Source organism: Carassius auratus, unplaced genomic scaffold (genome assembly GCF_003368295.1).
Source record: "Carassius auratus strain Wakin unplaced genomic scaffold, ASM336829v1 scaf_tig00018439, whole genome shotgun sequence".
Taxonomy (NCBI): domain Eukaryota; kingdom Metazoa; phylum Chordata; class Actinopteri; order Cypriniformes; family Cyprinidae; genus Carassius; species Carassius auratus.
In genome coordinates this window covers 1-72,089 of record NW_020524889.1, presented here as the reverse complement: position 1 = coordinate 72,089, position 72,089 = coordinate 1, and the positions used below count along the sequence as shown (strand labels likewise).

The 72,089-nt window shown below is 39.5% G+C and overlaps 2 protein-coding genes across 2 annotated transcripts in view; one reads left to right on the top strand and one right to left on the bottom strand.

The window, feature by feature from the left end:
• LOC113076045 (peroxisomal membrane protein PEX14-like) overlaps nucleotides 1–8,321 on the top strand; it is a gene marked incomplete at its 5' end in the record, with an annotated part of 16,965 nt that extends 8,644 nt beyond the window's left edge. Inside the window, 2 exons of the mRNA XM_026248693.1 lie at nucleotides 2,889–2,980; nucleotides 6,712–8,321. Coding sequence (XP_026104478.1) covers nucleotides 2,889–2,980; nucleotides 6,712–7,171 — 552 coding nt within the window. The remainder of the gene's footprint in view (nucleotides 1–2,888; nucleotides 2,981–6,711) is intronic.
• A 15,209-nt stretch (nucleotides 8,322–23,530) lies between these two features.
• Nucleotides 23,531–69,993, bottom strand: LOC113076044 (zinc finger protein castor homolog 1-like). Its single transcript, XM_026248692.1, has 19 exons — nucleotides 69,865–69,993; nucleotides 55,226–55,794; nucleotides 49,303–50,162; nucleotides 48,341–48,406; nucleotides 45,420–45,510; nucleotides 42,231–42,395; nucleotides 40,608–40,780; nucleotides 39,665–40,527; nucleotides 36,470–36,602; nucleotides 35,954–36,017; nucleotides 35,096–35,250; nucleotides 34,009–34,131; nucleotides 33,478–33,795; nucleotides 33,141–33,339; nucleotides 31,709–31,880; nucleotides 29,230–29,378; nucleotides 28,824–29,058; nucleotides 27,520–27,855; nucleotides 23,531–26,913 (listed from the first exon to the last, which is right to left on the bottom strand). The coding sequence occupies exons 1-19, from the start codon at nucleotides 69,941–69,943 to the stop codon at nucleotides 25,658–25,660; spliced, it is 6,006 nt and encodes a 2,001-aa protein (XP_026104477.1). The 5' UTR covers nucleotides 69,944–69,993; the 3' UTR covers nucleotides 23,531–25,657.
• Between the last annotated feature and the right edge of the window lie 2,096 nt (nucleotides 69,994–72,089).

Below are 72,089 nucleotides of genomic sequence, written 5' to 3'. Positions count from 1 at the left end.
ATAAAGCATTATCCTCTTGACTGGATGAGTTTGAATACAATGATAGCTGTTTTTATTAGTGGCTGCTCGTGGAAGATTAGGAGTGCTTCGATTTTTTTTTATTCGCCTTCCACCACAGAATGCCCAGCCACTGGGAAAGTGAATAAACCGGCTCAAATAAATTGTACTAGTGTTTTCACCAGAAAACACTCCCTTGGGATTTATTTTCAAGCTGATTCCACCATAAATATACATTCATTAAGCGGAGGAAAAAACACATCAGAGAGGGTAGCAGTGGATCAATATGCATTCAGACATTTCTTAACTTGCCTTTAGTAATGCTTTTTAACATTATCTGTTGTTAATGTTCTGCAGACATTTGCTTTAATGTATTCCAAGTCAAGTAAGTACATACATATACCTCTCTTGTACGGTACGCTCCACCTCCTTAAATAATTACCCAGACTGAGGCAAAGCTTTGTTCACACTTAAGAGGGTGACAGACCCCGATCACACTGCACTGACCCCTCTGACTGGAAGATTGCTCTGCAGTCACAGACATGCAGAGAAAGGCCTTTAGCAGCAATTAAACGGTCATCACTAAATGTGTGCGTGCGCGTTCGGCTCCTGAAATGAAGAATTGCAACCGTGGAACTTTAAACACCACCGGCTGAGAGATTCTTTGTAGCCTCTGTTAAAATATTATTTAGATTTTATGTCCGCGCAGTGTAAGCTAAGCCTCAGAAGCAATTATTTTTTTTCCCCGTTACAAAGTTAAAATAAGCAAGAGGTACATTCCAGCCTTATTATACTGTGTGCCGTAGGGAGTGTGGGCTTTAGATGGCCATAATGAGGTGAGGCCTGTAATAAGAGTGTCTTCACCAGGCCTAATGCGCTTTGATTGGATCAGATGTGGCCTCTTCCAAAAAGATGCACTTATCTGAGGGCTTTAGTAGCAGAAAGGAGTCAAAACCTCTATCCCTCCCCAGCCCTCGCTGTAAATGAGTCTGATACTTTTTTTTTTTTTTTTTTAGATATGATTCAATTAATTTACTTTAGATTTAATTACACGTTGAAGAGTCCAAGTTATCCCTCTCCTCTCGATAGGGGGTCTCTACTTTCTAACTAGCCATCCCCAGTGACCCTGATATTCTTAATTACACTTTTATTTTCCTTTTCCCCCCAGTCCTTTTTTCACTTCCTCTTCCCGCTCTCATTTTTAGCCCCTCAGCAGGCAGAACAAATGGAATGGGGAAGATGTGGACCGTTTGTTTGTGGAATGTTCATAGAGTCAATGGCTCCATGTAGCCGCTTGAGAGCCGGTTTAATCTGTTAGAACATTTAGAGACCTGAAATAAAAATGTAGAGGTGCTAAAAATCTTTTTCACTGAAGAGGGTTTCTCTTACCAACTGTCTGTCTATTTAAGGAGAAAAATGATGGATGGATTTTTTGGGGCTTTTTTTTTCTTTCTTGAAGTCATTTGCTATTCAAATGTTTGTTGGCCACTTCAATTGGCCATCACTCCCTTCAGCAGTTAGTGATAAGGCTTCTTTTAATAAAAACCTCCCTGACTTAATGAATACTGCCATTGTTGTGCCAGAGACATCTTATCAAACACCTCTGTCCTGCTCAAATCAGCAGTCTGCAATATGGAAAAATATGTAAAAATGACATGATTAATTCTTTTTTTTTTTTTAAGATCCTGACCTTCTAAATAGAGAAGGCACAGTGTAACACTTTAGAATAAGGTTCCATTAGTTAATGTTAGTTAATGTATTAATTAACATGAACAATTAATAATACATTTATTACTGTATTTATTCATCTTCGTTAATGTTAGTTAATGAAAATATAGTTATTCATTGTTAGTTAATGGTAATTCACAGTGCATTAACTAATGTTAACAAGCACAACTTTTGATTTAAATAATGCATTAGTAAATGTTGAAATTAACATGAACTAAGACTTATAAATGCTGTAGAAGGATTGTTCTTGCTTAGTTCATGTTAACGAAAGTAGTTAACTAACATTAACTAATGGAACCTTATTCTAAAGTGTTACCGTAGCTGGGACTCGTCAGTGTAGTTGTAGTTTGATATCAAGACTTTGAAGACTTTCATTGTCTCGTATTGGCAGTTTGAATGCATCAGATTATTGTGTGTTCATTGAGTGACTGACAAATCAAATAAAAAATAAAAAAGTCATGCTTTAACAGATTGCTGATGTTTGTGAAGATTTAGCATATTTTGCATACTAATACAACAGGTTCTGGTAAATTATGGAATTACATTTGCTTCAAGAAGAATGAACGAAACTTTATAAAACTGAACGTAACTTTTTCAGAAACTATCAAAAATATGCCATTACAAAAGAAGAAAAACACAATGCAAATGAAAAAAATGAACTCCGTTGCACAAATGTAACAGGCTCTTCAAATATGCTCCATTCTTTGATCATGATAATGTCAAAGATTCGTTTTCGCTAATCTTGGATTCTGAATGCATTGCAACAGATTTCGCTTATGGGTTCGCAGATTTTCGTTGTGCTTGAGTTTTTTTTTTCATTTTCATTGTTTTTCTTCGTTTGTAATGGCATTTTTTTGATAGTTTCTGAAAAAGTTACGTCCAGTTTTATAAAGTTTGTTCATTTTTATTGAAGCAAATGTAATTCCATAATAATATGGGCAGATATGGTAGATCTTTCACATTCTGGGGCAGATCTTCACCTTTACTGACTTAAGGTCAGTTGAGCAAAAATGTAAAGCATAACGATGATTACGTTTACAGAGGGTTCAGAATGATCAGTGGTTAATGGTTTAAGGTGTAGAAAACCTAGTAAATAAGTGTTTTTAGATTTGTTTTCTAAAGGAAAAAGATAGTGATGATAATTTATAATTTTGTCTCTGCAGACCTCATCTGCCACCAACCGCATGCTGGAGTCTCAGAACATCAGTGAACTCAAGGCTGAGATTGTGTCTCTGAAGGGTCTTCTTCTCAGCAGGTAACTTTTTACTTTTTTAAATAAACCTGTGATGGCATATTTAATTTGACAGGAACAAAATGTGGCAATGACGGGTGTTCATTTAGAATGGGTGTTAATCTGTCCTCTCACTAAACATAAAAAAAGAAAAGAAAAGAAAAGAAACTAATATAATAAATATTACATGTGATCTTGAACCTATTTTCTGATACACAACAGGTGGACATACTGAGCAAACTGTATTTTCCTGTATTTTTTGTTTGTGTAAAATAAATTCGGACATCAAGTTAAGTAATTTTTCTATTCTTTATTTTACAGTGTGTTCAAATTGATGCTCAAAACTAATTAAGATACATGTGCTTAACATTTAACATCCTGAAACAGGCCTTTAGTTGATGTTCCAATCACTGTGGAAATGAGTGGAAAGCATCGTTTCTCACTCAGGGCAGCTGATATTAGTATGCCTTGGGATGATTTTGCAGATAAATGTGTCTGGAATGGTTTGATCTGTATGTCATATCATTCTCTTCATTGGGGCATGTAGCTGGAACCGGCTCATTACTGGTTAATGAGGCCTGAAGCATCCAACAGGTTCCCTCGATGCCCCAAGATGGATCTTCCCTCACTTTCATTAATCAGTACTTGATTATGTATGTATCATGCAAATTAATATCTAAGTAATCTCATAGATCTGAAATTCGCACAGATAAAAGCTTTCGTTTGTCTGCTGTTTCATTCTCATTAAGCATTTTAAGCTGAGATTTCCTTTTTCTTCCAGTTTCTGAATGTTGCATCTGGTTGTCCTTCTCAAGATGTGAGAACTTTGCTGTAAATACGAAGCAAGATCACCATCTGCTCAACTTTTTGCTTTTAAAATTATTTTACCTTTGTTGTGAGGACATGCTTTGTTTTGAATCCGATGGCAGTTGTGAAGCACATATGGACATAATCTCTCTTGTACTTTCAAGCTGACAAATCTGTTCATGTTTCCAAAGCACAATAGCTGGAATCACATATTTTAGGCTTTATCAAGCCTGAGGCACAGGTGTTTCCACTGTTGGGCCAAAAGCCGGTGCTTGATCGTGCCTCGTCGGTGCTCGTCTGAGTTTTATTGGCCTGAAGAAAACCTTAGGCTGAAGCGGGCCAGCTAGGGATAGATGAGTGGTTATGAACAAAGGCGAAGTTTCTCCACGTCTGGAGAGCATCAGCGCTGCGGATCATTTCATAAAGCTAACAGCTATAACACCAGCATTAAAAACTTTTTAAAATAAGTTGAGCTCAAAACTCACTTTGAGTCAGCAGCGAGTGTTTGAAATAACTTGATCCGATGTGGATTATAATCACTGTACAAAAAAATTTATAAGCAATACAAAAGACTGCATGCTAGGCATTAACAATACCATAGTAAACATGATAAATGCGACCAATTGAAGAAACCTGACATCAGCTTTTTATTCTCTATTACAATCGTATATTCATTTAGTCACATTTTATTTTTCATAAGTCTCATCTCGAGAGTTTAGCTCCACGTAGTGTATGTCGTAAAAATATAATAGCCTAATGGTGTTTGTTCGGGACCTTTTGTAAAAATATAGAAATTATCATTCTTTCTAAATGTGATGTATATAGGTGTAATGCATACAAAATTCATATTCAGGGGGAAAGAGGAGGCGGGAACCGGCATTCAAATTAAGCTTTAATAATAAAATAAACACAAAAGAGCGCGACAGCCCTTCGCGGACGACTGTCGTGCACAAACAAAACCAAACACAAAATAGTCCAGGCCTGGTCCTCTCTCGTCGCTCCCCTTTTGTATCCTTCCGATCTCCTCTGTGGGACTCGAGACTGGTGAGTGGAGCAGGTGTCACTCATTTCCCAATCACTCTACCAGCCTCGCTCCATTCCCATGGCTCTCGGCCCCGCCCCACTCATCATAATAGGCTACTGTAACTACAAATAAACAGAAACAGACTCGACTGAATAAGCAGGCTATGTTCATAATGCTTTACTTCTGTGTGACTAATTTTCAATTCATTATGATCAATGTATCACTTATTATAGTAAAACATTGATGCTTTTGGATTTAAATATTTAACAAAGCATGCAAACAAATGTTTGCGTTTATCATGTATGTTTTGTGATTGGGCTAGTTCCAGTGACATACCGAAGGTGCGTAGGCACCTATTGTATCTGTTCCCGTTCTTATTATTATTTTTCCTTCTTCCGACTACGAGTCTATGGCAGCCCATAGAACCGATTGTGGGGAATTTGTAATGGTTTGACATTCTGATAGAGGACTGTGCCAACATTAAGTACACCAATTTTGGTGTGTCTAGTTCATTCCCTCTAGTGCCACCAACTGTCCAAAATTGCACTAATATTTCACTAAGATACCTGAGCTCATGATGATTCGATTGCACCATATTAAGTCATTTTCCGTTATAGAAATATGGCCGCCATTTACATTTTTTTGAAAAAACAGCTTTTTAGAACCTCGTCCTAGACAGTTTGTCCGATTTACACGAAACTTTAACCAGCTCATCTTCAGGCAGTGCTGACCAAAACTTATGGAATTCAAATTGATTCGTCAAACTGTTTTCGATAAACGCTCAAACAAATTTTACGTAGTGCTTGCAAAAACAGCCGTAAGGCTGTATCTCTGCAACAATTTATCGTATTCAGACCAAACTTAGTACATGTCATAAAAAGCATGACCTGAGGCTACATGCTGCGATTCAGTCCAGCGCCACCTACTGGTCCGGAGATATGAAAAATTGCTATTTTTGCTTATAACTTCTGAACAGTTTGTCCAAAAATCATAAAATTGGTCTTGTTAGATTCAAGACTGATATCCAATTTTAACAGGCCACTTTGAATTTTGTGCTAAAATGCTGTATTTTAAGAACAAATCAACAGATTGCTACGAAACATCCATGGTATGGGTCATCAACACAATGTCCTGAAGGAGCATGAGAAGTTTCGAAACAGCGCCACCTAGTGGTGAATTTGTTTTTTCAAATGCTTATAACTTTGGGTGTGGTCAACATATTTTCACGAGACTCATCTATTTGGACTCCAGAAACCTTACTGAGCCCTACAATACCGCCTTACGGTTTGTATAGTGTTGTGATTTAGCATTTTAAAAATATTTGGCGATATCTTCGAAAACGCTTGTCCAATCGAGACGAAACCACCGTCAGAAGTTTGGAAACATAGGTCGATAGTAAAATTTTAATGCCCAAATGCGAAAATATTTATAGTAAGGGGTAGTAAAATTCAATCAAAGTCGTCAGTCATTTTTTACATATTTTTTCATATAAATGTCTATACAGTCCCTCCAGAAAAACGTGGATTATTTTTGTGATTGTTGCAGGCAAAAATCCTTGATTTTGCGGCAGGTTTTCTTAAAAAATGCGATGGAATATGCGGGATATTTTTGAAATCTTATGCAATGAAATTGCGGGAAATTGCAAAAACTGCGGTTTGATGAAAAAGAAAAAAAGGTGACCCCTTTCCCTCATACCCTGTTCTGTGGGTGTTAGTGAAGCGCAGTGGAGCTTCTGGACTGACAGTTGAAGCGCAGTGCAATTTAGGCCTCGGTGCTATTAGCCCCTCCTGGCCAGTTTAAAGAACTGGCTCGCACTGGCCCGACAGTGGAAAAGTGGCTAATGTGTACTCTGTTGTAAGAGATTTCAGCAAGCAAATTGAAGAAAACACTTGTAATTTTATATTCATGTCTTCTTTCTTCTCAGGAGACAGTTCCCCGCTTCACCCTCTGTTCCAAAAATCCCATCCTGGCAAATCCCTCTCAAACCTGGATCACTGTCCAACCCGCCCTCTGTCAGCCACACCAACAGCAGTAGTGACATCTCTCCCGTCAGCAACGAGTCAACCAACTCCTCCCCCGTCAAAGAGGGCAACAGCTCCCAGGCCACCCCATCCAGCCCACACTGCCTGAATGGAGACGTGGGCCTGGGCTCCATTCTTCCTCTGGATCTGAAAGACCAGGTCCGTATGGAAGTCCAGGGGGAGGAGGAGAAGAAAGAGGACGATGAGGATGAAGAAGAGGATGATGACGTCACCCATGCGGATGAGGAAGACCACCTGAGCGTGCAGACGGAGGACAGGAGAGGAGGCGACGGACAGATAAACGAGCAGGTAGAGAAGCTGCGGCGTCCAGAGGGTGCGAGCAACGAGAGTGAAGTCGATTAGAAAGAAACTCCAGACTTCTACTGTCCATTTGCTTCTCTCAGTTTCATAAGAGTTCATTTAAGTTCTGATATCACACCCTCGTTGCAGTAAAACAGCTACTGTGAGCATCAATTAACACCGTACGAAAGCAGCAGGTGAGGTGGATTGTTCCTTTCACTGCAGTTCTTCACCCTTTTGAATTTTAAACGTGCAAACCAGTGGCGGCACTTCTGCAAGCCTGAACAAGCACAGCAACAGAAATTTCTGCAAAGACGACAAGAGAAATGTGACTTTTTTTAATGCAATCCATGCATTTCCCTTAAAATGCTAGCTAGCTGTTTTACTAGTGACTGTAGAACTAAAAAAAAAAAAAATAATAGCCCATTTATGTGTTCCATAGCATTTCAAGTCAATACAAACGTCATAATTTGCAGTATAGGGACTGTAGACACCAATCAAGAGGCACCAAAGAAATCAGAAAGTTATGATCCAAGATTGTTGGACTCGTTTCTATGCCATTTCTTTTGTTTTGCTCAGCAGTTAACTAGTTCAGGCCGAACATAGTTGGATCAGCGTGGTTGTTGTGTTGGTATGAACCAGCGGTGGACCTTGTAATCTGTAATAGTGAAGCATTTCTCCTTCAGACATTTTGAGATTGTGTAGTACACCGGGCTACAGCAGTCTTTGTAATAATGAGGCCTTGTCTTTTGTGATCAGAGTGATGGTGGATTTGAGATTTCAGTGGGAGAAACAAAGAGACGGAGGGAAAACACATGAGAACGCAGACAATGAGGCGAAAGAGAAATGTGTTTGTCTCAGTCGTATCTCTCCCGTCTCCAGCAGGGTAGCTGATTTGGTTTATGAAGTATGTTAATAATCAAATGATCGACAAATAACAGATGTATTAGTTCATGCAGCTTGAAATGTCAAGGAGGCTAAAATCGGAAATCTAATACTGAAAGCCTGTTATATTGTATTATATTACATGACAAACCCTCCAGTCTAAATTATGTAGGCCTCCTGCAGTGAATAATCTTAACATGAAACGGTGCTGGGGTTTTGTAATTAAACTGTGTAAAACAATGAATGCTTCAGCAGAGGTGCTTGACAGTTGTGCTTTTCTCTTTGGGGGCTTTTCTCTCAGAAAGCCCTGAAAGGATTAAAAAAAAAAGCTGAAAAAAAAATTCCCCGTGATGCAAACGGAGAGTAAGGTATGAATATTTAACTAATGAAATTACTCACTCGCCAGCTGATGAGAAACAAAGCCAGAGAGATCCTGGAGTGAAAACTAGAGCGTCAGATCCACTGTGACATTTTCACTTTTAACAAATGACCTTCAGAGTAACCGGATTACAGCGCAGCCAGGTGAACTGTGGGTCTGTGACGGCACAATGAAAGAGCTCAGCTTGTCTGGAAGTGTGTATGTCTTCTTATTTCCTGGACTAAGCTTGGCTTAACACTTACCCACACAAGAATAGCATACATTCATGCGATACAATGTCAAGAGAAACCGCGTGTGCTCATTTGATATGCAGAAACTTTTGAGCATTAGAGAAATAGTTCAGCCTGGAAAAAAAAAAAAATCATGTGATTTACTAATAGCTTTATGCAGCCTTTTTTTTTTTTTTTGTGGAAAACAAAAGTATACATTTTGAGAAGACTTCACACTGCTCCTTACCATACAACCACGTGTTGAACTCCAAAAATGACACCAAAAACACAATGAAAGAACCAGATCAGTCAGATTCATGAATGGTTTTCGATTAACCAGTTGATCTGGTTCACAAGTCACACTACACAGTTCATTCACGAAATCAGACAGATCATGTTCTTTAGTTGAATTCAATATGGCCAGAGTGGTTCTTCAGTTAACAGCTCAAGAACTGTTACAGCCTGTGTTTTTCTTTTTTGGAGCACAACTGATCACTATGACCGATCATTAAATAACTTGCTCAAAAAACTTACACAAAAACCCATAAAAAAGGCTGTTTGGAATTACACAAAATTGAAAATAACTTTTTTTGAAGTGGTTAACCATCCTTCTAAAGGAATCCGTAAAGTCCATTTAATCTTGAAAGTAAATTGCATTTATTGGTGTCAGAAATGTCATTGCAATGTTACCAATAGTAGAAGTGAGAGGAAGGAAGGAAGGAAGACCATCGGCTTCAGAATGAGACGGAGTATGAGTGTGTGTGCATGTATCAGTTTTGCTTAAAACCACATTCAGGAGTTCCTGCAACTAGCAGGTTGTTTCTGGTAGCATGGCGGCAGTGGCCTTTAAACAACAGAGTTTGCTAATTTTAGCTAATCATTGTAAAGCCGCTGTGAGGTCTACTGAATTAAACATGATATAAGCCACACATTCAATGCCTATATCTCTTGTAATATTGCATTCTCATCTCCAACTGTTTTTATGATAGATTTGTTAGGAATCTACATCCTGCTGCTCAGTTTCAGCAACTCAGTTTAGGGATTTAAACATTCAATCTCATTTACATGAGCTGAGTGTGTGTGTGTGTTGGATCTGTTTTATAAGTAAGCTTACAACACAGATCTGTAACAGTTTATATGAAATGCACATTGTTGTTGTATGTGGCTTTGTTGATGTTGTTGACACCCAGTTGGTATTTGTCTCAGATAAATTCTGGTATGAAAAGATGAATGTACATAATTGTAATAAATTTGATTTAACACAAATTTCCTTGTTGTTTTGTTCTTCATTTGATCAGGAATAAATGTAACAATTCAACTTTGGTATGATGGTTTCATTGTGACAAAAAAATATGTTTATATATATATATATATATATAAGAAAGACGGCATAGTATTCATTAATTAATTATTCATTAATGTAAATTATTCATATATAATACATCCAATTATTTAGTATAATGTGCTGTGCTGTTCCAAAATATGCTCAAAGATTATAGAAATAAATTCATGAAATTTAAACGATGTTGTTCAGTTTATATAAGTATAAAATATTTAATGTGAATTATTTGCATATATATATACATATATATATATATATATATATATATATATATATATACACACACATAGACGCACACACACACACACACACACACACACATATATATATATATATATATATATATATATATATATAAAACATTTGGATATTACATTTGATGCCAAAAGAAAATGTTGATAAATTCTGCATGGTATTAAATTAAGATTTCATCTTACTCTAAATTTCACATTAGATCAGCATCCTTGACGTTTAAGTGGACTCTATTAAGTGATTTTAGTCGATAAACCTTGATCCTAAAGCAGCGCTGTTTAAAAAAAACAAATGTAAAAAGGGCCCGTTCCACTGTAGTAAGCAATACAAATATTCCAGTGCATTATCAAGTTTATGAATTTAATTTGTCTGTCAAGGTCTAAATGATCAATAACCTTGCACATATTGATGTGGTATATAAACTTCTCAGAGGTTCAATACCGCATCCCTTTGTAATCCATTAACCTCTCCCCGGAGTTCAGGCCAGGCTCAGATTTATAAGGGCTGCTGTAATAGATGCACTTGTACATCATTTAGTGTCTTATGGGACACGCAGTGCATTCCTGCCCAGAAAGCCTCCTCCATCCCAATCTCCAGTTCTTTGGAGTGGTACTGTAGGTGAGGGTTACCAGTCATTTTGGCACACCTTGACTCCTAGTAACAGGGTATGATGCTCGAAAGCTTGAGCATGGAACACAAGGAGGCCCAAGTCTGTGTATCTTTTCAAAGGGAGGGAGAGAGGTTTTTTTCTATCTCTCTCTCAAGACTGAAGGTGTCTGTCGTGCTTTTGCAGAGACCTGGAACATTCAACTTCATCAGTCTGCTTTACTAAACGGAGTGCCCTCAATAGGCTTCTGCTGTATCGATGTTTGCTTTACTCCATTGTTCTCCTGAACTGAGCACTCAGCAGGTTAGAGGGCTGAGAGTGTCCTTGGATCAATGCAAGGGTTGTTAGCCCTTCCTGCCCCAGAAGGTTCACTGAATACAGCCTGCGCTTGCAGGGTGCTCACAGAGGTATTAAAATAGGGACGTCACATCACCTCGAGTCCCAATCTGGATTGTCTTTTGCCATCTGTAGCTTGGAGAGCCAAAAATAAATAAATAAATAAAAAAACCTGTAAAGACCAACAACTACTTCTGTGACATTTTTTCATTTTAAACTAAATTATGCATTTTCATTTACACAAGTATGAATTATTTTTATATTTACATTACATACAACCCCCTTAGAGGTCCATGATGAAACTATTTATTTAATATTTTTTTATAATTTATTGCAATTTAAATCTCAATTTCTTTGTAATTTCATTTTTTTAAATTTCATCATGGATGTCTAGGGGGTTGTGAGCCCTTGTTGGGTACCGCTGCTTTTGAAAGTACTTTTGTGCTCTTTGTGCTACTAATAAAACTAAAGAAACACACTACACCCCTTAAAACATAACTTTCATCACTACAGTTCGGTCATAAAAAATGGAATTAGAACACATTCCATATTAAAGATATCAGGCAATGCCTGTCATACCTATTTTTATTTTTAACATTAGCACAGCAGGTGCCCCATTAAAGCAGTATCACTGGACTCAATCCCAATCGCAGGGGCAGAGAACCTTTCCAAGTTCTCTTAGCTTTGCATGAGAAAGGTCAAGTCTAATTCTACAAGGATGGACCTGAGGGGTGACTTTCTCCTTTCGTCTCAGATAAGATAAGCAGGAGCGCATGCAGTGCTGCATGTGTAGAAGGGAGCCTGTTTGATGTTGTGCTAATGTGGGTCCAGACCTCTGGAACACCACTGGGTATCCTACACTCCACTGATGGACAGATGGTAACACGCACCACGGGACGCTCACGCTCTATGCTGCTGGAATCAGCTGCGTCTGTGTTTCTGTCATAGTCCTACAAAACATTTGGAAGCCCCCATACTTTAGGCAAAAGGGTAATTTGGCTCAAAAACCAAATTGTCTTATCAAGTGTCAACTAAGGCAAATCACAAAAACTTGAGTCCATGAGCCACAATATTACAAAGGACGAAAGATTGCAAAACAGGCCTGGACAGTATGAAGATGAAAAAAGGTTCCCATGCAACCTGGAAAACTGATAAATAATTTTCAAGAAAATTTGAGAAAATGTCAAATGTCCTGGAAAAGTTATTATAAAAAAAATGTAATTGTGTTTTCCTTTAGCCAAAAACAAAGTTCAGCACTGGCTGAAACAATGTTAGAAAACTTTGGAACTGCCATAAATCGGCACTGGCCTGTTTTTGCTCCAAACGTGGTTGGCCGCTCTTCTGTTTTATTTCTGCCGATCTCTGTTCAGAATCAAGATTGGTGCATCACTTCTAACTTTTGACAGTGTGAACACTGAACATTGATGACATTCTATTGAGTGGTCAAATTTAAGAGAAGTATTCCAGTAACTAATCATTTTGGTTGTCAAAAGTAAGCTATTAAAGGTCCCGTTTTTCGTGCTTTTTTGAAGCTTTGATTGTGTTTACAGTGTGCAATATAACGTGTTCATATTTCGCGTGTAAAAAACACAGTATTTTTTCACACAATTCACCTATCTGTATACCGCTGTTTTCACTGTCATAAAAACGGGCTGATGACTTCCTTGTTCTATAAAGTCCCTCACTCACAAATGTGTGCCAGCGGTTCTTGTGTTGTGATTCGAGTGCATGCTGCCCTCCTGGAAACGCGATTGGACTAGTTTTGAAAAGCAAGTGGGCAGGATTTGTTTTGAAAAACTGGCAACCCTGATCTGAATGCACAGGCTGGAGATGTACTTTTAATCACAGGAGCGTTTTTACTGACGAGATGTGCATGAAAATATATTTTTTGCATAGCCCTAACATCTAGTTAACAATGCTAAACAGTGTTGCCTTTTGTGTAATAAGTTACAGAAACTGTTAAACGCACCAACTTAAATAATAAAATACACTTACTGGTTGTGGTCAATAAACAGCGCCTTCTCCAGACAAAGAGGGAACTGCTCCATCTTTCAAGAATAATCATTGTGCGAATCTGCCTTAAACTAATTGGGATTGCGGAAGCTGTCCTCAGCAAAATGAGCTGCACATAGTTTTACATGTGGATTATAATTTTCGGGAACCGAGTGAAACATAAATTGTAACCATTGATCTCTAAGTACAGCGTCCCTGGGAAGCCCAAACAAAGGTGATTGGACTCAGAGATAAAAAATAACAGCGTTTAGACAACATGGCGACAAACACAGCTCTTCCTTCTTCTCCGTCGGAGCGCAACAAGACCACGCCCTCTTTTTGCGTATTCCTGTGGGCGGAGGTTAGTCAAAAAACTGTTTGAGTGACGTCATTCCTGCAGGAACTAGAGGGATGTAGTCCAAACTGGTTGTTCGTTGTAGGCGAATTCTGTTCAATATAATATCTCACTTGGCATTGAACTTTGAGCTTTAGACGTTTTACAGATATTATTTATACTCTAACAACAACATTATACACTAACTAAAGTTTAAAACATGGCATCATGAAGAACCCCTTAAGAGGGCCTGGCTGCAGACTTGCACTTGCACTCTCAGACTTGCACTCTCAGACACTTGCACTTCCGCTAGTGACATCACTTGCGGTCTTTATTTTTTATTTTGATTAATTTTTTATTACTTCTTGTTTGAATTTCCCAACATTTTACAGTAGCCAGGTGGTGAAGACGAGAACAAAATAAACTAAATTACAATGTTACTTGCAATCGCTACTTGCACTGACTCTCTGCTACCTGCGACACTTGCAATCGACACAAATCATGCGTGTTGCCAATGGAGACAAGACTGTGGTGATTAAACGATGAAACATAATTTAGTACTATAACGTACAGGGTCCTGCAAGAAAAAGACTGGCAAATCCGTGGCCAGAAAACCAGAACATGAACGCTTGTACAAAGTCTCTCGTTAAGCGTTTTCCTCCTGTAGAAAAAAAACAAACACTTAACATGGCTAAATGTATTAAGATGCTATTAAAATATCAAATTAAATACACAGTTCATTATTGTAATCAAAATATATATAGTATTTTCCTCACATTCCGCAAAATGTGGCATAATGGACTAAGATGATAAAGGCCAAACTCAATATGCTTCTCTACTTTATTTTAAATACATAACTAATATGTATGTAGCTACAGGCAAGCAGATGAGCCCAGGATAAACGCAACATGCAAAGTTTCGCATTAAGCATTTTTCCATATAGAATAAACTATCTACAAATCGTTTATATCTCTGTCTTTGTCCATTAAGCTACATTATGTGTTTTATTTATAATGATTTTCTATAAGAGGAAAACGTTTAATGTAAAATTTAAAGCACTGCGTTCTGTACTCGTCTGCTTGCCTGTACGGAGTTGATCCTTTTGAGAGTGCAAGTGGCGATTGCAAGTGACATTGTAATTTAGTTTCTTTTTTCTTGTCTTCACCACCTGGCTACTGTTGTAAAATGTTGAAGTATCTGAGAGTGCAAGTCTGAGAATCCAAGTCTGAGAGTGCAAGTGCAAGTCTGCAGCCAGACCCTTCTCAGAACGGGACCTTAATACTTCTGAACCAAGTCTATTCCTTAAATTAAAAAAAAAACATAAGAGTACCTGCCTTTCTGCAGCACTGGTGGTAGTACAGACTCAGTTCAGTACTCACTGATAGACAGGTGCTTTCATGCTTTTATGCTTTCTGTGAACAGTGATATGCAGTGGCCAAACAGATGTTTTGAAGTTAGTCAGAACCAACTAATTTTTCACGTGACCCTTATAAAGCAATACTTAATTGAAAAATATAATTTTTGTTAATATTATTATTAACATTAATAATTAACTGATTTAATTTTATTTTCAAAGGGTTAAATAAGATAAATACTTTTTTTCGTCTTCATACTGTGCAGCATTTTTTGCAACTTTTATTCAGTTTCTGCGTTTTTGCTTGACTGCACATCTGGAATCTGGGAGTTGAGGTGAAAATGGGCCAAGGTCGCATGAGACTGCCTGCATAAGACCTTATAGGGCTAAACCCAAGTGCAACAAAGTCTGCATAGTCATAAAGCACTTTGTCATCACTTATATGATTGTTCAGTCGAGCAGGATTGCATTTCACCTTGCTGTGTGTCTGCTGTCACTTGATGTTCCTCTGGCCCTGTTTCAACTCTAAATGGAACAAATACCGACCACCATCGTCATTATGCGGCAAGCATTGTGGCTTTGGTGGTGAAACCAATGTCACGTCTTGCACAGGAGGTATGTATGGAAGAATGGAGGGGTGGGGTGTAAAACCAGAAAGAGGGAAGAAAACAATAGCATGCTGTAAAAGAGAAGAATAAATCTCTGGGGAGCGGAGAGCCCCTGGAAGTGATAATACTGGAGACAATATTTATGAATTGGCCTGTAATGAGCCATCAGCAGCATGGCGGATATGAGCGCACCACCGGAGAAAAATGCCCTGTCCTACACGGACCAGAGAGTGCATCCATGTTTTAGAAGGTAGAATGGATTATCTAGAGGTGCTTGTCGCTTGTTGAGGATTTGGGAATGCAGGCGGTGACAGGGAAACAGGTGTGGCCCTTGCCAAGACTTGCAAATTAGACAAATCGCATGCGCAGTACCTGAAAGAAGCCAGAGGCTCTGAGGAGGAAAGTGAAATCGAAGCTCGACCTGTTACTGACTCTCTGTTCAGTTCAGATAGGACTCACTTGTCCTTTCTTATCGCAGTCCTTCTCAGTGGTTTACTTTCCACATGCAAATGCAGACTACAACCCTGGGTGGATGTGTTGGATGACCCTGGCGTGCTCCTGTGTGCTTCTATAACTCGACACCTAAACCAACAGAGCTGCTTTTAGCTTAGAGCAGAGTTTATGCCTTAATTAAGACGATGAATACCACTGCTAACTTCCTCATCACGGTACCTGTGTAATTACACCAGCTCTGCTATATCCTGGAGCACAGCTCTTAATGACTGTGGAATAAGTAAGATGTCTGATGCCTGGAGAAATAACTAAGACTCTTGTACAGCTGGAGAGTTGCTCTGTCATTAACGTGTTTATTAAAGACTGTTTAGAAATGTGCTGCTTGCATAAAATTCTGTGTGGTTTGAAATATTGTTAGAAACAATAAAGCCATTAAGAGACACAATATGAGGTCAGAAATGCTGTATCGTATAGCATTCATGGCCCTCAAATTAGGATTTTGTTTGGACTTAGATGCATCAAAAGCAATGTGTGATACATATTGTTCTAACCACACACAACGTCATTTGGTTTTATTTCTAATGGGTCATCCTCTGTATCAACGCCCACTACAAAATCTCATAAGTTCAAAAACCTGCAATCACATAACTACATTAAACATCAAATAGTTCTGACTGACTGTGATAGTGTGGCGTAGCTAAGCAGTTTCATGTTTAGTGTGCAAAGACAAATTGCATGTCACTGAAAAAAGACCGTCAAAAACCATTAAGCTCACAAGCCTGTTTTTAGTATCAGAATTCGATTTGGTGCATATTTTAAATTGTCCAAAACCATTCATTCAGATATAAAGGGTGCTTCTGACTGACATGTTTAACCATCACACTTTCTTTGGAGATGGCATTACAAGAGCGTGCATCAAACGTTAATGCAATGATCACTTTACTTTCAACTATCTGCCACAAATTTTTACATTTCTGTAAAAGTTTGTATTAATGGCAAATTAAGTAAATGTGTTTACCTCATTTAATTCTATGTAAATAATATATTTTTAAATAATTATATTATTTATATCATATTGATTTATTATTCACTTTAATGAATAAATGAAATAATGCATTACTATTTAATAAATGATGATATAATTATGAGGGGTCCTGGTCTTTTCAAGGGGGGTCTCATGAAAACCAACAAAAAATACAGTGGACATGGCTAATAACTGCATATTACTGCTACTAAACAACAAAAACACCTTTGCGATGTAAACAAAGGACAGGCTACATTTGTTATTCATATCCTTCACACTTTACTTTCATGTCAGGTATATTATGCATTTTTATTGACATTGATATTTTTACATTTATTTCCAGAGAGATATTATTGAGTTTACAGGCTAAAGTGGTCTTGCTGTTGTAAACACTGTTGCTATTGTAGAAAAAATATTTGCATCACATTTAAAATATAATTATATTTTAATTCATTTCTGAATTGTTTTTATTTTTATAATGATAATTCAGAGAATGAGAAAATCTGAATAAGCCTTACCAGTGTTGTGATAATTACGTGTTAAAAATAAATAAGTACTATAATATAATAAAAGTTTAGTCAAATAACATAAAAAAGACCAGACCCCTCGATACCTGTGAAACTTTTCTCCCTCAAACAGCACGCTAGTGTTACTTCTACACTACAGGCCACACACAGCAATATGAACAACATATCTGCATGTTCTCACATCACATCGTTCTTGTAAAATAATAATAAGTAAATAAACATCAAAATCACTTCGCTGAGAATGAAACACCACTTACCAGCCGCCACGATGTTGAAAATATCCTCTAGCAATTAAAAAAATGCGCGTGCAGCGTGAGGAATCTTCCCGGTTGGATGAGGTCGTTGTCAGGTGAAAGGTCATCATGTTGGTCATTTTATTTACGGCTAAATTATTATTAATAAATTGTACTAATATTGTGCTTGGGCGTGGGCAGGCATTCACAAAAGTTTATGTTATAACAAAAAAAAAATCGAGGAAATTTAGCTTTGACAAAAGGGCACTTAAGGGGCAAAGGAGCAGGTGCTCAAGTGAACCGGTTCTTTCGGACAATTCGATCAAATAAACCAGTTGAAAAAAAAATTGTTCACCGGTTCTTTTGTGCCCGATGTAATGCCGTCATTGGCGATGATTGCCCTTCATTCAAGCCTTTGGTTTACCCGCGCTTATAACATTAGCACAGAATCAGTTCAGAATCAATCACCAAAAGAATCAGTTCGGTTCAGATGCGCTCTGTGTCAGTCTGCTTCACGCTGAATTACACATGTGCAGTATCATCAGCTCATCGGTTCTCGAATTGGACGCGTCCGACAGCAACGGTTCTCGGTTCAGTGTACGAATAAATGTCGAAATAATTATTATTTATTATTGTTCTGCGTAGTTTGAAGATAATTTTTTTTTATCTTTATCCCGAATATAACGTTATATATTTTTTAATCAGGAAGAGGGTGGGGGGTCAAGGCATTTTTTGGCAGGGTCTTGAGACCCCCCAAGACCCCCGCTGGCGCCGCCGGTGGTGAGGAGTCCAATGTGTTCTCAACCATCAGCATAATGTGAAAGATTAGCACACGCCTTGTCCACCTGTTTTCACTTTTCCTTCCATGAAGGCTGCAGCTGCTGCACCAAACAATGCATTTTAAAAGCTCTCATTTACCTTGAGCCGGTTCACAAGGATGCATTGGGAGATTCTGTCATGTCCTTACAGTCATCAAGCAAACACACATAGCCGTTGGCTTTAGTGTCGGCGCAGAAGTGTGGAGAACTGCGGCATGTCGTCATATCCTGTGTGGTTCATCAAAAGAGCCGCTTTTCTAATTCTCTTTGTTCCCCCTCAATCAAGTCTGATTTAAGAGTCAGTTAATTGGACAGAATCGGAAGCCGGCTTTTATTTCTCCCTCCCTCTGTTTTTTTCATTCAATAAGGTTCAATTTGAAAATGGTCTGGTTTGTATCCTTAATATATTAACGTTTCACTGTGTGCAGGTGCATCTAATCACAAAAAGCAGTGCACACACATTTTGACAATGTGAAATATCGCGATTTATTGCGTACATTTGTTTGATGTTTTCCAGCGTTGATTGCCTGGATGTTTGATTTCACAGGGCCACGTCTCCATCTGTATACACCATTTTCTCTAAGTATTGAACATTTTCATCTTTCTTCAATAGAAGCTAATTGGATTAAGTTCGAGCAATATTCATATTGCTGTGCATTGGGCCCCTGCGTTTAAGGCTGCCTGGCAGCTCTGTTTTATAGCTCCGGCGTGCTGTCAGCCCGTGTTCCTGCCGTCATCAAGGCGCTAAGGACCACATTAACCATCTCCACTCATTCTCAGCAAGCCTGCTGGGCTTTCCCCCGCAAGAAAACCCACCAATTCTCTGTGGAATCGTGCTAAATTAACCAAATTTACAGCTTAGCACTTAAGGATCTCCTTAGTTGGTAAGTAAATGGCCCTCGCTGGCGTACGCATGTGCATGTGTGCGAGAGAGTAATGCCTTGTTGCTCCCAATACTCTCTTTCTGGAAGGAGTCATAAAGAGCTGAAACAGAACTGCCCATGCTCTAGAGATGGCTACTCAGCCTTTAAACAAACTGCATGTAATCTAACCGATCCCAGCCAAAGTGTCATTTGCACATATTTTCAATCCTATGGTGATTAATCCTCGTGTTGATTAGAGATCGCACCATAATCAGACCTGCACAGAATCTGTGCGCACGTGAAATGAGAGCGCCCAGCCCAGTGGCGGTGTTTCACAAAACCATAGGGAATGGCAGTGGTATTAATCGGTCTGACGATTGTGTAAGGTATAGCGACAGCCATACGGAAATGCCGCCTTCGAAAAATATTACACATGCCTGCATTGTTAAATTCTTTGTTTAATTTGATAGAGCCTACTTTCAGCCAGGGGCGCCAAGAAAGACTGTGAAGTGCAAAGGCCGGCCAGAGTCTGGCTGGTTGTGATGTCACGGCCTGCCCGCCTCAGCTCAGGAATATTAAGTTGTTTCAACCTGGCATTGTACAGTATATATATCAAATACATATATAAATGTATATATCAAATGACAAACAAACCCCTTTTTTCACCAATGAGAGTGTTGTTTTAGAAACAAAGTCATTTTGGTAACATTTTACAATAAGATTCAATTTCTTTAACAATTACTAAGATTATTTACTTTAGCATTATTAAGATCAAAATTTGTGTCTGTTAAAATTATTTTATTGGACCTGAGCAAACATGAACCAACAATAAACAGTTGTATTTTTAGGTTGTACTTTATTTTACTGTGCCCTTGTTACAATGTAATTATACAAATTAGTACCGAGTAATTTTAAGTACTACATGTACTTACTATGTGGTTTGGATGAGGGTAGGGTTAGTTGCATGTAATTATGCTTAATTTATTGTTATTACTGTAGTAAGTACATGTAATATGTGTAACAAGGACACCGTGAAATAAAGTGTACCCTATTTTTGTTAACTAAAGTTAAAGATTAATAAATACTGTAACAAATGTTTTGCTTATTGTTAATGTTAATTATTAACTATTATTGGCTAATGGAACCTTATTGTCAAATGTTGCTAAAACTTTATATAAATAAGTTTTTACAGATTATTACTGGGTTTTTATATAGTTCGTATTTGTATTTAACTACCTATAACAAGGTTTTTTTTAAATATTAAATTTTTTTGTCTAATAATATTTGGGTTAGAAATTATCTTAAATCACGGTTGGTTACATTTACGTTTATGTTACGTTACATTTACTGACTAACCCACAGAGTAAGAACCTGTTATCACTTGCACAAAATTGTTGAAAAAACTGTAGAAAGATTGACACTTTGGAAATTTGGCCCAGTGAGTTTGTACGTGTGCATCTCTGACTGAAATTCTTCACTTGTTTATGTGCAGCTGTGCAGCTTCAAGTAAAAACTTGTGTGATTTTGACAGGTGCGTCTTTAGTTAATGTTCAGATAAGTGGATATTAAATCATTCATCATGAGTTTTGGATTTGCTCATTTTGCTTTTCAGAAATACTTTCTACTGAATGAGCTGGTTGTGTCTGACTACACTCATTTAGAGTCATATTTATGCTGAAATCTCCCCTGATCCAGAACATAATTGAGCATTTCTCCTCATTTCAGTAGACATGAATACAGAGAACAGCATTTGTACATAGCGGGCCTGTGACATTAAGGCCAATAAGGTCTTGTTAAAGTTAAATTGGCTGAATGTGTGTCTAATTCTCGTTTTCCTTTGGGGTCCCTGAACTTTATTTTTTACACAAGCAGCAGCTGCTACCAGTGGCACAGCAGAGACCTTTTTTTAAACTCTGACCAAAGTCTCTTTAAATAAAGCCATGTATGAGTGGAAATGGCAAAATGAATATGAATGCCAAAGGTTACGAGGAAATGGATGAGACTTACAGGCACCACTAAAAACAGAACAATGCCGCAATTATATGGTCAAATGGAATGATTCTTTCAATGTTTATGACAAGCATATGAAATGTGATTTGTAACTAAACAACTGTACACTTCTGAATTGTCGGAAATACACAGTTGTTGTAATATGTTTGTGGGTGTAATGCAATTGAACAATCCAATAAGAAGCTAAATGTACATGGCTTTCCTGTCAACTCAATTGCTTGAAATATTATGGTTGATTCTTGTGCATCCTAATGGGTTGTGGAGGTGATGTGTGAGCACCGCTGCTGTAACATATGTACAGAACACCTGTCGCATGTTTCGGGGCTCCATTGTTCCTCATATATTGCTGCTGCTGCGGCGTCTCACACAACCTGTTCCTGGAACATCAACCCTCAGTACGAGTCAGATCCGGCCCCACTATGACTGCACACACGGCTCATTATGATGGGAATGAAAAATGAAAAAAATAAAAATAAAAAGTCTATAGAGATGAGACGTTCATGCAGTGGTATGTATCTGTTTCATGTGAAATCTATCAGATAAATAAGCACAATATAAGAAATTCATTATTTTAATCCTGCATATGGTGGCCCACAAAGTTTTTGAATGTGTGTAAAATTAAAAATATATGAAATTCATTGCAAATCAAGTGCACACAAATAATGCTATATTTTTTTTTTCTGAATTAACTTTTTTGCAATGTCGAAACCTATCTACTTAAATTTAATAAATTTATTAATATATTTCATTATATAAAATACATTATTTTTAATACACACCTATACAAAGTATAATTATTTAGCATAAATGCTCTCTCTTTCTATACATACACATTTTTATATAGAATTGCATTATTAATTTAAATGTTTTTGTTTTGCCCTGTTTTGCATTAAAAGCATGCTTGTGCTCACTTTGAAACAGATTTATACTTGATTTGTCATTTGAATATTTGATATATAATGTATAATTTGAATGTAAACAAATTCTCGCATTTTTAACTGTGGTTTAAGTGTTCAAATCTTGTTTGCAACAATTTACATAATCGGATGCAATTTATACAACAAATTCAGGAATTATTCTTTTTTTTCCCCTCCCTTATAATTTAGACAATAAGGTGATCTGTTGTTCCAACAGCAGCCTGCGCTAGTTTAGAGGTCGTTTCCGTCTGGTTTTTGTGTAATATAATTTCCATAGTTGTCTTTTTCAAGATTATATGCAGGATGCCAGCTGGCAGACAGATGGTGGTGGCTTTACACGTTTTTTATTTAAAGACACATCAGAAGGAAGAGGAGGGTGAGGCAAGAGAACAGCTGCAGCGAGTGGGACAGGACGGTATAAGCTGGTCAAAGCGACGAGCTGCCTGCACAATGAGAGAGAAGAATGAAAAACAAACACCATTTGAAAGTGCTAGAAACTTTCCCGAAATGCACCAGAGAGCATTTGTTTCCTAAATATGGCTCCATGACTATGTCAAAGTCAGATTTTTATGAGCTATTGTTTGCACACACGTATTGAATTTATTGTATAAAATTCTTGGTCTGTAGAGAAAAGTAACAAGGATGTTAAAATGTCTTCCTCAGTCAGAGCAGCGTTCCTGGTGTCCTCTGTGTTGTGCCACAGACCGGGGGTCTTGTGCCCTTTAACAGTCTCAATGGGAGGAGGGCTTATTAACCATACTCTCCTTACCTTTCTCTCTACAGCACAGAGAAAATACAGATATAGATGATGTTAAGAAACACTGTGTGGAACCTTTGCATTGTTATAATAATTAGAATTTCTTTATTTTGACTCTTTACAAATCCTGCTATTTTACACGCATAAAATGTAATCAAGTGCACAGTATCTCCCAGGCAAACAGCTGCTTCAGTGTCAGTTTTGCGCTTTTGCACTTGAGACCAGAGAACAAACGGCCTGTGAGAGGGGCATGCCATATGCAAAATACATAAGTTCAATTAAATAAAAAACAAACACCAAAACAATAGCAGACAAAGCGTTGTGGATGGTATTAAATTATGCAGATATTGTTATTGTGATATACAACTTTGAAAATGATGACTTTGTTGCGTAAAAGATATGTGACTCGTATAGATTTAATTCCTCTACCACTATGGGGAAACCATGGTAATAACAATAAAATCTCACACACACACTTACATACAGTCGCACTCACACACATACAAGCAAACTATACTGGTGTTAGTTCCGTTTTTTACTTTTTATTCATTATTTCTTCTTTTTCCATTTTCTTTTTAAAGGAAGCTTTTAATCAAAAAGCATTTTTGTTCATATATAGTTTTTACAGAAGAAAATACTATACAACTTTTTCCCCCCTCCCAAAACAACATTGTCGAAGATAACCATCTACACATTTAGTTAAGTTAAGATAGTTCGTTTAAAGCGGTGTTTAGGAAATCATTCATTTCCTCACCACACGTTTCCTTGTTTATATTCAATGGAGGCCAAGCAAACAAAATCATTCTTTTTTTTTTTTTTTTTTAATTCAGAGCGAAGCACTGCAATATTTTCCTCTGTATAGAATTAATTTAAATTACAGTCATCATTAGTGTTACTCATTAGGCAAGCCAGGTTCTAGCATGCCTGTTTCATATTAAAATCATCCAATCTTGGAAGCAAAGAAAAAAAAACTTTTTTTTTGTTTTTGTTTTTTAAATAAAAGAGAACAACAGTTCTTCACCACACTGAAGACTATTTGTGCATCAAAGCAAAGTGAACTAAACCACATCATAAAGCAAATTCCCTGTTAAAAGATTTATGCCATAATTTCAAAAAGTAAAAATGAACCTAAAAAGTGAAGAAAAAAAAAGAAAAAAAAAAAAACTAGAATTTCCTCATTGCAAGGTCACATAAATATTAAATAACTTATTATTGGAGTGAAACCACAGCTGTTGTAAAGAGAAAACAAAAGCTTGAAACAATGTTTTCTGTCTGTACAATTCATAAAATCACACACTTTCCATCATGTTGCCTTTGTGATATCTGCCCTCATTCAGCCATCGAGAAAAAAAGTCTATCTCCACATTTCCTCTTCTTTTTAGAAACAGATATTTGATGCTTCTGAAAAAGAAGCTTGAAAAAAAAAAACTGAGTCTCCATCTTCAGACTTTGCTGCCACTATTTTTCTTTTCATGCTGCAGAAACTGCGAAGGGAAAAGGAAAGAAGAATAACACCTATACACATCTTTTCCCTACATTCAGAGACACACTTCACTCCTGCACTGTGTTTGCGGGACACTTTAGGACATCTATTTGTGGATCATAGACAAAGACATAAGTGTAATCTCCTCCCATTCACACTGGGCAGTAGCACCATCATCACATTACAAAACTCTCTGAAACAAAGGGGCGCCGACTCTCACCATTGAAATCATCTGGTCATGCCTGTGCAATTAGAGAATAATGCAAAAACAAACAAACAAACACAAAGCCATAGTAATGCAATCTATGTAAATAGAGGCTTGAGGATCTGCTCTCATCTATACAAAAGTGCACTATAAATATGCAATGCCAGATGAGTCCTCATTGAGAATAGGAGAAGGAACAGAAATCGAGTGAGGGCTAGCGTTCACTGAGATCAGTGCTTTATGACCTGAAGCTATGCAGTCACTGGTCACTGTTTGTTTGTCCTGAAGACGGAGGCGAATGTCCACATGGAATGGAGCCTATGACACCACTGACCATGACAGCAGGTTTAAGTGAGAACTGTAATAACTCTAAATAATAATAATAAAAACAAATGATAAACGGAGTCAAAGCACTGACGCAGGCCCCTGCACTTCAATGATATTATCAATAATAAAAATGAAGGTGTTTCTGAATCAATTATCTGAGCAACATTATTTATAAAAGATTTCCTGCAATGTACGCTTTTCGTCGCTTTTGGGTGGGTACGAGGGTCCTGCAATCCAGTGACTGCAATTAAAATGTACATTAGCATCCACACACATCTACTTTATATAGATAGTCATATATTGAGAGATTGTTTTTCCTTTTTTTTTCCACACACAGAAAGTAACGAATGAAATCAAATAAATTAAAGTCAAACATGCACACACAAGAGGTTTACACAGCCACCCATGAGTAAAAGAGGGCCTCGTCTGTCTATTTCTCGGTTCATTTTTTAATGCATAATTAAATTAATAATGTTGGTCATCGTGTAAACATCATAATCAATCATTTTGGGCCTTCACTTTTCTTGTAGTTGGTTGTTTTCTTGTCATCCGCTGCGTCTCTAAGCATGATAAATGAGGCCACTCAAACTTGCGTTTGTTCAGGGAATTCATAGTTCTCCTTCTACAGCATAGATTAGGGCTCAGCCTCCGGCTCCTCTTTATCTAGGCGGGAAGTCTCTGTGTGGTTCATGGAAGCATCAAAACTCTCTCCATTGTCTTTGTCTACTTCTGGCTCTGGCATGGAATCTTCATATGAGTCTGTATTCATGTTCTCCTCTGCTTCTTCCTCTTCATCATCTTCATCATCATCCTCATCATCCTCATCATCATCATCCTCGTCAGCAATCAGCTCTTCCTCAGGTGATAAGTCGTCTTCGAGATCGCCAGATGTGCCGGTATTGTCGTCCTGAGGGTTTCTACCAGAACTAGTGGCCAGGGACTGCTTTTTGCTCAGGTCCATGGAGTCACTGAGGCCCAACCCAGCAGCGTTTTTCAGGAAGAACAAGGAGCTGTTGGTGTCCGTCCCAAGGTTCAGAGAGCTGTCAAGGTTGACTGCTGAGCCCGGATGCTCGTACTCATTGTTGGCCCCTGCTGAAGGGAGGTACATGGCCATATTGTTGTGGTTCAGCCCTGGTGTGCCGGGTGATGTTGGGGGCATATTCATGGGCATTGGGGGTAGGGCTAGGCCTGTATGGTGGTGGTGGGGGTGGTGGTTGCCATCCTGGTTGGAGGAGACTGAAGGCAGCTCTCCCCTCTCCTGCTTCTCATGCTTGCGCTTATGGGAATCCATCTGTGACATGCCCACCACTGTGTGCTTGCACTCTGGGTAAGTGCAGTGGAAATGTGAGCACTTGAGCTTGTACTTGCAGTCTGCCACCTCGCAGTCCACGCTGGAGCTGAACTGACAGAATCCGGCGGCGCTGATCACGTCCTGCTTGCCGTGGTGCTTGCGGTGCGCCGTCACCTTGGTGCTGTCTGTGCAGCGGAAGCCACAGCGTAGACAGTGGAAGTGGGTGCTGTTGCCGGAGAACTGGCAGTCGGGGAAGTTGCAGCACAATGAAGACTTGAAGCGCTTGAAGTCATCCAGGACCAGGTTGTCCACGCGGTCGTGGTGCTGGGCGTGCTTGTACATGTGGGTGCGGCCGCAGAACTTGTAGCCGCAGTTCTCCCGTGTGCAGTGATAGTGGGTTACCTTCAGGGAAAACTGACAGGTCGTATCCTTGCAGTCCTCATAGAGGTCATAGCGGCGGAACCCTTCCAGCATCATGCCTTCATCGAGCATCTTGCGGGATGAAGGAGTCTTGCGGCGCTTGCCGTAGGGTGACATGTCCTCGATGATCCAGAAACGTTTCTTGGCGCCAGCTGCAGTGGGAATAGAGATGGTGTTGCCTGTTTGCAAAAAAAGACATATACGGGTTAGACTTCACTCATTACGATGAGCAGCAAAGCAATTCTGCAAGCAGGAGTAGCCACATGCGCCCTATCAAAGCTACCCACAAATGTTCCTCCTACATCGAAATAATATACAATGTGATTCTATGCCATAATCAAACAGAGACAGTCCCATTTGCGTAATGTACTGGTGACATTTTAACATGATTGTCACGTCTAGGTATTGAGAGAGTTCAAAGGTGCTCCCATACATATGGCTTTATGGGAGAGCAGGATTCCCTTCCATAAGCCTGAGGTCAGTGCTAATGATGTGCACCCTGTCCTGGCCAGCAGGCATCACATGACTCTATTGAAGCCTGGCATGATTAAACAAACCCTTTACAGCAGGCTACTAATGGACAGTATTTTAGAAAGTGGACCTAATGGCATGTGTGCAATGTACTACACAAGAATAAAACCACCACCAGAGTGGTTTGTATGAACTATACTGCATGTGTAAAATACTAAAGAGTTGTAACCAGCTAATGCTTTGTAACTACTAACCCTAGTCCAACTTACTGTTACTCTAGAGCTGCAGTGTTCAGGTGGAGAAAAGATAGGTACCTGCAGCATCCTGCACTATAGGGACGTCATTTTTAACCGAAGACGAAGTAGGAATGATGGGGCTGAAAAGTGGTGTGTTGGTTGGCATGACAACACTCCTAGTGGCTCCGAGAGAGGCGCTGAGCAGAGAGTATGACAGACAGGATGGGGAAAGGAGATATGGGAGCGAGGGGTGTGGCCGCCGGAGAAGAGCCAGAGAGAGAGATGGAGGCTGACTCTGGAGCGCAGGGTGATGAGGAGGTGGAAGTGGAGGTGGTGGTGGAGGAGGAGGTGCAGACTGAGAGGAAAGAGGAGAGTCAGCAGAGGTAGTGATGGCAGGGACCTGACAGCCTGGTCCTACAGAAACACGGCGCCAAGGAAGGATGGTAACAGAGACAGAAAGGTACAAGACACAAGGGTGGGAGGTAAAAAAGGGAAAGAGATCAAGTAATGAAATAATGAAAACCAAATGGTAACAAAAGTCAGACAACTGCCAAAAGCAACAGTGATGAGAATGGAAGATAACATTTGAAATCAAACAGTGAAACTATAAAAATCAATTCAGTGAAGGAAAGCTCAGATTCAAAGAGCAAAGGCCCAGATTTACAGTAAAGGTGCTGTAGCATTGGTAGCCAGTTTCCTAATGTACACCAGTAAATTAGACCCATCGCCCACCCCTTCAATTACACAAGCTCTCTCCAAAACCTCACTCTCCACAGACAAGGACTGACAAGCCGACCAATTATCTGATTGGCTAAAAAAATTGCAGATCATTTTTTGCTGTTTATAGCGACTAGGGTAGTCACAGAGTTCCCAGGACACCCACTATAGTGACATTTGTACATTTTGTGTGTCATATTCCACAACTTGATCACTTCCATCACTTTAGGCAACTTTAAGCCTAAAGGAAAATGGTCAATAACTTCTGCTATCTCAGTGTGTGGCTGATTTAAATGACAGTGGAGATCAGAAAAGTCTGGGATGCCTCGCTTATGTAGTCGACACGGGGATGACATCAATCTGAGCTGTGTATGGAGAACTATATAACAAATTTAGTGCTTTATGGTGGAAAACATTTAGTAGCTTTAAGGGTCTGCTACAAGGAATACAGTGAGAATGGGTGCAAGTTTTTTTTACATTTCTCTTCTTAGGGAGGGACAGAAGGCCAACACAAGAAACTATGCTCTGATTGACAAATAAATCTCTAAATATTGCTCCACTGGCAAAATTGAGCCTGTATTTCCATTCAATCTCTTTCTTATATTGCCAACCATATGAGGCTGAAAATGTTGATTGTGATGATCTTGTTACTGAGGTTGACTCACCTGCTGGCGAACTATCGTTGCCCACGGGGGTGCTGGTGCAACTGCGGTCTTGGTTGGAGGACTCTGAGGAGAGACCCAATGGGCTTCCTCCAACAGTGTAGTCCATGTAGTCATCATCTTCCTCCATCATGTTAGAGAAATTGGGGTTCAGATTAGGGTGGCTGCCTACCCCACCGGATGAAGCTAGACTGGCCATGTGCTGCATCTCTTCAGGTCGACTGGCATGAGAAACCACCTGAAGCACATTGTACCAAACAATCCAATAAATGCCCAATGGATAAAACCATTTTCATTCAAGTGGCAGGCTTAAGAATATATACACTTAAAGTAAAAAGTAAAAATTGTTATATATTATATGTGTTTATTATGGCAGTGACCTTCAGAAGTTGACAAAATTTCTTTGTACCTGGGAAGGAACTCTGTCAAAGTTTTTACCCAGCATCCTCCTCATGTGTTTGCGGGCATGGGAGGTCATCTGGTGCTTGAGCAGGAAAGAGAACTGACAGCCCTCACGGATACAATGGAAGTGGCTGTTAACTTGGTTGTATTTGCACCCTGCAAGAGACGAGCGACAAAATTAACTTGAGCAAAGACCGTCTTCATCGCGCCTGGGTTTCAGGGACAACATATATCACGGAATCTCAACAAGGTAATGAGGACATTGTGCTTCCGTCCCGCGCTTGCATAATGCGGAGAGACGGAGCAGATGAGTCCAGTGTCACACTGGGAAAGTCGAACCTTTTGAAGATTAGACCTGTGGTGCTCTTTTATTACAATGACATCTTTTATTCAATTTGGAATTTACATAAATACATTCTGCATTTGGAGAAGCAATAATCCACAACCCGGCAAACCAAAGTAAACACACAATTATAACCATATTAAATTCATTTTTCATGACCTATCGGTTGCTGGTGTATTTCCTCCCCCTCACGCCTGTCCCTTTGCCTTTTTTTATTATATTTTTTTTTTCTGCACAAAGGACCCTACAGATTTTAATTGCTATATGTTTTCAAATTTAAAGACTGCCTCCGTGTACTAATCAAATATTGTAGGGCGCTCATAATTTTATTGTGAATAATGCGTGGTGAAATAATTGAAAGAGTAGCATTCAGGGCAGGTGAGGGCTTGTCCGTTACCATGGCACCAGTGGCACCGCGTAACAAGCCGCCTGTTGTAAGACTGCTTTAATACACAAGGGTGATACACTTTAAAAAGGCAAAATATGAGTAAATATGAGCACATGCTGAAATATCAAGGCTCTTGTGCCACCAGATCCTGGTAACCTCATCACCGGTGTTCTGTTTAATGTTGCTGCCATGGATACTACTTTCCCAGTCCAGCTGAACCATCAATTCTTTTATGACTCTACGGCTTGCTTTTGTCATGTGTCCCCTGTTTATGCCACTAACAATGCAAAAGGAGAGATCTTATACTTGGTGGAGATTTTTTGAAACTTTCCACTCCGTACTGTTTTTTTTACTTAAAAAAATACATTGTTCACTCAAAAATGATCATTTACTCAAGTTTTTTAATTTTTTTTATTTTATTTATTTAGCAGAATATGTAAGCTGCTATTTTTCATACAGTTAGTGACTTGAAGCTTTTGTATGGCTTCAAAAGAATTGAAATATATTAAACACTTGGTCCTACAGACCATAAGGACATGTACAGACCTCTTTTTATCATGTTTTTTGCATGATAGCACAATCCCCATTCACAATCCCCATTTCCACAGAAGAAAGAAAATCAGATGGATGTGGAACAAAATGAGGGTGGCACAATTTTTGGGTGAAGTCTCCCTTTAAGAGGAGGGGAGTAGAAAGAAAATAAAATACAAACTTTTAATCTGCCTGCTTGTGATGATGATCGAGGCTTGAAAAAAGAGCAACACAAACAGACTGAGCTCGACAGGCACCGTAATTAACAAACATATGTAATTGCTCATTCCTGACAGGTTAAATATACCCAAGAAAACAACCTCTGTTTGATTGCCTACTATAAATACTGAAGTATTAATGTATGACAAAAAGGCAGACACCATTTTTCTCGGCCTGTTTTCTGTAATATAAAACGTCCCCAGTTTTGCAATGAGACAAGACCATCTTTAATTCTTCCAAACGTGTTTGTTCTGCAAAATGTTTGCGGCTGCCAGCGCGCTGACTCTGTTGTCAAAGTAAACTGTTCAATTGACAAAATATCAATGCACAGATACTAATGAGATAACAGCTTCCGAGAAACATACTCAAAATTCAGTGAATAAATGCGAAGTGCCGCCATTTCATGCTCTATATGTAGTGCTGTGAACAGTATGGCAATTATTGACTCGACTAGAGGAACGGCACTTTTCCTGTAGCCAGAGCCAGTGGAAAAAGTCTTTTCATAGCAGGTGATGGCATCAATATGAAATGACATTGACATCATCTCTGATTTCACACCATCTCGGATCCTTCCAGCTGCATCACAGACGTTAAGTTTGCACTCGCTGCTTGAGAGTAACGTGGGAGCTCGGATGAACAGCGAGTGTTTGGAAACACGAGTAAATAATGTGAACAGTGATTGAAACAATGAAGAGTGTGGGAGGCTGGGACGTGTAAGGCTTGTACAATTTCATGATGCTGAATTCACTAAATTACTTGGCAAACCACACCAAATCAGGCCCAAAAAAGGATTAAAGGAACAGTTCACCCTAAAAATTTAAATAGTATCATTTTCTTCCAAACAGTTTGAACACAAAATACGTTTTTGAAGATTTTCACTGGATTACTACTATTTTTTTTTTTTTTTTTTTTTAAAGCCGTGTAAGGATTCTTTCGAAACAGCTTACGGATTTTGAATGAACCATTATTCTGTGATCTTTTAATACATGAAAAGCTGGTTCTTACCTGGTCTGCCACATTCTTCTCTTTTGGTGAAGTACTTGAAGCCGTTGGCAGCACGTCTTTCAGCTTTCTCGTGCTTCTTGATGTGCCAGGGCAGTTTGGTGGTGATGTTGGTGACAAAGAAACAGCCAGGTCTCAGACAATGATAATGGCCCCTCATGCGAAACTCACAGTGCTGCAGAGAACAGCAAATAAACTAAACTCTTGCACAACACTCTATTTTGTCTCAATTTTTCAGGTTTCTAGTTAATTTAGCTTCACGCTGTAGCCGTTGACCCCAATAACAACACACCAGTTAGTTCATTTGGCGATTCATCTATTTCTAAAACCGCTCTTTTATCAATTCATTAGTCTGCGTATGCGTGCATGTGTGTGTCCTCCGCAATGTAACCTGTTTCTGCACCACCATCTGTTTCCAGAGAGGCAGTTCCCCCAGGAGCTCATAAACAGAACCCACTCTTCTCTGGAGAGGAGGGGGGAGCTCCGAGAAGTGGGGATGGGATGCATAAATGAATTCATTTAAACAGGTTTTGCTCCGAATGCAAGTTGCAGGAAGCGGAGGGCTTTCTTTCTATTAATGATGGAATTTTTGATGAAAAGCTAAACTTGTTTATTTTATACAGCTATGGGGTCTCCAAGGTGGTTTTTCGTTTTTTTCGTTTTTAAGCTTGTTGTGAAGAAATAAATATGTACGCAGGCTTTTGTCTTTAGTGTTTTAAATGTAATTGATACAATTTCTGAAAAGATAGAGTTGGTCTTTGCAAAGGTCTTTGCCATGGTTGGTACGGTGTGGTGTTGGTGGTTGCCAGGGTGTTGCTATGTGGTATACACAATAAATGGTTTCAGCTTATTGCTATGCACTGCTGGATTGTCCTGGGTGGTTGCTATGTGGTTGTCCCATCCTTCAAAATAGATGAAAGGGATTTCTATCATCACCTTTTCATCAATTCAACATTTTAATCTTCTTTAAAATGAGACAATTGTACATTATTGGTAAAAATATATAATATATAATTTTTTCAAGTTTGAGGTCAGTTTTTCCCTGTTTATTATTAAGCATCACTATTAAGCAGCACAGCTGTTTTCATCATTGATAACAGTAATAAATCTTTATTGAGCACCAAATTTACATTTTAGAATGATTCTGAAGGATTATGTAACACTAAGTGAAAACTGGAGTAATAATGCTGAAAATTCAGCTTTTTCAGCAATAAATTACATTTTCTAATGCAGAAAACATTTATTTTAAACTGTAAAAAATATTTTACAATATTACTTTTCTTTTCTTTTTTGGAAGATATGTCTAAAAAAAAAGATTAAAAATCTCTTGCAAACTTCAAACCTTTGACTGGAAGTGTACAGTACTGTATGTGCCACTAATAAAGACACAATCATGCATGTCTGATACAATCTTACCCCTAAAAATCAAGCTCACCTGGTTAGGACAAAGACACTGCAGAGAATAGTAGGAGAACTGGTCTCGCACATTCACCAGGTAGTTGTTGGGGTTAATGTGGTCCAGACAATGTGATTCAGCCTTCCCAGATGTCTTACACACATATTTGCAATTGCCAAACAGACAGTGGAAGTGGAACTTATTCGAGTATTTGCAGTCTGTGGCCAGACAAGGATCACTGTGGGAGATAAGCGTGACGAAACTTCAGTCAGATATTTAAAACTGCACAGAAGACATGGAAATACAGGCAGCACAGACCATTCAAATTATACCACCATGGTATCATGAATTTACAAGAATGACAACGTCTACTCACTTCTCCTGAAACTGCAGGAAGCCAGGCTTGACCTGAGGCTTGGCGTTTTCCAGCGAGGTGGTGGCCAGAGGGGAAGTGGCTGGCATACTGGGCATGGAGGCGGGAAGTTGGGGGATCGATCCGGCCAGCTGCTTCCAGGCTTGGAGAGAAGGGGAAGAGCTGTAGCCCCCAGACACAGCATGGCTTGGCACCTCCATGGGAGGCGTCTTGGCCATGGAAACTGGGGCAGCCATTTGATTAGGGGCACTATCATTAGATTCCTTGCTCTCGTTGAAAGGGGGCTCCGATTTAACCTTCAGGTTGGCTCTAAAGTGGAAGCTAATGACATAGAAGTGATTCACCCATTAGATGCAGTTTAATAGAGCTGCCAAACATAGAAGCAAATTAACATGACTAGAGCATAATCATGTAAATTGCGTGTACTTGTGTGGATGTGCACTTGTGTGTTGGTGTGAACTCTTAATATTTAAAAACTTTGATTTATCTTCATTAAGGTTGATTGTAATGCTCCAGAACTGGAGCAAGCCTCACTTGGCGTGTTTGATGGCTCCATCCAACGTGCTGAAAAGCGCCCCACAATCCTCCACCATGCAATGAAAATGCATCTTGTGCAAGAAATCACACTGGCCTTCACAGAAATCGTCAGTGTCAAACCTGCACAAACATGTGAGAAAGAGAGTAACTTTAAAAAGACGTTAAGGGTTGAACTGCTCGTAAATTCAGGTCAGTTACTCTCATTCTCATTTGAACTCATCAGTACCTTACTTTCAATAAGGTGCTTTTTTTTTTTTAGGTGAACTATGCCTGAGCCAAAAGCAGCAGGTCTCTGGCTAGGACATTTTGCTTGGGCTTTGTAACTAAATACTGTACACAACATCACATGCTCTGGATAAATCTTCTCTTTCCACATAACAACCTAGGAACAAACACTGTGGATGGCACTGACAAGCAAAAGGGTATATCATAAAGACGGATGGTGACAAAAACCAGACACCACCTTCAACAAAACACTGAGGATGTGGAGCCAAGGCATGGCTGTGTTCTCTGTAATAGAAGATCTATTTGGCCACACTGGTGATAGCAGCTGACATAAATAACATGTCCATGATTTAAGGTTTCAATGTATATGCATGTATAAGGGATAGTGTATATTTTAGGTGTGCAACTGTTCACCATTCCTTTTTTTACATTTTCACTTCAGTCCTGCAGTGTGAGAATTTAACCGATTATTATTTTAAATTGCTTTATGTTAAATTGTACATTCCATGTAGTCTAGTAAATATTCTTAGTTCATACAAAAGGTGTGTATAGAAATTATTAAAATATAGAACAATTATGTTTACTATATCTGCAATTTAACATCAACTACCCAGTTAGAAACAGAGGGTTTAATGGGTTAGATAAGTGGTAAAGACTGTAAAGATAATAATAAAAAAATAAAAAACATTTGAATAAAAAATATAAAAAACAATTAGAAATAAAGACAGACCCACATAACTTTAACTCACAACTAGTATGAAAAAAATAAACAAAGAAAAAAAGTAATGTACACAAGACTTTGAAAAGTAAAGCTACAGCTGTAAATGGCTCTACAGGGACATGAGATGATTTCAGGCACCTGCGCAGGAAGGTCCTCCAATGCTCAGAGTGTTTCTCTGGGTCTGACCTCTTCATTACCCTACTGAGATACTGAGCTGCGTCTGAGCCGTTTGCTGCCTGAGCTCCCTCCAGCTCTGACTTCAGATCCAAAGCTCTGAAGAAACCAGGATTCATCTACACACACAAACACATGCTTAGGCAAGCTTCTCCAGGACAGGCCAAACACAAAAGTTTATGTGCAATTTATGTTTGAGGCTTCAAATGTGCTTCCGTTCAGTTTTGTATATGAAGCAGAGAACGACAGGAAGAGAGAGAGAGAAAGAGCGCTGAGCTAAGCCGTCAAGAGAACTAGAGCAAGTATTCTATTTAAATCATCAAGGTAATGGTACATGCACACCATTTGTATTAGTCATAGAAGATATATGATTAAAACAATGTCCATTTTAATCCCCACAAAAACACACAACATTTAAATATCTGTTCGGCACCATTTCGTCTTTTTAAAAAATGAGGGTGACAGTTGCTCTTTTTTCTCAGCGCTGACTTTTTAATCAAATAATTTACAAAGTCCATAAATAAAGATGGAGCAGATGGAGGAGCAAAAGAAGAAAGCTTGGGGGGAGAAAAAGCACGGAGAGTTCAAAACAGCTCATCAAAAAACAAACATCTCTATATATCTGCCGTGGCAAGCGGCTCCTGCTTCATTATATTAATTTGCGAGCGGCGGGCTGAAATTACACTGTGTGAAAAATGGCTGGAAAATTTAAATGATACAAACTCATCCTATTAGTGGTGAAACATTAAAAAACAAACAGCCCCCCCTCTGCATCCTGCTAATTTGTCTAGGGATGAAAAGCGTTTGATGGATGAATCTTACCTTATTCATAAGTGAGGATAAAAGAGATGTATTTCCCGGTGCAGGGTGTCCGTTTGATTCAGTGCTAGAACACGCAAAATGAACCGTGTTTAGGCAGGATTTGCATGAGAACAGTAAATATTATAATATATCCGAGATTGTGAATATACAATGAAGAGCAAAAGGGAAGGAGGCTGGAAATTAGGGTTTTACACAAACACATTTTCATCTAAATGAATGTGCAAGCATGTCATGCCTCATACTTGATGTGCATTATGAAAAGAGGGCATTATGGGAGAATTTTTGCATTCGTATGATGGATTTCCTCAAAGCAGGTCTCGTGCTTGGAGAAGGAGGGAGTGTGTAAAGCTAGTCCTCCTTGATCACTCCACAGTCCCACCTTGTGAAGGGGGTTTTAACAAGAGCACTCACACTAATTAATACAATACGCCATTATTCGAGAGATAAATCACTGCAGGGAGGGGAGGTGCAGGGCGGGCCGGGGCGTGAGCCGAGAGGGGGAGGATGATGGGATACCTGTTTTCTTTCTTGCTCAGGTCCAGGCTGTGCTCCTGGACAGTGTCTTGGGAGGCCGCGGAAGCACCATCGGCCGGCTCCTGCTTCACCTCGCCTGGATTAAACCGGCCTGTCTGAGCCGGCTGCCCCATCCCTGAGGAGAGAGAAAGAGAAAAACAAAGTTATTGTTGGTCAGCATTATTCCGCCTTGATGAGATCCAATCTGACTTCTGTCCCGGCCAAGGAGAAGTCCAGGAGTGATAATTATTGCGGAATTATGTCAGGCCGTCAAGGCATTTAAATGGTGATTGAGAGGCAGCAGGAATAAGGGAAAAAGACTCCGTTTTCAGCAGTGCTTGTCACAATTCATTTGCGGCCTTGCCTCTTAACTGGTCATTAAGAGGCATGCTAATGCTGAGGGAAAGTGGCAGATTTAGACTGCCCGCCCCTCCCTGCCGTCGCCATGTGTCCTTGTTGGCCCATGACGGACGCCACTGAGCATGCCCAAAAGGAACATCTGCTTGTCCGTCAGATTAGAGGTGACAGCCAATCAGATCGGTTCAAATAGCATGACCTCTTGATCAGATTTTCAAAATAGGTATGCAGACGACGTGGAGAGGAGGAAAGAGGCAGGAGGGATGCTGACGGGAATGCGGCCTGGCTTTTCTTCCAATCCCCAAATGATTGAAATATTAATTTGTCCTCAGGCACAGAGAAAGCCGGGCTTTTGGTTGCCACTAAGTGGTATTTTATTAAAAAACGGCTAGGAGTTCAAGGCACAATGATGGAGCATCGAGTGCATCAGCATTGATTGTAAAGTTGGGGTGGCTGTAGTTTAAGAAACCAGGCCCACTGAGGAAAAGTGACAGCTAGCATCCACCCTGCCCTTGGCCTTCAGTTCAGAGGGCGTCTAGCCATGTGAAAAGAGAAGACAGCCAATCCTTTGGGTCACAAAAACAAACGCCCACATACAAACACAAGTCTATCAGATAGCATCATTCCAACCTTCCTGACATGTGTGATTTGACTCTATGTGGTTATGGAGGTGAACTAATGAGTCATTGTGATGTGTCTGCTTTAAGCACATCACATCCTAGAAAAGTCGGTAGCTCATTCTAGCCCTATGTCTTCTGCAGGGTGTGTGACATTCAGTTGACTAATTACTGCCTGCCTCCCTAAAACTAGCCTAGTTCATCCACCTCCAATCCATCCAAATCAGCAGCCTTTATATGTGAGAAGAATGTTGTACTGATATTAACCTCCCTGTCTGCCCTACATCGGCCTTCTACAAAGCTCTCACTTTCTACTCTTTTTTTTTTTTTTTTCTGGATATAAACTGCCTGACGTTAACAAGGGACATTTAAATAACGACCACGTGAGGAGAGAGTCATTAAACCTTCAGCTTTGCAGTTTCTATGACAAAAATCGGCGATGATCTGAGAGAACGAGGAAAAAACGCACATGCTCACAACGCTGTGTTTTTCTGGAAATCATCCAAGAATAATGTTGTAGTGTGTAATTACCTCAACAAAGTTACTGAACTCATGAAAGATCATTTGTACTGGGTGTCTAATTAGCGAACCCCTCAGATTTCAAGATCCTCCAAAAACACGTGAGCATGGATTACAAAATAATAATAATAAAACAAGTATTCAACTGGGAAATAACGCCACCTGAACAAATGAGCAAGCTACTCTTTTTACACAGTAAGACTGAGATGTGTTTTCTTTGCAAACTGGCCCTTGACTAAAAAAAAGAGTTTAAAAAAAACAACAAAGCAGTTTGAAAATAGCCGCAGTAAACATCGTTCTCTCTTTTCTAACGCTGAGCTCTGACCACATCCTCTTCAAATTTTACCCAAATGTCCTGTTCACACGTCTTTTCTGAGCAAACGTGTAAAATTAGCAATGCCACATTATGATCTGCACTCTCAATTCTGTCTAGTAGGGGATTTTCTTTCACTACTTTTCTCGATGTTACCAAAACTAAATGCAAGGTGCTCACAAATGAGAGAACAGGCTCATTTTAATTGCCTTCTTGTAGGGTAACAAGGTTTTTAGGAGAATATCTGATCCTGCAAAGAGATAAGGCTTATGACAGCCTTATAGCAGCCAGAAAAATCCTTTAAGAATCTTGTACAAATAGGGAGAATTAAAATAACATGTTTTTTGTACTTGTAGTACCTTGCAGTACAATGTACAGTAAACATAATAAACATAAATATATGGTAATCATTCAGTACTGTGGTATATATTAAAGTACTTTATACTAATGTAAAAAAATGTAAGGAAACACACTTACTCACTTGCCTAAAACGCCTGAAGATTGAAGAAATGACAGACACCACATCAGTGTTTTCATATTGAAACAAGTAGTGCTTTTATATACACACTAACACATACACACATCCCTCTCTGGAGCGCTGAGTCATTTCTGCTTCGGCAGTTTCTGATATTTCTTCCTCTATATCAGAGTGCATATAAAAAGCTGCTTTGTACCTCCAATTTCTCAACTTAATATTATTCAGGCTCCATTTGGTTGGAACGAGTGCACACTCAGATAAGAGGCCGGTGATGAGGAAGCATGTAGAACACAGGCCCTGGGATCCTCCTGAGAATGCTATTAGAGGCAGCTTTACAGAGCCCACTCACTAGTTCAGCACTTATCTGCTAATGGATTGTGGATATCATGACAATGATCGCTGCAATAACAAGACTAGAGCAGCAAATCAGCCCTTTAATATTTTGCCCTAATCCTGAAATCAGAGATTTGTGTAGCATCTGTGGATAGCATGAGCGGATGACCTGAAAGTGCCCTTTCACTGTCGGGTGGGTAGAAAGAAAGAGAAACATATGGGCAGAGTGGCCCAAAGAATTAATGTTCTCATGATTAAACACCGTAAGGAAAACTGATCCTATCTCTTTTTCACTCTTGTTCTAGATACTAACTTCTGGAATACGTAGACCAGTGCTTCGGCACCCAGATAGCAGTTGGGGGTTCGGTGCCTTGCTCAAGGGCACCTAAGTCGTGGTATTGCTGGCCTGAGACTTGAACCCACAACCTTAGGGTTAGGAGTCATACTCTCTAACCACTAGGCCATAACTTTCCACAAATTAATAATAATTAAAATTGCATTACTGAATGCAACCCCCCAGTTTAGAATCACTGATCTAAATAATAAGCATCTTAGAAATCATTTATATGACATAAACAAACCTGCATCCGGGTTACTAGAGGGCTTCAGGGCAGCAGCTGCCAGTCGGGCCATCATAGGTGATATCAGACACTTGCTGGCCGACATCTTCTCCATAATGGATGATGCAGCAAAAGAAGTCGGAGTGGAAGCTACTGTAGCAGAGGCTGGGTCCCCAGTCGGGGTGGAGGTCTGGGGTAGAGAATCGCTGGGCATGGAGTGACCTCCGGAGGAAGCCGCAGAGATCAGACCCGCGGTAGAGGGTGTGAGTGACATGGGCATTCTGGGAATGAGGGGGAAGAAGGGGTTGGAAGCACCTGCCAGTGCACTGCTGGAAAGTGCTAGGGCCATGGGTACATTGCTGGGCAGAGCCTGGGATAGCAGAGTGGAAATGCGGCTGGCTGGAGGCAGAGCAGCGGTGGGCTTGACGCTGTGGGTGGAGGACATGGTGGTGGTAGGAGTGGCCAGCATGTGTGGTACGGTGGAGGACTGCTGGGTTGTTGGGGAAGCACTTAAGCTGGAGTTCTTGCTGCTAATGGCTGAGTAGTCCATGAGGTCATCGTTGCTGGACTCTTCCTGCTCGTCTTTGGGCAACAGGAAGGGGGAATTGAGGCCTAACACGCCCGAGGAGCGAATGTGGCGCCGCTCGTGTTTGCGTTTATGTGATGTCATCTGGCTTGTGGAGGTAAAGGTGAAGCCGCACCCTTGGCGTATGCAATGAAAATGGTTGGTGGCCTTGCTGTAGACACAGCCTTCGTACTTGCACTCCTCATATTTGTAAAACTTCTTGAAGCCGTCCTTGGCGTAAGCGTCGTCTTTGATGTGATAGCTCTTGTGCTTCTCTATGTCACACTTGTTCTTGAAGGTGAATGTACAGCCTTGGCGCCTGAGAGGTGGAAAGGCAAATGATTAGACTTTAAAATGCCAGTTAATGCGAATTAAGTTGAGTTTAAGCAGCCATTGTACCTGCAGTGGAAGTGGGTGGTCTTCTGCCCATAGAACTGGCACTCGACCGTCCCACAATCCTCAGTGGCACGGAACCTTTGGAAGCCATCGTTGATTAGCTGTGCATTTTTCTTATGGAAGTTCTCATGAGTCATGACATCAGAGGTGCTTGTGTACACCTTGTTGCAGCCCACCTGACAAGACAGGAAATGAATAAAGTGCTTTTATAAGACAAAGTGTGTGCATGCTTTGGAAGCAAACACCATGTGTGAGTTTCAGTTTGTTGCACTGGATTAAAAAATGCTCAGTACGAAACAGAGGCTTGGTGCTTGAGCTCTTGTAGTCTGCAGGGACATGAAAACATCAACTCGAGATATGACACAAAAATAGCTCAGTTTGTGGGGAGCAAAGAAACAGGTGACCTAAAAAAATGAACAGGAAACATTTTCTCAAGATCTGAGCTTTGTTAAAAATGTACTCTTGAGATAACAACTCATAAAATATAAAAAGTGAACCCTTTATCCGAAAAAACGAAAAGAAAAAAAAAACAGGTGTGCATTTTATGGAAACAGCTTCAAAGAGATAAAAGACAGGACTATTTTTTTTTTTGTGATTTGCAATATGCGGCATGCAAAAGCAGCATGGTGAGGTGGTGTGTGGTTGAAACCTTCTTCCATTTAAGGTTTTAAGTCTATATTAGTGGTCTCTGCTTTAGAAGCAGAGTCAGGGGGGTCGTTCGGGGAGACTGTCACTTAGTTCAGTTTGAAAGGCTCTGTTACTCAACAGCAGCACTCAGGAGCTCTCTGGGCAGCAGACGAACGTGAACTAATGTTTGAATTAAACCAGCAATTGTATATCATCTCTGGCACTTTTGACCCATGCAAACAGGGCAACTTGGCCATATTCAGTCAAACAATGAAAAAAATGCCACACTGTTTTTTCTCCGTAAATCAGGAGAACGGGTGCCAACATCTGCCTGTTCTCACTGCTGTTAAAACAAGAGCTGAAATGTCTAATAACAATTACGCCGTTAGGGAGGCTTTAAAAAGAGAGAGAGAGAGAGAGAGAGAGAGAGAATATATCTCTAGTCCCGGGCCACTGTTGCCTGCGGTGAAAAAGTGCTCAGCTCAAAAGTGTCACATTGAAAATAAGCAGATGTAAAGAATTAAACAGATTTGGTGGGAAATAAACTTTAACTCGCCACTTGGTACTAAAACTAGAAAAATCTTGAGTTCATATAAACAATTCACAGAATTTTATCCATGCCAATTAAGGAGTGAGGGAGAAAGGGGGGTGATGAGAGAGGAGGGGCACACCCTTTTCATTTTCTCATTAAGTTTCATGAATAAAAAGAAAAAAATAATGGGCTTAAATGGTCATATAGGCCTTAAGGAAAAAGTTAAAGAACTTCAGTGTTCTTAAAGACTGCATCATACTACAGTCTTTGCTATTCGCCTGCCATATTATTGTGCACGGAAAGCAGATTTGTATTTATTTGTCCCAGCTTTTATTTCATAATATTAATAAAAATTCATATTTTATCTCAAATCCTATACATGTAAGATAATTTATATTTGCATGTGTCTTTATAAGGGTGAATGTGCTTTTTTTTTTGGCAAACTAGGGCTTTTTGTTGAGGCGTACCTGCATGCAGTGGTAGTGGGTACTCTTGCCGTTGAGATGGCAGCCATGGTAGTACACACTGCAGTCATCCAAAGGGCTGAAGCGCATGAATCCATGCTGCAGGGAGTTGTCCCTCTTCTTATGCATGTTATAATGCCTTATCACATCCTGCTTACTGGTGAATCTCTGTGAACAACAGAAACACAGAGTTAGCAAGGTGGGGGAGGTGGTGAATAGGTTCTGAAGGAAACCAGCAATGAGTTATTTTATTACTCATGCAACAGCTGCAGAGCATTGCAGCAAATTGCAGCCAGGTGGGTGAAAGGTGCATAACACAAGAATTCATAGCAGCAGGTAGAAGGTGTACTCTTTTTTCTCTACTCACACTGCAGTGTAGAGTTCTTGAAAGTGAGTATTTTTGAATGGTGTATTTCATTTGGAGTTTGCCACATTATGACTCAGATATGATATTATAGTATTTTCCAGGCTAGACCGTTTATTAAATGTATTTCACCATTTTTAATTAAGATGGATCACTTGACATGCGAGATCACAGTTGCGATATTCTCTGGTTCTGAAAAATCATGTTCCATGCTGATGACTTTTGAACGTGCACAGGGAAAAGACAGCAAACAAACAAACAAGGCAACCCAAAAATGATTCTCTTTTAATTCCCATCTGAGATATGATTCCATTTTTAATTAAAGTATTAAAGCACAGTTTTGTGCAGGGTTAGACAGTAATAATGAAGAAATATGCTAAAATACCCCTCCACGAAATTAAAATCTCCTACACCACGGAGCAGTCTGGGAGAAAAAAACAAAGCGATGTGGGGGAAAAAACCTCACTCTTGAGAGATCAGGGCAACCAAATCTGCAGTAATTGGGCTTGAGCTAATATTACAGGAACTGGAACAAGAGTAGCTGAAATCAATGAGCCTCTTCCAATGTAAATCCATAATTTCTACATAAATGAGCAACAGGAGAAAAAAAAAGACGACAGAAACATCCACAAAACCTCATTTCCCATCGATGAAGCTTATCTTACAGGCAAATACAAAATAAATAAAAGACTTATAAATGCATAATGATAAATACTTAAATCCTAGCTGTATATAGTGTTACATTTCCAATCCTGTTCAAAAGAAGAGAACTGTATTTCTATGATATATGAGCCGATGTCCAACAAACAGTGATGACAGGTATTTGGGATGTCGACAAACAAATAAAAAGAGATACCGATCTAGATCCGGCCACACGGAGCAGAACTGTGGAAAACAGCAGGAAATCGTATCAGTTGGGATCCTGTGCTTAGCGGAGTGGCCACACAGTCGCGGGGACATTTATTTTAGGATTCCCATTGCATTGCAGGATGGCCATGAAAGGAGAGGCAGGGCCCGTATAGAGGGGAGCAAAGGCTGGCAACCGCAGGATAATATTCCAGCACTGTGTCATGTAACATTTTAATGACTTATCAATTCCAAAAACAAGCTAATCTGAGCCTCACCTTTCTGCTAGGGTGTGCACAGCCTCCTGTCTGTCATTACTAAACTGCCAAGTGTCACTGACGCATTTAAATGCACAGAAATATTGCCACATTAATCGGAATTTGGTCATATTCTAATAGTGTACGTGACATGAAAATGCAGTTACCGAATTGCTACAACTTTAGATTACTCCAAACTTACGGGTTTATATAAATATGAATAACATATTTATTATTATTATTATTTATGCATTTGGCAGACACTTAATGCAATATTATCAGTTCACGAGTTCCTTGGGAATTGAACCCATCACCTTGATGTGGCTAGTACCATGCACTACGGTTTAAGATACAGGAATGCTTGTGCCTATATTAATCAGAACTTTGGGTTATTAAAATCATCTCCAATAGTAGATTTCCACACTAACAAAATGTTGTTTAAGTGGATAAAAAAAAGTTCAATTATAAGAAAGGCTTATCCAGATTATCAAGAAAATGGTGTGCATGTACAATGGTGTCGATGAATTCTTAAGCAACGCAAGTCCCAAAAATGGACAGCTTCAAAGGGACTTTTCAGTCGACTCTTCTTACAGTTTGAGGAATCGTTCTTGAATAACAAGAGGCAGCCCGCTGAGCTGAATAAGTCTCTTTCAGATGCAATAGCTGCCCTGTTGTCTTCAGCAGGATTCCTGGATGTTTATAATGAAAAAAGTAATCAGATGATTAAAAATGAAGTGGGAGATTATGACTAGAGAGGACTTGATAAAGAAAAGACTGAGCCGCTCTCGTTGCGGGAGGATTTTTGATGTCTTTGACAAATGCACCCGTCTTTGACTGCTCTTTTCCACCATATGCGCGTGAGCCGCTGCTGTCTGTGCTCTGATCTGCTTAATGCTGATTTTGCTGTGCTGAACATGTCAACTCCGGGGACATGGATCAGATTAATAATGTGAAAGGGGATTATGAGTGGCCCAAGAGTATTAACAGATGTCCTTAGGAAAAAAATAAAAGGAGGCATCTTTTGAAAGTATTTACCATTAACCATGAAAAAAAGAAGGCCATTGTCTATCTGATTGAGTTTTGAGAAATAGCCCTCATCTATCTAAACCTGTTAAGCCAGTACGGTGCCAAGATAAAAGCCTTGTCCGCAAGGTTATGTTTGCTTTGTTTCCTTGTGTGTACCCTGGCACACTTCAATAATTTCCTCTAACAGTTATCTTTCTCTCCTGTCAGGAAGTGATATGGAAAGGGTGAAGTTGAGCTTTAAACTGGTGTTGTGACACCTTAGGCATTACGCGGTTGTCCTTACAGAAACTTGGACGTTAAGCAGTGAGGGATGAATGTTTAGGTGCGTTGAACCATGAAAGTCGAATTACAAAAATTACAGACTGACAGTCTCATTTATCATCAAAAAGGAGAAAACGAAGAAGAAAAAAAATACATAAACCGGGGAATTATCACTTTTATTTTTTGTTTTATTTCTAAATAAATGTAAATCTGATTTGTGCAGTTCGATGCAAGTTAAAATCCCAATCAATCGATAAAAAAATAATAATAATAAAAAATAATAATAATAAATTAATTAATTAATTAATTAATATATATATTATAATGTTTTGCAACTGGCTAATGGTGGGCAAAGTAAGTTAGTTACTGGTGATTTTATTTGCATTAAGCACATGGTGTGCATTCATTTAGAACCATGCTTGTGGCTGTCGTTCTCACCTGATAGTTACATTCAGGGTCCATGCAGTGATAATGCTCCCTGTACTGGTAAGCACAGTGCACATGGCCACAGTGCTGGCTCCCAGAGAACCTACAATCAGACAGAAATATCATATTTGTGTCATTGTTAGGTGTTTTGGCTGAGCATTTTGCATGCAAACATTAATGTCATATTGAGCACAAAGATAAACATGATTTCAGAAACAGCAAGTGAGATAAAGCGATCAATTTCAAAAAGAAAAAAAAAAAATCAGCATTTACTGAAACGGAGGAGTATTTTGATATTTCCATTCCATTTACGAAACCTTTAACAATGCGGGGGCTGATCTTGAAAGGGCAATTTAGCCTTTTATCTCCGGTTGATAGATGCCCTAACACTGACAGAGTCATCTTCACGGAGCTCAGAGTCATTACCAGGATCTATAAACACATAGAGAAAACAGGCCTACGCTTCCTAGACCATACAATTGCAATTCACTCTCCAGCCACAGCAATCTCCACCAAATTAGTTCCATGGCCTTCAAAGGCAGTAGGTAGACTCTTATTAAACTGTAACCCCTGACATAATTCACTCATTTGCTCGTGCTTTAAGCCCTGCCAAATCAGCGTTGGGCTCTCGAGGTTAACAGCCTATGCTTTAATCAGGGAAAGGTTAGGCCTAATAGAAGGGTTTGAGTGTGTCTCCACACGGCTTCCTCCTCTTCACTCTCGCCGACTGACTCGCCCGGTCTTCCACGGATTGGCTGTGCTTTAAAGAGGCAGATTTCCGGAGTGTTTACAGGCTGATTATAACCCTGACGATGATGACTGTTAAAAACCTCCAATTACAGCTCAAAACACACAAATAAACATTCGCACCGCCGCTGCCAAGAGCACCATCTGCTGAGGTAGAGAAAAAGCGAAGTAATTTTTTTCCCCCCCTACTGCCTAGATTATCCCTAGACTGCTTTTACAAATCACTTTGCTGAGTTCATTAAGCTAATTGAATGGCGAATCCACTACCTGCTAAACGTGGGTGGTGTTCTGAAGAAGTGGGGAGGTGTCAAGCGCTTAAGGTGGTTTCGCTTGCTTCTTAAAAGATCAGTTCACTCAAAACTGATCGCTTGCTCACCTACATGTCCTTTGCAAACCCCTTTGATAATTTTCCTTTCATGCAACACAAAAATAAGTTTTTTGAAGCATGCATTGGTGTTTTTTTCAATGCAGCTAAAGCCAATGAGTACTGAAGAGTTCAAGCTCCATAAATGAGTAACACTAAATAATGAATGACACTAAAATGTTTAGATTAAAAAAAAAAAAAGTAGTCATATGGACCTTTCTATGTATATATGTATGTATGTATTTATTAATTTATAAACTTAAAAGCCCCAGTCCAAATTTATACTAAGTGCATGAATAAAATGACCAGTGCACTCTTTAAAATGTGGGGGATGTACTTTGGGGCCAGTATTTTAATTTGTGGGTGAACTATTCCTTTCTAAAAGGGATTACAGCACAGGCAGCACAGATGCACATGTTAAACTCACCCACCATTAGCAGCCCCTCTGCGTCGCATTCAAACATTCCCGGTCCTGTGTACACAGAAACCCCCTGGGATACCAGCCCACCCCGGCTGTATCACTTTGCCTCTGGACAATTCCCACTTGCCGCGTCAGGGGGCTAATGGGCCACGCTGCTATTCAGCGGCAGATTAAATATTAATATCTCCACGATACAGAGATTGCCGCACATCTACCATTACAACAGAGACACGCCGATCAAAGTTTGGCGCAATGGTGGGTACATAAAAGCATTTAGGAGGGAAAACAGTGACTAAACACTACCAGGGAAACTCTTTAAACATCAAACCGCGGCAGCGCGAGGAGATAAAGAACTTTTTCCCATTTTGTGGGGGGAAGGTGGGTGTAGACAAGTTTACAAAGCTGCTTTTTAGCACGACTGTTCTCTCATTAGCGTCGATGATTCCACCCCCCCCCCCCAATCCTTCAACAACCCCCCAATACACCAGGCTGCATTTGCCCTTTTTATGAGTCCTCATTTTTCTTTTTTCCCCTCCTCTCTTTCCTTTCTTTTTTTTCCCAACACGGAAATTGAAACTGTATCTGGGCTTATCTCCTGCCTCCCCGCGCATCAACTGCCGAGATGTTTAGACAAATTTTATGCATTATGCAGTGCAAATATCAAAACAGTTCTTGGCAGTGCCAGCAGAAGCCTCATTAAAAATTCCTTAATTAAATCTTCTTGCAAAATGTAATCAGTCCAAGGAGGGTTTTTGTGTGTGCACAAGGAAGTGTGTGTGTCTGTTAGTGCCAGGGCTTTGATTTGTGGCCTTCATGTTACGGCTTGGGAGAGTAATCATTAACGCCAAAGCCACTTTGCTTTTTGAAACGCGCCTTTTTCTCTCTTTAAGGCCAGAATAAATAAACAAATGATAATCACCTTCTTACTGGTGCGACAAAAGGAAACAGAAGCCGATATTGGAGTGTGCTTCATCTATCTCCGTGCTTTGTCTGAATTCGCGAGTGTCTGTCATTTAGTTGATTCAGTATCTTCATTTGAAGTGCAGATATTAGAAAATAAAGTCTCCACTATCCGTGCAGTCATGACACACAGGCACACGCTGGGCAGTCTAATGTGTCTGATGTTTTTACAAACATTTCATGCTGTTTGCTCAAGATTTTACGGAGTTCGGCTTCAGCGCTGGCAGAGAAACTGACACCAGGGGAAAAAATTACTCCCTTTCCAGCCTTTAATTCAATTAATTTTCCTTAGTCCATAAACCTGGCATGCTTAAGCGTAATTTATCGTCTGCACAGAAAGTGTTCTTTTGCAAATCTATGTCCTACTTCATTAAAGTGTAAAATATGTCCTCGAATAAAGAATGTTGTCGTGTAGTTTTGTAAGGGTGAGGATTTGCATACCGGGCAATATATTTCTGGTACACGTTGACTTCCTCTGTGACAGGTTTCTCGGGAGGAAGGCCGTTCCTATCATAGCATAGAAAAAAAAAGAGAAAAAGGATTAATAGTATGCATTCCATCAGTAATAAAAACAAACTGGCGCAGTATTTACTTATGAGCCATTTCAAAGTTTGGGCTATCAATATACATTTTCTTCAATGGAGTAGCAATTTGGTTTGGGAATGAATCAGGGAGGTATATATGCGTGCTTTGATGCATGGCCCCAACAATGAAAGCACAGAGAGAACTTTTTTTTTTTTTGAATGCATAAATTATTTATGTGTGTTTTTGGAGAGAGCACAAATGCAAATATGAGGGTTTGTGCAGAGTGTCAGAAAGCCAGAAAATGGCTGCGTTCATTTTATTTTGTTTGATTGGCCCTTGTTTGAGGGATAACTATGGCTTTTAGGACAATTCTCAATTGATTTACCAGTTAATTGAATTGGGTTTGGTGGCAGCATTTGACTTAGCGTCCCACCTTTGACTTAGCATCCTCTCACTTAAAGAGAGGAATTCATAATGTAACATATTATACTCTGCGTGAAGCATTTTGTATACAAGGTAGCATTAGTTCAGCAGCACTAACTCAGGACTAACAATGTGAACAGCTCCAGCAGGGGATGACCTGGGATTAATCTGCCTCTGTAAGGGTGGTTTTGACAACAAATCACTGTATGTGTGTGTGCTTGCAGATGGCCACATTTCTGAACGGCCCAGGGACTGCCTTTCGGTTCTTGCTAACCTGAACCATTGACAAGGTCAAAAACCTCTGAAAGAGTACCAACAAAGGCCCTACAAAATTGTAATCTGACTTCAGGCCAACGGAGGTCTTCTGACATGACATACCCCACTCCACCAGCACTGTATTTTCCAGTCAATATATTATTTGAACAGTTCATTACAATTTTTAGACATTGCCTTACTTGACTGAGGAGACGGTTCCAGTAGTGATGGAGTCAGTCTTGGAGAAGTTGGACTTCATGTAGTCAGTGTTAAAGCCAAGGTGGCCAGCCTGGTCTACAGGCAATCCGGGAGGTCCTACGACCCCAGCGGGAGCAGCCGTACTTATGATTGGGGTTCCTGGGGTTCCTGCCGTAGCTGGGAGAACGCTCGGCATCACTGGAGGATCAACCTTCCCGGGGATGAGCTTCTGGATATTACGAATATCATACTTTGACGGCCTGCCAACCTTGCCGGTCTTAAAAGCGATGGCGCCTCCCATGTCAGGGTTGCCCTCTCCGGGCTTAAAGAGGTGCAGGAACTTGACGTTCTCCAAGTCGTACTTGGAGGGCCGCTTGTAGGAATTGCCATTCTGCTGTTTGAGACTCTCACCCATCTTTAGCTTCTGGATGAAGTAATCGTACTTGGATGTACGGGACGCCAGGTTCTGGATGTGTGACAGGTTGGTTGGGGGTGGGTTGAGCGAGCTTTGTTTGTGGTCCATTCCGGGTGGAAATATCTGACTCTCTGACCCTGTAAGGACCGGTTGGACGTGGGCAGTGCTCTTCTCCATTTTGGAGTTGAGCTCTTCGGGCTTTGTGTGCACAGGCCAGGGCAGGGTCTCCCCGGCCTTCAGCTTGCGGATGTACTCCTGATACTTGGAGAAGCGAGCTCGACGGGTGGCCTCCTCACTGCTCAGGGAGGAGGGATCTGAGGTAGCTGCTTTCAGTTTTTCAAAGCTGATCTTCTTGGCCAGTTCATCCCTAACCTGCTGGTCATCATAGCCGAACATATGAAAGAACTCATTCATTGTGTTAGCGGCGTAATCGTGTAGTGCGGAGCCCTCTCCTATACGAAATACAAAAAAGAACACTTAGTTATCTACTGTTATCTAACAACAATAAAATACAATAAAATAAAATAACAAGGCCCAATAAGACAGTCAGAAACAGGTAAAGGTATAGTTTAATTGCAGTATAGTGAAATTCATAACCATTAACTTTCATACAGTTCTGGAGGGAAGTCGGACAGACAGGCAAAAGGAGACAATTTGGGTCGAAATCTTCCCGTTTCTTATCCAGCCCTTATAAAATCCAAATTACTGCTCTTTCAGAGTCTGTGCTCTTGTGCATGCGAGTGAGAAAGGGACACAAACCCCTCTGGCACCAGTGCACTTAGTTCTTGGCTCTGATATAGTGTTTACCACAGCAGATAAATGCAAAAAATCTGTCTCAGTTTGTCTGTCAGGAGAGCGACCCTGGTAAAAGAGCATGGCTCCAAATGACAACTTCACAGAGGTGTCATATAAACTCCCTCTCCACCCTGCCAGGACCCCTGTCCTTCTCCAGACCTTTTTTCCATTTATTTGATTGCCATTTTCATTGCTGGGCAAATGAGACAGTTAGAGGTAACATTAGCCATGGCAATGGTAATTAATACTAAAATATTTTAGCTTTGGTCTCATATTTCTATGTTATTGCTAAATCGGTCTCTTGCCTGTGCTTTACACATCTCCGTCTCAGCCTGTAAAATAATCGCCAAATTTCCATTGCTACATTGGGGCTAGTCCTAGCCATGCTACATTAGTATGAAAGCTGATCTGGGAGATCGAAAGGTTATGAAAAATTGAAGAGAAATGTTTCAGGTGTTTGAGAGGAAACTCCCTATGCTTTACCATGCATCCTTTTAGCAGCTTCTACTTTGTTTGAGCACATAATTTCATCTCATGCTCAAAGATTAGGGCTTCATGGCACTCCAGGTCTCCACATCTACTTGATTTCTCAATTCAGTGTTGCCATGGAGTATTACTGACATGCTCACCAAATAGGGTACAAAAAAAAGGAACTGATGAGGACTCTAGGTGTGAAAGGTAATTATGTACTGCTTTTAAAGTTTTAAAGTTTTATTGGTCAAATACACATACATTCGCAGTACGACATGTGCTTGGTGTGGCTCTTTGCACAGAATGCAATAAAATTAATTAGATTAGGAATAAAAAATATATATTATAAAAAATTTAATATAAAATTATAAAAAATTATCAATACAAATATTTATATGTAATATACATATAAAATGACCAGAAAATGCACTGAAAGATTAGATTTGTGCCTCTAATGCTTTAAAAAGTCAAAACGTTTAAAAGCCTGCTATTTTGACTACATTTTTTTTTAATTAGCCTCTATTTAATCACGGCTGAATCAGCCACAAATAAAACACTAACTATAAAAAATAATGAGCTATTATTACTTACTGACGGATATTTAGCATTACTGTATGCATCTCCAGAACTTCAGTTTGGCAGAGAAAGGCTTCAGTCATAAATTTGGCATCCAGTGACTGTATTTTTGTATAGGTCATGACTGCTTAAAGGGGTTTTGTCATATCATGTGATTTTACACAGCTTTAAAGTCAGGACCGGCTCTTTAATCTCTGTCCCTGAAGATTTTCCAAGGGCAGCGATCACATACACTCTCATACAACTGCTTTGGGTATTGGACATATTCCATCTGTACCTTTTTTCAAACAGTTGGGAAACTCCCTTCGTTTTCTGAAAGAAATTCCCCTCTCTGAGTGTTATCAGTTTATCTTTAGCAGTATTAGTAGCATCAAAAGTCTGTTATGATATAATATGTTACGATATAATTGATCCGCTCTTGCTGTTCCAAACCTACATGATTTTTCTTTTTCTGTGGAATGCAAACAAAGCTATTTAGAAGATTTATTTTCTGTTCCGTGGACAAAGAAAATAAACGATGAAATAAACATAAAGGTGATTACACAGATGCCAATTTGGGAATGAACAGTTTTCCATTTGAGTGAACCATCTCTTTAAGATTATTCTGTTGGTATTAGAAGAAATGCCGGTTGTACTACATACAGTAGTAGCAGGTGGTAACAGAAGACAGGGCGAGAAGTCTAGCATGCCAGTGGGAAGCTCTGTATCTGTTTAATAGACTATCAGTGTCAGGAGAACGATCGGACTTAAACTGCACACATTATGCCAGGACCTAAGAGGAGATAACCTTTTAAAAACAGCATGTAAATGAGTTTTCTCTCCTCATCCTTATCTCACACGCTCCAAGTGATGTCATGTGCATGTGGTCGGAAAGCCATGGCTTTGGGGGAAAGGTAGGATTTGCCTGGCTGAACTCCCAGCACTCTCTCTCTCTCTTCCTCATGTCACTGGAGAGTACAAAAAGAAGTGCTCCTAATCTCACCACTTCATAATGGCAAATTCCAGCATGTGACAAAGCCCTTGTCTACGTTTGAGGCAATTAAGGTACATTTCCCCTCTGTGGTGTGATAACAAATGGGCATTATATCTCCTTTCTGCTGACCAAACATGGCCATCATAAGCAGGCTGATCCTGTCTTCATGCACTCCAGAGGGGGTGATGATAAGGACATACATGTAAGGATCTATATATAGGGACTTATCAAGGGTCCACTGACAAACTGTCAAAGCTGTCCTCTCAAACAGACATTTCTGAGACTGCTTTTTAAATAAACTTGTTCAGTTTTAAACTTGACTCAAAAACACCCCTCCACATTTCTCTTAATATCATGTCAAATTTGCTGTGATATCGAGAACCAATCAAAGCTTCCACTAATTAGCAAAACTTAAAGTAGCTTAATCCAACTAGCTGGTTAGCTAATACGGCTAAATTCACAACTCTTTTTTAGATTTTGAGTTGTAAACTGATATCGAGAACCAATCAAAGCTTCCACTAATTAGCAAAACTTAAAGTAGCTTAATCCAACTAGCTGGTTAGCTAATACGGCTAAATTCACAACTCTTTTTTAGATTTTGAGTTGTAACAAACATCTTTGGCTGGTCTGTTTCACTTCAGCTCTATGTGTTGTGTTCCAGTGGCTCAGTGGTCGAGTTTTGCGTTAGCAGTGCAAAAGGTTGTGGGTTCGATTCCCAAGGAACACATATACTAGTAAAAAATTTCATATAAAAAATGTATAACCTGAAAGGATAAAAGTTTCTGCTAAATGCATAAATGTCTTGTTCATAAAGGCTAAATATGAAGAAAAATCATATTTCATAAATCATATTTTCTGAAAATCATAAGAAAATGTATAATATTTGATATTTTAACATGATCTATTGCCTAGCCTGGTTTCATCCGACTGCTATGGGAAAGGTATTCTGTGATTTTATGCTGATAGGGATTCTGCTCAGTCCCCTGATGTGAGGAGTTAAATGTTTTGAAGGTCGCAGTTTCTCTCATTGATCTTGCGATGTCTGTTAATTACATTGTCACTGATGTTGTGAGAGATAATTAAGCCACTATGTTTATATGCATAATTATGTGCGCTCCGCATCAGCCTTTGAAAGACAGCCGCACGAGGGAAGCAAAAATATTTTAATTGTGAGCCGCTCAGTAACATGGCAGTATAGATGCCCTAGTTACAATCAACAAAGAGAGAGAGGAGGGAAAAACAACTCAAGACAAGAGTGGTGACTAATGTCTGCTCGCTGCAGTCTTCAAACGCTTTTTCTTCATTTTGAGATGCAGAAGCAGCCAGGGCCCAATGAAAGAAAAAGGTGTACAACACAAACACATATTTACAGACAGCTTTCTTTATGACCATGAAATAAACACAAAATGACTGATTAAAACCACAAAGCACTCGTGTTTGCCGGAAAATGCTTGATTTTCTGAGAAGCTCTTGGCCCCGCTTCTGTGATAGAGGCCACAAACATATAGGTGTTTCAACTGTAAGAATGTGAAAAAAAAAAAAAACTTAAAGCAGAAGAAAAACTGAAAGAAGAAAGCATTTAACAAAAAAGCACCAGCTTCACCTGATTTCGGTAGCTATCTTTGAAAAGAAACGTCATTTAAACTAAGTGATATCTCTCATCTCCTGATGTTATCTAGCATAGTTTCTGTCTTGCTGGACCTTTGTTGAGAGATTATGTCAGTTTCTGCAGATTTTTCTAGCTTGTTCTCATTTTTTGAAGTATGGCAATGCCTGTCTCATGTTGTCTAGATGTTTGTATTACAAATACAGAAGTAAATGCTGTCTTTGTTTCTTTCCATACTGATTAAAGGGCCACTTGTAAGGCTTTTGCTTTACTCAAGACTTTTTCTGAATCTCCAGGATTTCATCTCCTGAACTGATAGAGACCTGGAGTCTTGGCAGAGTGGGTCTACTATGTAATTGGGTCTGTGGTAGCTACGTTTTGTGAGCTTATAGAAAATCAAAGAGTCAGAGTGTAATCCTGGGTGTAATATGAAGCTTAGCCGGCCTGCCAACACTCTTGGCCCCTCGGCTGCTACACACATACGCTCCAGTCTTTATAAGCCTCTTCTGCAATTAATTTCTTCTATTACTTTCAGTTTTTCCCAATGCAGATTGTTTCTATGTGTTTCCGGATGGCAACAGTTACTCTTTCATGGTATAACTATAGATTTCTCTTTCCAGGAACTGCACTTGTGTCGCTGTGACCCTGTCGAAGTGTCACTGTAATTCTGCTTGCAAAGCACACAGGTAAAATAAGACCTGTGAAAACTGAGCTGGGAAGTCTTTGAAGAGAGATTTTATCTTGCTCATGCACACTCTGTTTTGAGACAGAGAACAGAGAAAAATACTGTCATCTTAATAGTATTCGCAGGCACTTGCACTGTATGTCAAGTGTAGATCTGCATGTCTTTTAGACTCTGAAATGCACAAAATCAACATACTGACAGCATCGAAAATGTAAATGCTTTTTTTCATATCAACAAGATTCATAGAATAATAAACTCATGGTTTTATTGTGTATTTGTGTATCTATCTAATTGAGATGCTGTCAAAATGCTGATATTGTACACAAACAAAACTGTGAGTGCAAATGTAACTTATAAATACCTATGAATACTCATGACATCATACTAAAAGAAAGAGGTGATACCTGTTGAGGTGAAGGGGCTTGGCGAGGGGGGGTTTCAGTGGTGGGCTGGTAGCTGTCGTCCTTGTGCGGGCTGTCCTCTGAGTCTCTGTCCTCATGATAACTGCCCTCGTGGGAGCTGGGCATGGTCTCGACTTCTTCTGTGTTGTCTTCGTCATCGCTGCAGCCTTTAGGCTGAACCATGTACACCCCTTCAGGGGGACCATCTTCTCCATTGTTAGGTTTGAGTCCCCTGTGCTCGCCCCCTCCTAAGGACTGCGGATCATCAGCGTACTCGCCATTCACCCATTTCTCAATGGCTTCGCGCCGTTTCTGGTCCTCTTCAAGGCTCGTGCCCAGGGTCAGGACCTCTGAGAAGACACTTTCAGGTCTGTCACCCTCATCGTTTTGCAAGCTGCCCCGCTCACTGTTGTCCACTAGATCTGAGTCTCCCTCGGCATTCTGGGAACTGCCGTCGTACACCACCTGCTTGCTAAGCTTGGCACAGATCGCATTCAGTTTTAGGCCACCTTTCCTTTTGGCGGCCATTGTGGATTTTCCTGAGGTCTTTTCAGTGCATAAACTCCTCTCAGCTGTTGACAGAAAAAAAAAGAAGAAGAAAGAACATTTTAGCGGTTGAAAACAAGATTTATGAAAGATGTTAACAGTTAAAGACTTGATAATGGTTGCACCACCCTTCCATGCTTCAAGCTTACCACAATGCAGCTCTCTAAAAACCACAAACCTGTTTAACTAAGTGCATTTTAACTAAGTTTGTGTTTGCTGTTACTCCTAGATACACACTGACACTCCTTTTTCACAACAATAGATAATTATAAAGAAAAAGTCACATGCATTTCTGTAAATTGCAGATGTAATTCACACCTACTTTATGAGAGAAGGTGAGATAGGGAACGAGAGAAATATCTCTTTCTACACACCGAGAAGAAAAACTAGATCGCAATCAGACCCCAAACAGTGTGTCAAGTCACCATTACAGTGTGATTTAATTCTGAACATGACTAAAGAGGCCTAGCGTCCTGCCAATATCAGCCTTAACACTGACAGCGCAGGGACGAGAGCGCTGAAGACTACTGTATAAGAAAAATCTGGAAGACGAAAGAAAGAGACAGAACGCATAAAAGAGACAAACACAGAGAAAAAGTAGCTGCCATCCCATGACCTCACATCACCTCTCTCTACTCAGCCTGCTCATGTCTCTAATTGTCACGCAAATTCATCATCAGCCCCCTAAACCTGCTCATACAGTGCAGAAGACCCCAAACTGACAGGTTTCTTACCACATTAACAGCTATTCTCATTTCAATAGACATTTTAGAGATCAAAACAGTGGTTTGAGAGTCAAACACCAGTCAGACATACACACTTCCTGTGCATCCCCCTTGAATAGAAAGGTGAGAGTGTACTAGAGCATTGACACATGGGTTTCGCAATAGACTCGCTCCATATTACACCGAATGCATTTCCAGTTTAGAGCAGCATGGATTTCCACGGTTCAACATTCCAGTAATACTACAGAAATCTGCATGCTAATATTCCGCATGGGCCTGGTCATTTGCTATTTCACCCCAATGTGCTATCTATAATATCTATCCCTGTGTCAACCCCCCACACCCCTCACCCCCCCGCAGCTGTTCTGAGACCGTCCATATCCAGAGATGCCTTTTTAAGGGCAGAATTCTCTCACTGCTAAGTCACCCTATTGCCATGAATCTGATGCAAAGATTTAGCAAAGTTCACTTTTAATAGGTTTTCCAGGCTTAAAATCGAGCCCGCTCGTAACGTTAATTGTTTATCATGCAGTAAATAAAGAATGAGAAACCTGCGGGACGTATAACGGTCTGTGGAACGCTTTCGCTGGTAGTTAGACGCTGTGTTGAAATGAGCTATTTCTAACCGTCTCATGAAGTTGTCAATACAAAAGCTGTTTTTTTTTTTCAAATGGATGCTTTAACAAGACAATATATAATTTTTTTGAGGTGTGTGTGTAAAATTGAAATCTATGTATTTAATTAATTTATTTATTTTGCACACTGAAGGGACTCAAGGTTAGCCTGTTACTTACTAGATGTGCCGTGCACCCTGTGGCCCCCGGCACATGCTTTCTCAGTTACTGTATTTACACTTAACACTTCCTCTCTGAAACAATGAGCTGAGGAATTATGCACGCTCCACACTGCACCACATGCATCTAAATGCCTCAGATGTGCTCATTTTTACCTTAGACAATTGCAAGGCCTGTGTTGAAGAGGTCATCCAGTTGAGGACAGCAATTTTGAACCCCAAAAAGGAAGAAAAAAATATCAGCTGCAAAAACTATTAGGAAGTGGAAACATAAATCCTGAAGTACTTTTTCAGAATACCTCCAAAGGAAGATTGAGGTCACTTGGGCGTAACAGTAAAGGTCATTTACTGTTTACCCTGCTCAGTATTTCACTCTTTAACTACTGATTTCCTTTGCATTGCAATCTCGCTTTTCCTTGTAGGAAATGACCCCTGAGAAGCGATCTCGTTCCATTACCCACAATTTATGGGCCTTTTTTTTTAAACAATCAAAACACCCATGGTCAACACCCACATTGTCTTAAATTAGCACTCGCCAAGTGGCAAATAGCTTTCTTGAGTAAATGCTTGTCAGTGGCCGGTAATTTTATAATGAACTGTAAATAATGCAAACAATTCAGTTCAATTATATATATATATATATATATATATATATATATATATATATATATATATATATATATATATATATATATATATATATATATATATATATATATGTATATATAGTAAAATAAAAGTAATCAAAAGAAAACTCTAACAGGAAAAATTCTATAAGAAAATGATTATTTATAAACTGAATCATATTCATGTACGTATATTAAATATTAATGTATATAATATTTAATAAAACATAACTATTATAATAAATGTTGTGGAAAAAAAAACTAATTTAGCAATTTTACAAAAAATAAGGCTGTGCACTTGAAAGACAACTTTGTCTGAGGTTTTAAATGAGAGAGGATCAGGGCACTAATGAGACGCTCTGGAGCTCAAAAAAGATCATGGTAAAACCAGTTAGTAGCTGTTACATTAAATACATGGCCGGCAATAGATATGCCTCGGTTCTGACCAACAATGGAGATTGCTATGGTAACACCGCTGTTTACTTCAAGTCGTTTGTGTTCATGATAGCATGCAGTGTGATAAAATCAGTAGGGATGCAGATAAAAGAACAGCCTCTCCTCTGGGATCCCTCCCGCCACTCTAGAGACAGGCACTCATGTTAAGAAAAATAGGTGCAACAAACAGCAAACCTCAATGATTTGATTCGTCCAAACGCGTTTCAGCGAAACACTATTATTTCAGGCCCTTGAAGACACCTGTCAGCGCTGAATAATAAACAAACGGTGGTGATGATCACAGCAAAAGCTTGTTTTCTTTAAGAGGTCCTGTTTATTCTAATGCTGACAATATTTTTTACTGGAAATAGTGCAGAGCTGGATTTGCCGCAATGCTTTTACTGTATAAGGAGAAAACCTTTGCGAAAAAAAAGTCAAGAAACTATTCTAAACACATTTGACAATAAGAGTGAGAGAGTATCTTCTTTTTATCTACTTGCACATCAAAGGCCCCGCAAGCCCTGTTTCTTTTCAGAACCGTGAGGCGGAGGACGCCGGGGATGACAGAGACGCTGCCTTCAACGTGGCTCTCTGGGCCCTGCGTGTCTCGTTTAATGCGCAGCTTCTGTTTATGCACCGGAATGATATCATGCCCAATCAAGTGGTGTTTCAAATCCTAATAATGCTGTTGGAAGTGCACTATTTGTACAAACGTGTGCTGACTGCAATCAGCCCACCAGAGTGAGGAAGTAGCGGTTAATGACTGCTTAGATTGGCGTGTCCTGTTCTTCCCTCTTCGTCTCTCTCTCTCTCTCTCTCTCTCTCTCTCTCTCTCATTCTGACAGGAAGAGTATGCACGCTAAAGCTGGGATGTGACTTTCTCCTTCTCACCTGGCATCCACTGCTGCGATTGTTCTAGAAACAAATTCTGTTTACTTTGCTAAACCTGAATCCCTAGACTTAGCGGTGATCTAACACTCGGATCTGCCCTGTCTGATTTCATGCAGACTTTCAAAATACGTCGACTAATGCAAGGACAAAACCCTAATAATACCGAGCATTCATTAATGCAACAGGCCTGGACAGCGTTGGATCATTCCTCATTATTGAAATATCCTCCTGTCAGAGCAGTTTCTTTCTGTCCTGACTTTTAAAAGCTTTATTCTGATATTATAATCCTTTTGACAGATGAACTGACCTGGAACGTGTATAAATTAACTTGTCTTTTTTTGTTTTTTTTCCCAGGTGGAGGATCTAAGACAGCTGACTGTCAGGGGCTTCTGCAAATGCAAACTTAATAAAGTAAATGTCAAATAAACCAAGAAATGAGAACAGTTACCTGTTCCTGCCCTTTCCTTAGTGCTTTATTTTGCATATTTACAATGCATTTTCTCATTATTTGCAGCAACTGTAACAAGATGTGGCCCTCGGAGAGGCAGATTCCTAGGTATTTCCATATATCTACAAAAACTCGGACACACACACACACACACACACACACACACATGCTGAAATAATCCCCTCTATTTTGCTAATTTACAGCTTGCAGGAAGTAGTTTGTTTCTCCCATGGCTCCGGGGGAAGGGGAGCAGAAAAGTCAGTATCGGACCGGTTCTCCACACACCCTCTTTCCACAGCATCTGGCCTCTCTTTTGATTTTATTTCACAAGGATAACAATAAGCAGGTTTGCGACCCCTTCTACAGATTTTGCCGTATTTTTTCCACCGGTCTGTGCTGATGCTCTGAATTTCCATTTTCTGCATGCATATTTAATTGAGTTTTGTCCCAGTGGTGCGGAAATGATTTGTTTTTTGCTCTCTATTCACTTGACTCCTCTTCGGAGTCGGTAACCCTGATTAAGACGTTCACGTTAATTTCCCAGCGCACACCTTTTTTTTGTGCATTAATGGTTCTGATCGTCTAATTAAAACTTCTCAGCTTCGCTGCTGATCACCGCTCGTTGTGCCTCTGACCTGAAGTTTTAATTGCGACGTCAGAGGCGATAATAATAATTTCTGGGTTCTGATGATTAAAAACAATGCCATTCCCAACCGCCGCTTAAAGTGGAAAAAAATGGAATTAGAGGCTGAGGTGAAGCATAAAGAAAAAGGAGGTGAAAGAAAGAGAATTAGAAGGTAAAAGATGGTTATTTGAGCTTTGAAACAGGTTTGTTTGGTATCATAGTATGAGAGGGGAGGATCAGTGCTCACAGGGCAGGTTTACCTGGTTTCCAATGTACTGTAAATGAGGGCAAATATGAAAAAACAAATAAAAAATGCACAAGGTTAAAAGAATTCCTGGGACTAGGTGTGTAGTAAGTATCTCTATGATACTTATTTTAATAGTTTTGCTTTTGGTCTTAGTCTTGTAATATGACACTTCAGGATTTTCTGATGTTTAAAAACAAGTTGTTGCACTAAGAAGTTGTGCCAAAAAAAAGTCAGCTGCCGTGTGCATTAATGGCAAAACTATGATGGGTTTTATAAACTGCTCATACACACTCTATCATTCTGTCCTTCTTTTTTTTTTTCTGATGGACTCTAATGGATTTTTCAGATTCCCATGCAGGGATCAATTTTTAGTGGGAGATACACATCCGGACAAAACAATTATGCTCTTGAATTTTTTGTTTGTTTGTTTTTTTGTTTGTTGGAGAAGCAAAATATGAATGCAGAAGTACACACACACTCACTCAAATCTGTTGTAATATTAATCAGTCTGTTGCACATCTGCTCGCTTGCGATGAATTTATTTTTATTTTTTCATCAATAAAGCACTTATTGCTTTTAGTCTGGAATGTGACCTAGCATGTTGCACGCTGTCTTTGAACTGACCTTGAAGGACCTAATTTGACTTCTCCCTCTCATTTTTCTCTCTCTGCCAGACTGGAACCTTCTGCCACATACAATAATTCAGTTACATCCCGTTGCAGGTAACAAAAACAAACAAGCCATGGAGAAAAAAAGGCACGCACACACTTGCAGCTGAGGACAATGGACAGAAAATGGCAGATGCATATTTTGACAAAGACGGAAAAGGAAATTTTTTGTTTAAGCAGCACAGTTACCCTTCAATTCTGAGAACAAATACATCCCTGAAGACTAATTATAAGACAAAGCATGTTAGACGTCCCCTGAGGTTAGAAGGGCTGGGATAGGGAAAAGTTAAGTCTGAGGTGATCCGAACGGCTCTGCACGTGCCCTGATTGCACTTGCAAAGGAAGTCTGTCTCACAGCTGGCACAGTGTTTTCTGAAGAATGGCCCTGATTCATTCACAAATGAAAATCCTGTCATAATTTACTCAGCACAGTGTTTCAAACATGTAAGGCTGACTTTTTTCTTTCTTTAATTTAAAAGTCACTGGACCCATATTGTACAGCGGACAAAAACAAAAAAAAAAAAAAAAAACTACAAAATACACCCTACAAAAGTTTGTGGTCAGTAAGATTTTAACTCTTTAAAATGGCTCTAGAAGGCCTATTGTAACATAATAATACAAAAATAATACATGATGGTCTCATCACCCATGGGGAGGAAGTTTGATAGAAGTAAGCCCAGGCAAGAATTGGACAGGAATCATGGTTCTGAGGAGAGGCTCGCTGTGCCACTGAAGGGCACTTGAGCTGATATCTGCTCAGATTAACTGCTTGAGATGTATTTTTGTCACGAGGAGCTGTGGTTAGCGTGAGGCATTGGTTAGGCGAGCGGACACAGAAGAGGGTGGGCTACTTTAGTTCCTCCAGTGCAGGGGCACAACGAGAGGTTGGTGGCCGCTGGAGCCACCCAGACCGGAGTCTGTCACTCAGAGTCATTATCTGTGGGGATATATTTAATTTAGTGGTTCCGGAGCTGTGCTGCTGAGTAAGCCAAGCCACCATTAGAGCCGTCCTCTGGGGGAAACACAGCACACGCCGCTCGATTAGTTATCAATTAAGAGTGCAGAAACCTCCACCTGCCGTGTGAGAGAGAGAGAGAGAGAGAAAGAGTGGCAGAGAGGAGCAGGACCCGGACAACGTCTGACTTTTTCTTCTGCTTTCCTCTGCTTCTTTCCCTCTCGGGCCTACGAACGCCAGTTTAACCTTGATAGGAAACGCTGTCAAGCCAGATAACGTCAATCAAGGAGGGAACTTTCAGATAACCTCAGTGTGAAACCTAAAAAGCAACCTGTTTAGATGTTTGGAAATGCCCCGTCTCACCAGCATATGAATTTCATTAAAGGGATATGATTTTTAACACTTCTTTAACTTTGACAGGCTTTAAGACTCTTGCTGTTAAAAAATATAAAAATAATGTTTATGTTCATATCTATCTATCTATCTATATATATATATATATACACACACATTTCTGCTTGTAGGTTAACTGATTTCTATTTTACACTTTTACATTAGTTTTTCAGATACTGTAACTCACTGAATATTTTTGTGTGATTTTCTCAAATCTTGCTTGCATTTTATCACACACTATAGTTCATGTTACACATCTCCTTCAGAAACGAGAAAAGGAGGTGACGTTAAGAAAAAAAAAAAAAAAACGACATTTCCAGACAGGAAGCCTTGCTGACAGCTTCGATCCATGGCCACCATTAAAACATTTGCTCTGCTTCATAGACTCTTGACTTTTTTTTTTTTTACATTTTATGCACAGAGGAACATTTTGCAGTTGTCCCCTGGACTTCTCAGGTTTAGACTCTTTTAGTTCTCCAAGTTCCCTTCTGCAACAATACCTCTTTAAAACAAACCTGAACTCTTTTAATCTAGGCTTTGTTACAGTCAAATGCGGTCAGTTGACAAGACTGAAGCATTTGAATCATCTGAGTGTCATGACGCGCTATATGTGTCGGTTAAAAACACAAACAATATGAACAAAGCACTTACTGTAACTGTAATAAGACACTCAGATCTACAACATGCAATGAATATGCACAGCGTAATATATGTTCATTACCTGTAAAATGTTTCACACTATAAAAATAATAGAAAAACCAGTAGACAAAAACAAATTGTCACTACTTATAAAATCCTTTGCAAAACGGTACTTTTAGTTAATATTTCACTTATTTATATTTATTTGAAACATTACACTGCCAAAATAATTTATGGCTATTCCATTTGTACTGGACTTTGTATACTTTAAATATTTAACATGCAAACTTCTGACTGTTAGTGTCACTGGTTATTTCAAGGCTGTGCATGATTTTACACAGCTATAAATACAGGAGTCATTCTCAAAGATGGCAAATGCATTTTGCTTTTTTTTTTCCAAGAACACACAAATTCAAGTTTGAAAGTGAAAACATTTCATACCTGTGAGAAAAAAAAGATTCACTTTTGAAAAAAAAAAAAAAAAAAGCTGTGGCTGCTCTTTTTGAAATCATCAAGAGTGGAAAGAAGCTTTACAAAAGGTGAGTGTGTGTGTGTGTGTGTGTGCGTGTGCGCTATTTTGGTCAAAGAACACAAGAGGAAGTATTGCATACTGACTCAAACAAAGAATATGCTTTTGATAAAACCACATCAGCTTGTATATTCTACACTAAAACAGGCTGGTTTCCTGATTTTTGAGCTGTGATGTGCCCTCAAACGGAAGCTGCACAAGTAAACAGCACAACAGCTCAGTGCACAACAAAACGAGCGGTGCACAAATGATTACAGACATTGATAACAGCGAGGGCAATATCATTAACACGCCATTGTTTTTCCAGTGCACTAAAATGGCACAAATGCATTTAGAGCTTCAGCCACACACGGGTGGCAATTTTGTATTTCACCTGCATTAGCATTCGACCTATTATTATTTTAAAATGAAAACGGATACTCTGTTGAAGTGCAAATCTGATGAGTTACCGTAGCAGATTGCTGTTATCAATTATTAAAGCATATTTTATAAATATTCAGGTCTGTCATGCATCTAATAATGAAGGCTTTGGAGAAGGTTACTTCCTGTGCGCATCCTAACGTGTCAGAAATATCACTTTTAATCATGGCTCTGTCAGGGTTTTTGAATAAAAAAAAATAAAATAAAAAACAGCACGGCTCCCTCTCTAGCTGTCTTTCTCCTCTTTCGCTCATCCAGGATGGTGAGTTGCATGACCACATTATTGAAAGCCAGTAAGGCCCATGCACACATGGCCATGATGTGCTACAGCATAGGAGCCTGATAATTCGAGGGGAGAATAATGCATTAATGTGGTTCTACCTTCTGGACACACCTAGTCCCAGAGCAACCATATGGTGCGATGCATATTCATATTCCTCTGTCTGCACCTCTGTAATGCTTAAACAGTACTTCATAAACTTCAAATGGGAGGAAGAGAAGATGAAAGGGAAAGATTGACAAAAAGGTGAAGAAAAAGTTTTCCCCCTCCATGTCTTCTGGTTTTTTCTTTTTGGTTTCTGCTGTGGTTTGTCTTTGCGATAAGGACTCTGAAACTGATCCTGGTGTGTGTGTGTGGGGTGTGTGTGAACTGAGGTGTCTGGCTGTGGGTAAACTGTGTTGTCAGGTGGGCTTGCCGCTCTTTCCCCAGCAGGGTAAATACCAGGCGAGGATGATGCGGAGATTAACGCTGTCAGATCTGCAACAGTAACCCTTCATTATCGGAGCACCAGGGCCTACACACACTCACACACTGTCCTCCGCTGCCTGGGCACAGAGTTAGTAATTACCAAACCCACCTCTTCCTCTCTCTCCTTTTCTCTTTCTCTGCCTCATTCTGCTACAGTATCTACCATGCTTATCTTTCTTCCATCTATGTAAATCAATCATTTTGTAACAGAAATACACATTTTCTTTGTTGGAGCTAAATATATAAAATCCTTAATTAATTTTATGGCATGTGTTTGCCAGAAATTCATACAAAAAAATATGGTTTCAGACTTTATGGAATGAAGACAATCTAAATGGAATACAATAAAATATTATATTATTCTTATAATATAATTTATATAATTGTGTTATTCTATTGATATTATTAGATGGCAAAATATTAAATAAATATACAAGAGAATTAAATTTGATGCATAACAAAGGACTTCTAAAATGTATTTATATTATTATAATAATATCATTATAATATGACAAATTATAAAACACAGAAAAATATAAAAGATCATTAAATGTGATGTATAAAAGGAAGTTCTATAAGTTCGATAACAGGAAGTGTATAACAGGAAATGTCACTTTACACTTTTCATTGTTTATTATAAGGTGACTTTTTTTTAATTGGCTTAAAAAAACTAATAAAACTAATAATAAAACAACAGTATATTTATACATAAATAACTATTCAATATAAAATAGATTTTTATTAAAACATAAGGTAAAGGAATTATAATATAATGTTTAATTACAAAAAATATTACATTTACTCAATAATATTTCATAGTAATTATTTATCAATTTTACAATATTTTACAGTTAAACTACACGCATTTATGTAAAATCTCTCTCTCTCTAGTAAAGTACAGTAAAGAACCAAATGTATGTGTGTGTGTGTGTGTGTGTGTGTGTGTGTGTGTGTGTGTGTATATATATATATATTTGTATTTATAAAGTAAGTAGTCTAGTGGTTAGTGCATGCTCTGACATATTGAGTTGTGGAGAACTTGTGGAAGATACTGGATGTCCGAGTTTAGTTCATATAATTTCTCAATTAAAAATAATAATAATAAAAATAAAAAATATGCCATGTTTGAATGATGTCCCAGCCTTTTGCTGGGCGGCCTGACACAGTTGATGGCGTGCCAGGCACGGTTATAGTATGTGTTTGTGTGTGTGTTTGGTGTATTAAGTGGCGCTTTATCAAATTAGTTTGGTACCCAGCTGATGAGTAATAAAGGTGCAGTGGAGTCCCCACTGACTCCCAGACATCAATCCTCTGAACGGGAGCCAAACACAAGGCCTGGCACTGCCTGAGGCGTACAGAGCGCCTCTCCCCACTGATCAGCTTATGGACTCTCTTCAACCAAAGTAATATTAACACTGGGCATGTGGAGCACTTCAGCTGTCTTACCACTGCGAGGAATGATGCTTAATGGACACTGTAACAGGTAGCTCTTTTATTCAAACCGTTGCTGTGGGCTTTTGTTTTTCATCTTGTTTACTGCCTTTATCAGAGTCGATGGCCTGCCGCTGTACATTTTTCCAGACGTCGTCCTCTTAAAGCATCGGCTCTCAGGTGTCGAACAGACAGGAGATGAGAGAGGAGATGATAGCGAGATCAAACGGAGGACTGGAAGGACGGTAAGAACAGAGAAGGAGAGAGAGGGAACTACCGCCGCACGACTGTAATCTCGCTCGGTGTTGGGCTTTTACACAAATATAAGAAAATGCAAAGCGCCAGAAGAAGGTGGAACGGAGGGGAGGGTGGGACATCAGAGGGCTTCAAGCCCATCGAGGAGTTGTGTGTGTCAGTTCAGAGCAGCCGCTGGGACTAACAGCGGAGAACAGAAGGTAGCAGCAGGCGGATCACAGCCGATGAGAGAGATTCTGTCTCCTCCACAGCAGAACTGAGCTCGAGTCGCTCTCCGCAGTCACATATTTATCCCGCCCGACTTTACACAACACTCTCTCCAATACAATTCCCACTAATTCCACAAGCTTTCAGATGTTTTGCATGATGCTACTCTAAAGTCACTGTAATGTTTGATCCTTCAGACACTATTTAATATCATAGATTAATGAAGCTTTGCTGTGGCTAGAAAGTTTCTGATAACAGATCTTAACAAAAAGTAGGGTTATCACAAAAAGTGATTTCTAGGACAAAATGTTAAAATATGGGTGCAATCTTCCACTGGCCCAATGAGTAACTTTTGTACTCCAAAGCCCCCCTTTGCCTTCTGTCTCAGCTGTTATGATTACTCAGTACTGGTATTTTAAGCATTTAAATTAAAATGTCAATCTAACTAAATATAAACCATTTTAAGAGTTTTCTGAGGCCCCCAAGTATGACTCGACCCTGATTGAAAGTCACTAGAACAGACTATACCATATACTCCAAAAAATTATAAATTATAAATAAACAAATAAATAAATACATTTATCTGAAGAAAAAAAAAATGATTTACATATACACATATAATAGAATACATATAATATATATGTATGAAACTGGTTCCAAATTGGTCAAAGCTCCAATTTATTATGTCCCAGTACAATGTTCTTGGTTGTCCAAACTGACAATAGTCCTGCAACATAAGCAGCTTTATAGTGCTCTTAAAACATCAACAAGTGCCATCAGCAAAGCAGGATATCACAATTCCATTTATATTCCCATCGTCAGAACTCTATGGCTGGAAAAAATGGCTCTGATGAGGGCAAGCAAGAGATCTGAAAGAGGCAGCTCTCGGCGTGACTGATCTGATCGAGCTGAAACTAAGAAAAAACAAGGCTCTCTCTGCAATAAGAGTTAAGTTAGTGAAAGAGTTAGAGAATGAGTTACGGCCGGCATGCTGCTGGGAAAGGTTGTATTTATGGGGGGACTGAGTAGGTTTAAATCCCTGCTAAGAAATAAAGTCATCCCTGTGCAAACTTGGGAAACATTTCACTCAGCCTAGAGGGTAGATAAAAAAAATAAAAAAAACACACAAGACACCATTTTTCCTCAAAGCTAAATTTGAGCTATGTGCTGAGATGGACGGATGGAAGAATATCACACTGAAGGAAGCATGAAGCCTTCCCAAGAGACAGACTTATAAATGAATTTTATAATTAAAATGCTGTTTTAGTAGTAAACTCATTGGGATACCTGCATTAAGGTACTGTACACTTGTTTAAGCAAAATGATAACACTTAAGAATTGTACCATGCCAAGCCTTCAAAAAGAACCAAGAACTTCCAATTAAAGTCCTTATAAATTCAATAAACAATTCCACGTTATTCCTTTCCTTCACAGCGTGCTCAAATACACCTTTCCTCTGGCTGGACGCCTGCACATCCCTCCCTGCCCCCTGCACAGTAATCACAATTATTACTTAAAAAGGCTCTATTTCTGCATTAACTTAAAAGGCCTATATCTTTTTCCTCCCCTCTTAGTTGGTGCACCCTCACTTACTCTAAGTATCTCAATAAATCAGCAGTTACTGTTAACATGTACTCAACAATTCAGTCATCAATCTCCCCTAGCTCAGAGTGAAAACAGAGGGGAAATATCTGCTCTGTAAAAACTCCCGTGCCCGTGTTTATGCACGGAAACCCACACACACACAGACTCCCATCGCACAAACAAACAAACCAATCCAATGGGACATCGGAAACCACTGCCAGATCACCACGGAAACGCAAGCCAAATTCAATTGTGACCTCACCTTTCACTGAAGGCTCAATTCCATCAGCAATAGAAACAGATCAACAAGAGGGTGGAAAAGAGACAAACTTCCTTCCTCTCTCTCTCTTTCTCTGCCTCACTTTTCAGGCCTCCACTAGGCCTGAAACAGCACATTGCATCCTTGGCTGCACACTGAGCTCCATGCAAATGTGTGTTTAGATTTAAAGACACTATATTTATTTAACAAAAAATGGGAAGATCTAATTGAACGCTGGAACCGAGCACGTCTTCCAAACAGAAGCCCTGTGGAAAATCCCCCAGTTGACAGAACAGCTGTATCTAAACAAGCACGTGAGAGCACGCTTGATACCGGCAGTCACTCGCTTAGCTGGGCAAATAATACCACTTGTCATCTAACTGAGAAATTCTGAGCAGTCACTAGCTGAGGCTTTGCTAGTAATTAAGAACAGCAATCTGAGACAAAAAGTACACAGTGACTAATCCACATCCAATGTGAACCAAAATTACAGGAGACTAAACGTCTGACTCATTTAAGAACATTTTACATTCTTCTATTTTAAGATTTTTGAGAGATATTTCATATCTGTGGAGAGCATGTGTGAGTCTAAAAAGCATTATTATAAATAATCTATTATATTATTATATGGATAAAATTACATCGATCTTAAGGATTCAGTTCTGCATAAATTAACTCGCAAATTAAAATTCAATTAACTCCCAAAATATTTTTTGAAATTCTAAAACTCTGAAAAATGCACAAATATTATTTTAATAAAATTGTGTAAAATAAAAATACATAAATGCTTTGTGAAGTTCTAAAAGCAAAAAAAAAAAAAAAAGAAGCTACAGAGTGACATGATTTTTGTTTTTAATAAAATCTAAATAAACTCATGAATAAATTAAGTAATTATTTAAGTAAACCATGTAGATAAATTAATTCATTAAAAAAAAAAGTTTTACTTTTGTGAAATTAAACAAGCACATACAATGGCACCTAAAACTAAAAGTCACTCCTCAACTTTATATTTCCATGCAGTCATCACATCATAGTGAGGTATTTCTTTACTAAAACACACAGTGAAAGTAATGAATGCCTTTGTCATTCTACACCCTCACACCCACCCTGTCCACAGTGTGCTCAAGCCACCAGCATCTCTCTCTCTCTCGCTCTCTCTCTGTGTGTGTGTGTGTGTGTGTGTGTGTGAATGTGGGGGGCGCCTGGCGCAGGTCTTACCTGGCAGGAGACAGCCCTCCTCTCTCTGTCTCACCTCTCCCTGCTGCTTTGGAGGGATTCTCTCCACAAAGCAAGGCATTTTTCTCTTCTCTCCCTGTGCGCCTTTACAGCTGGGCTGCACTCGCCCTCTCTCACTCTACCTACTCCTCTCCCTCTCTTTCTCCCTCCTCAATCGCTCTCTCTCGCAGCACATATGTCAGGGCTGTGCATGTTTACCCACTTTACCAGTAGGGGTCCTTCAACACCCTCTGCTCCCCACAGCCACTGTGGAAAAGCAGGCCCAGGAGAGTGAGATGGAAAAAAAAGAAAATGGGCCACTTAAGCAGATCTCCCATGGTACGAGGCTGAGTGAGAGGAGCGGAGGAAGTTAAACTGGTCAGTCACTGTAAGTCACAGTGTGCTCAGGTCGCTAAAGTGAGACCCACAGAGCGAGAGAGAGAGAGAGAGAGAGAGAGAGAGAGTGAGGGAGTGCATGCATCTGAAGGTAATAATGTGCCACATACTCTTCTCAGTCCACTGAAACTAAATACAAAACACATACCTTTAAAGCGGAAATCTTGCGCTTTTTTTAACTGAATCAAAATGTTACTTTTTGAAACTACAACCCTGCCTGATTAGCTCAACCAATAGCATGAGTTTGGGGCGGGGCTAACTGGTCAACTAACCCAATGGCAGTCTAGGGGAAAGGAGACCTGTTGCAAAACAATCATTATTTTTGCAAGACTTTTTGTGACACTTGATTTCAGAAAAAAATTATACAAATAAAATAATAAAATATATATTAATATGTATAAATTTTTTCAACTCTAAAAATAAAAATCTAAAAAGCAAGACAACAGAAAGGGGGAAAAAATCTGAGTAATTGACACAAGTCTGCCAGATTTGACAGCTTTGGTCTATTCAGCAAGGAATTTCAAGTTTTGCTCCTACTTGTGGGGCACTTTTCACATTGCAGTATTAATGCCAGGGTTTTTTGCCCACCCGGACCCTCTGTCACGTCTAATGACTGCCTCTCTCTCTCCCTGAGATGAGTCACTCAGACAGAAGAATTTGAGACTAAGCCTCAAATTAATATCACGGGCCGGACAGCCTCAAACTGCACATTATGGTAAGTGGAAGGTTTCAAGGGTGAGCTAAAAAACAATCATTCTTTAATACGAGGTGTGTTGACGGAACAGGGGAAATAATGTGGAATGAGAGCAGGGACCTGCTACTGGACTCAAATGGGAGGATGAGCCGTGTGTGTGTGTGTGTGTGTGTGTGTGTGTGTGTGTGTGTGTGTGTGTGTGTGTTAGAGATACTTGTACCCTCCTCCATGCGAATGAGCATGTCGTGTGTTGCCTCTCAATTCATTCATGCAAAGATTGATTGATCAACACAGAAGCATTGACCTGCTGAATATGGAAACTTGTCCAATGTTGTTAAAGTTGACACAAAATCAAAACTGACCCATTTGCTTTCGCATATTACTTGCATTATATTATTATATATTAAAAAATGTGTCTTTGTAATCTTTAATCACTTCCCATGAAATGACTTACCATTTCCACTGACATTACTTAGACTGCTATACTGAAATAGCATAATGTTAACCAATAGTTAAATGACTACAATGCTTAGGCAATGGTTTCCAAGTTTTACAACAAACCATGGTTCTCTATCTAACATAATAGGATATAAAAGTCCCAATTTGGCCTAATTTGCTTACAGCTGTGACCAAGATATAAAAAAAAAAATGCTCATGTGTCTGGACATGTTATCCTGGACCAACCGCTAATAGCATTAGCAACGAAAGCAACTTGACAGTGTTCAAGTGAAATTAAACACAGTTAAATAAATACTTCAAACAGAGACAGGTTTCACAAGTTTTCTCTCACTTTTTGCAGAGCTATAATGATATGTTTTGGTTTGTAGCCTAATAAAAAAATATGCTAACTTAAAATGTATACAACGAAACATGCTTAAAGTCACTGTAAAATGACAATAAATGTAGCTGTGAACTTTATGAAAGAAAAAAGCTGTGCAAATGATTTTAGCAGGTGTAAGAAGGTTTGAGGGAATTTTGTGGTAAAATTATTGTAACACACAGCCTCTCAGGCCCAATGCTTTATTACTTCCAAAGCAAATAGGGGTAAGTATCTCAAGTATGGGACTGTATTTCATTCACAAGCTAATTATTTTAGTTATTTAGAACTAAATGTTACTCATTCGACAACCTCAGATCA

Coding starts and splice junctions, on each gene's coding strand:
- LOC113076044 (XM_026248692.1), bottom strand. CDS start 69,943: ATGCCTTGCTTTGTGGAGAGAATCCCTCCAAAGCAGCAGGGAGAGGTG. Junction 40,781..42,230: donor CCCACTACCACTGCATGCAG/GTACGCCTCAAC, acceptor CTGTCTTGTCAG/GTGGGCTGCAACAAGGTGTA. Junction 36,603..39,664: donor CTCTAGTAACCCGGATGCAG/GTTTGTTTATGT, acceptor CTCTCTCCTCAG/GGATGGGGCAGCCGGCTCAG.